Source organism: Balaenoptera musculus, chromosome X (assembly GCF_009873245.2).
Source record: "Balaenoptera musculus isolate JJ_BM4_2016_0621 chromosome X, mBalMus1.pri.v3, whole genome shotgun sequence".
NCBI classification, from domain to species: Eukaryota; Metazoa; Chordata; class Mammalia; order Artiodactyla; family Balaenopteridae; genus Balaenoptera; species Balaenoptera musculus.
Genome location: NC_045806.1, coordinates 101,127,676 through 101,199,764, shown reverse-complemented (window position 1 = coordinate 101,199,764; position 72,089 = coordinate 101,127,676). Strand labels below are relative to the sequence as shown.

The 72,089-nt window shown below is 40.6% G+C and overlaps 1 long non-coding RNA gene across 2 annotated transcripts; it reads right to left on the bottom strand.

The window, feature by feature from the left end:
- Positions 1 to 43,157: 43,157 nt before the first annotated feature.
- LOC118888858 lies at positions 43,158 to 65,459 on the bottom strand. Of its 2 annotated transcripts, XR_005018374.1 has the most exons (3): positions 65,431 to 65,459; positions 52,306 to 52,311; positions 43,158 to 43,241 (listed from the first exon to the last, which is right to left on the bottom strand). It is a non-coding gene; the product is annotated as an uncharacterized LOC118888858 (long non-coding RNA). The 2 variants fall into 2 exon arrangements; XR_005018375.1 differs by lacking the exons at positions 52,306 to 52,311; positions 65,431 to 65,459 and adding an exon at positions 45,557 to 45,591.
- Positions 65,460 to 72,089: the final 6,630 nt, after the last annotated feature.

The window sequence follows — 72,089 nt, the reverse complement described above, 5'->3', positions numbered from 1 at the left end:
TTGCTCACACAGACACACCTGACCACAAGGGAGGCTGGGAAATGTAGTTCCCAGCTGGACAGCCTCATCCCAGCTACAATTCCATTATTATAGAAGATGCCATACCTTCTTTCCTGTCAGGAAAAAGCATCTGTTTTGTCACAATTTCCTACCCAGAGTAGAAACTTGACAATTCAGTTCAATCAAGTTCAACCAACTTAAATAGAATTAAAACTTAATGTATTAATAAATGTGTTTAATATGTAGCATACACCTTTCCCTTAGGCATGGTTTCTTTTTTTTTTAAAATGATATATATATATATTTTTTAATTTTTACACTTTATTTATTTATTTATTTATTTATTTTTGGCTGTGTTGGGTCTTCGTTTCTGTGCGTGCGCTTTCTCTAGTTGCGGCAAGTGGGGGCCACTCTTCATCGCGGTGCGCGGGCCTCTCACTGTCGCGGCCTCTCTTGTTGCGGAGCACAGGCTCCAAACACGCAGGCTCAGTACTTGTAGCTCATGGGCCTAGTTGCTCTGCGGCATGTGGGATCTTCCCAGACCAGGGCTCGAACCCGTGTCCCCTGCATTGGCAGGCAGATTCTCAACCACTGCGCCACCAGGGAAGCCCTGGCATGGTTTCTTAAAGTATGGTGCATAGACTCTGGGTGGTCCAAGGTCACTAATTTCCCCAGAAATCTAGCAAGTGGCAGAGGAAAAAGCAATGAGATTATTTCTTCACACACCTTCCACTTATTTGAGATGTAAGGCTAATTATGATTTTTCACAGCAATCACATTACATTCTTAACAATCCTTATGTTCTTCAGGATTGGGCATGAATAAGAGCTGTATCCGTCAACACTCATTTGTCAGGGTACAATTCATCTCTGTTAACATATATTTGTGCCTTTTGCATGTTATTGCTTATGCTTGTTAAATTTGCATTTTCTGTTATAGCTCTTGTGTACCATTACATCCCCAACCTAATCAACCACTCAAAAGAGGTTCACTGAATATTAAAGTAGCAATAAAAATAGTAAATTAAATGCTACAACTCAGTAAACATCATGAACATAAATAGTGAACAGGACTCCAGTATGAATACAAAATATGAATCTGTATGTGCTGGGACAAATAAATCTGTGCATGTGACAATAGCACAGAAGCAGCCAAAAATGCAAATGTGAAGTAAGAAGATAAATATCTGAGTATCTGATTTTGTTACCTTTGCCCCTAGTTTCCAGCATGCTGTTTGTAATAAAATCTATCAAATTGAAGCATGAAGTCATCAAAGCTTTTACATAATTATTAAACAAAGTACAGTGAACCCTGTGATAAACCAATTGATTTTTTTGAGAACAAGCATGAAGTAATTCCTTGTTGTATGAAATTGATGAATATTGTGACTAAGGCAGAGAAGATACTGAAGTGATAGGAGTATCCTTCAAAGTTGTTAGGCCTCTTGGCAAAACAAGTACAAGTCACTTTACTGTCAAGAAGCTTGTAAAACCAGGCACAACTTTAATGACAAATGACTTAGAGAAAGCAGAATGAGCTATTGGCAAAATTCCTGTAACAAACAACATCAGCGGACATCCATAATAGCTATAGCACACAATGGAGAAGGGCAATTACTAACACATGTGGGTGCTAGCAGATTTTTTTTTTTTTTTTTTTTTTTTTTTTTTACTATGGAGTCCGACAAAACCACTGATATGCAGACTCTTGGCATAGCAGTGGTATATATACAGGGAGAAGTGCTCCACAACGTTTTTGCATTTTTGACCCTGAAATCCCATGCCGTAAGGGGAAAGGAGTTTTTGAAATTAAGCTTGTAATTTTGAGATAACTGTAGATTTACATGCAGTTTAAGAATAATACAGAGAGAGCTTCCCTGGTGGTGCAGTGGTTAAGAATCCACCTGCCAATGCAGAGGACACTGGTTCGAGCCCTAGTCCAGGAAGATCCCACATGCCGCAGAGCAACTAAGCCCATGGGCCACAACTACTGAGCCTGCACTCTAGAGCCCGTGAGCCACAACTACTGAAGCCTGTGCACCTACAGCCCGTGCTCCGCAACAAGAGAAGCCACTGCAATGAGAAGCCCGCACACTGCAATAAAGAGTAGCCCCTGCTCACTGCAACCAGAGAAAGCCCACGTGCAGCAACAAAGACCCAATGCAGCCAAAAATAAATAAATAAAATAAATAAATTTTTTTTAAAAATTCTATAAAAAAATGAATAATAAGAGAGAAACCCAGGTATCCTTTACCCAGTTTCCCCAATAAGATTATCTTGTAAAACTGTAGTACAATATCACAACCAGGATACTGACATTGACAGAGTCACAACACAGAACATTTCTATCACCTCAAGGATCCCTCATGTGGTCCTTTAATAGCCACACCCACTACCCCCACCTTAATCCTGGCAACTACTAATCTGTTTTCCATTTCTGTAAGTCTGTCATTTCAAGGATGTTATACATTTGGAATCATACAGTATGTAGCCTTTAGGCATTGTTTTTCTTCATTCAGTGTAATTCTTTATAGATCTACCCAAGATGTATGTGTGAAGCAATAATTTGTTCCTTTTTACTGCTGAATAGTATTCCATGACATGGATATACCACAGTTTGTTTAACCATTCACCTGTTGAAGGACATCTGGATTGTTTCCATTTTGGGGCTATCACAAATAATGCTGCTGTGAACATTTGTGTAGAGGTTTTTGTGTGAACATAAGTTTTCACTTCTTTGGGATAAACACCCATGAGTACAATTGCTGGCTTGTAGAGTAGTTGCATATTTAGTTTTATAAGAAACTGTCCAACTCTTTTCCAGAATCTGTACCATTTTACATTTCCACCAGCAATGTAAGAGTGATACAGTTTCTCCACATAAGAGGAAAGGTTTTTCAAAACAAAACAAAACCACACTCATAGATACAGAGAACAGATGGGTGGTTGCCAGAGGGGAGGGAGTTTGGGGGTAGGTGAAATGGGTGAAGGGGGTCAAGAGGTACAAACTTCCAGTTATCAAATAAATAAGTCGTGGGGATGTAATGTACAGCATGGTGACTATAGTCAATAATATTGTATTGCATATTTGAAAGTTGTTGAGAATAAATCTTAAAAAGTTCTCATCACAAGAAAAAAAATGTTTTAACTTTGTATGGTGACAGATGTTAACTAAACTCATAGTGGTGATCATTTCGCAGTGTATACAAATTTTGAATCATTATGCTGTACACCTGAAGCTAGTATAATGTTAAATGTCAATTATACAGCATTTTTTTTAAGAAGAAAGATTTTTAATTCAGTTATCAAGTGTTTTTTGTGACTCACAAAGTAGACTGGAAAAAGGGCACTGGGATCAATTCTGAAGAGCACTAGCCATAAGCACAGTCCAGAAATATGTTGCTAAGCAAATAATAGAGGTGGCACCCAAATGCCAAGCCACTCACTGCTTGATACGCTGATAACAGTTAGCAATCAGTAACATGTCCCTTGATCGCATTCAGTCCCTTGATCGCATTCAGTATTGAAAAAAACCATTAAAATTGTGAATATAATCAAACTGTGGCCCCTAAGGGTATGTCTTCCCAGCATGCTGTACAAAGAAATGCAGCAAATACCAACTCCACTTTTCTACTCTAAGCATGCCAGCTGTTGAGAGAAATCACTTTCCTGCAAGTTATTGAAACAAGGGATGGTGGCAGGGGGGAAGACTCTATGACATTGATAATGACATTAAGGATAATTTCTCAGATTTTAAGTGCCTTGCTCAAGAGGTATTTCATAGCCATATATTCAGAATCTCGAAGAGGCTGCAAGTAATTACTTCAGTGATGAAATATCACTATGTTTAATGTTAAAGATGAAATGAGCAGGATTTCTTTAAAAAGACCAAACTATGGGGCAGTTTTATCACTAAGAATTTGACTCTGCCCCAACATGTGGAGATTTCTTCACTTCTCACAGAAAGAAATAGACTACATATTGTTGGGGACATTTAAACATCACATCCAAGTCTTTCAGTAGAACTTGCTACCACACTTTGTAGAACAGAATCAATCAAAGAAGTGATCAGTGAATCCACACCCATCTACTTCCTGGTTTAACTATTCAGCCTTCCAGCCTTTGAGTATGATTTGTTCAAGGACTTTAGCATCTGATGGAGTGCTTCAAAGTGTCAGCAGGGAGCTTTCATTGTAATTTCTGGGCCCATGTTTGTTCCAAACACCCAAAACTATACAAGGAAGCCACTAAATACTTAAGGCAGTTCCCAATGACCTATGATTCTGAGTTAGGATTTCTAACTTTTTATTATGAAAATTCTCGAACATACACAAAAGTAGGGTGGATAGGACTATGAGCTTCCATGTACCCACTACTCAGATTCAGTATTAGTGCAAATGCCTCTGGGGCCCTACATCACAGTCCCTCCATCCACCTCTGATTTCAGCCAGAGCTGTGATGGACAGTTCTGTGCAAACTCAGACTCACATCACCCCAAGAGCATCCCACCTCAAGATCAAGCTTCTCTCTTTCTGCTTCTGCCCCAGTGCCTTCTCCAAAGCCAGTCCACATCAGAGCACAGCCTGGAAGAGTGGGAATGCTAATCCCTTTGGGGATAACCTTGAATGGGGGGAGGGGCGGGGATAGGAACGAGTGGATGAGAACTACCACCGCTCATCCATCAGGGGGACAGTTCTGGGAGATGTTCGATATCCTTCTCAGGAAGCCCAACCAGAATCAAGCCCTTGTGGCGCAATGTAGCAACCTCACAATGCACCCTCACATTGACTTTTCCTCCTTCTCTAATTCTCCCAAATACCCAACTCCTGCTTCCTGGGACAGCACCCCAAATATACCCAACTACTCCCGAGTCCTTGCCTCAGACTCTGCTTTGAGGAAACCTAACTAAGACAAATAAGTTATCAAATTTTACCATTCTTATTTCATCTATCCTGGGGTATTTTAAAGCATTTAAAGTATTTTAAAGTTTGGATTTTTTTTTAATTTAGTAGAAATAGGAAGGAAAGAAACCAGTTCAATATGGAAGTTGATCTGTGGTCAAGCTGTGCATCACCAAGGTAGACCTATACACCTTGGTGAAATATTGCCCCTAAATCTCATCCCTCTCCCTTATATTAAGTTATTATTAAATATATTAGTCTAAATAATATTTTAATGTAATGGTGATAAAAATGTGATAGGGCTTCTTTTCAATTTACCTCAACAGTGGTCTATGTGTGGGGAGGCTGCCCATTACGTGGCTCTTGAAAATCAACTATGAGAAACACTGACCATCCAAAGATTCCCCACGGTAGTTCACAGGAGTCTGTGAACCCCTATAAAAATGTAGGCTGACATGTGCACACACATGTGCGTTTCTGCAGGGAAAGGTCTTTCACCAGATCCTAAAGCAAGTCCTTGTCCAAAAAAGGGCTAAGAATCACTGATGAAGGGCTATCAGGCATTATGAACCTGACTAGGGATGATTTTATGGTAGAGGGAGCCCTTCTGGAACTCTTTAAATCATTCTACATGGCTGATCATCATCTTCGCCAAACTGCATGGCTAACCTCATTATGTGAAACTAACTAGAACTGATATGATTACAATGGAAAGATTTTCCCCTCCTCAAGGTCTAGTTTATAAAGAAGAGATTTTTTTTCCCTCAAGGCCTAGTTTATAATAAAAGGTTTCTTCCCTCCTCAAGGCCTGGTTTTCCACATCTGGATTAGATGATCTGGTCCCAATTTTCTTCTCAAAGCTATCTCTCCTAGCCTCAAATAACTTTTGGGATTTTGCCAATGAACAGGAAAAGGATTTAGATTACAGTACGTGCTTTTTGCAGACTAGCCCTAGTTCTCCCAGATAGCTCTGTACCCTGAACTGGTGCACTTCCAGGAATGTGAGAGATTCAGGGCCAGCTGTCAGTGAAGAAATTCCTTCCACCTGCATCTTGTCCAGCCCTGATATTACTAACTCTGAAAGGAAGTTGGAAAGTTAAAGAGGCACACTTTCTCCAAAGAGACTTAATTAGGTTTAGCATTTGGGTTTGGGGTTTTTTTTTCTTTCCCTATTAACAAAGAACTATTTGTACATCATAAACACAAGTAGAGGAAGAAAATTACATCTTAAAATCATTTCCACTTAAAAACCAAGACAAAAATGGTACAGGTGGCTTTTTAAAAGGCGGGGGGGAAAACTCCTCCACATAAGCCCTTTTCTTGAATAGGCCTCTAACTAGCCCTAGTGCAGCTGCAAGGACGCATTTAATGTTCCAGTGATTTATTACTCTAGAGAGGATATTCTCAGTCATCATCTGCAGAAGAGGGCCTAGCAGGATGTAGAATGGGAGACTAAGAACACATTGGAAGGAGCTGAATTTTCCATGTGGTTTTCATTTTCTTTCTGATTATACACTGAAAATCTCTTTTTTGAAGATTTTTTTAGACACCACAAATATCACAAAGGCACCCTGCTCCTAGGGCAGCTTGCAGCAGGCCTGAGCAAGGGACTGAGCCCACTACGAAGGGGAGGAGCCCAAAACAAGCTCCATATTGAAAGGTAAAGCTTCCTAAAGCCTCCTCTTGGCACAAAATGTCCTCCCTGACTCAAAGACTTATAACTGCTATGGTGTGTCTCCCGACCAAGTCACCATTGGTAGGTAATAAAGAGCAGCTAACTACATGACAGGGAATGTTCTGGGCCATTTGCTTGGGTTATTTCATTTAACCTCAATTTATCATACCCATTTTACAGATAAGGAAACTTTAGCCGAGGGAAGTTTAGTCACTTTACCCAAGGTCACAGAGCCTGTGAAAAGAGAGCCGGGATTTGATCCCTGGTTTGTATGATTCCAACAGTAGTGCTTTTAATGACTACATAGTTTTCACCCCTTCCTTTTCTTCTAGGGTCCGTCCCTGACCACAAATGCCAGGCTTTATACTAGCTCCTGGCTACCTAGGAGCTCTAGCTACAGTAGCTATCTGGCCTGCCTTCAGGACTAATGCCTCACGCATGAAATTTCCCATTTTATCCAAATATATCTAACTCCATTGAACTCAGAGTTTCCCATCAAATCTTTAAGAAAAACTATGGCACTTTATATAATGAAAAGCACTTCAGATTCTCTTGATATTATCTTTAAAATTGCTCTTGTGTATACCCCCCCACACACACACATCCTCTCATTGTACTAGTTCACATGTATTGAGCATTCACCCTGTACCAGACATCATGTTAATTACTTCACATGAATTTTCTCATTCAATTCCCCACAGTAACCTTATGAGGTAGCTACTATTATTACTCCTGCTTTACATATGAGAAAACTGAGGCCTAGAAAAATTCCATCACTTACTCAAGCAACTGGAGGAGCCAGGATTTGAATTCAGTTGTGTTTGACTTGAGAGCCCAAACCTCAAAAGCACTACACTCTACTTACACTCTTCTTACCAGTAATAAGTCACTCTGATAGTATATACCTGTGATATAATGTGGTGAGACTTGCACTTTACTTTGTTGTTTCTCCCAAAATCCATAGCCCCAGCATATCATGAGCAAAAACATCAGACAGATATCAATGGAGGGGCGTTTGAAAAAATACCTGACCAGTATTCCTCAAAACTGTCCAGGCCATCAAAAACAAGGAAGAATCCAGGTGACATCTGCGAAAATGGTAGAGTAGGGAACTCCAAAAGTTCATCCCTCCACAAAAGCTATGAATAAACTGCCAAAAACCATCAGAATTAACTTTTTCGGAACTCTGGATACTAATCAAAAGCTTGCAGAAACAGGGGTATGCTCAATCAAGAGAAAGCCGCTGGATCTTGCTAAGAGAGATTTGTGGCATTTTAATTTACCTTGGACCCATTCCTTGCTCCCCAGCTCCGCAGTGACCTTGAAGACAACAGGAGCCCACATTCCTGGTATAAGTACCCAGTACCCAGGACAGCAGAACAGACTTTATTCTCAAAGAATTGTGTCTGTTTATTTTAACGTGCCTGGAGACTTCCTTAAAGGCCAACTCAAAGGGCTTACCTTTATTTAGACTAACTCAGAACTCTCCCAGGGCTGAGGTGACTACCCAGGGGGGCAACTGTTAAAATCATTTGAAGGCAAACATTAGTAGCTGCCACCTGGGGTAAGGCATAACAGTTGGGGAAACAATAGACTAAGCAAAAATCTTGGGAGGAAAGGCTGGGCAATGAGATGCTTTGGGGAATAAGGGCTTTGAAAAGCTTCCACATATTCCTGGGAATCTAGAAGGCCACACGCATGCCCAGGACCGGGCGCATACTCAGAAGAGAGCTGAGAAGGCCCTAAGTGCTATATCTGGCTGACAATGTATACTTTTCTTTTTTTTTTTTTTTTTTAATCTTTTGGCCACGCCGCGTGGCCTGTGGGATCTTTGTTCCCCGACCAGGGATCGAACCCACACCCCCTGCATTGGAAGTGCAGAGTCTTAACCACAGGACCACTAGAGAAGTCCCCCAGTGTATACTTTTTCTTATATAATGTAAAGAAAATTAAACAACGTGGATTGTTTGTGACATGAGAAAACATAGAAATGTATTTTCATATCACATTCAGTATACATTTTGGCCATTCACCTCCCCTATTTTTAGTATGCTACTCAGGCTCACAACTGTGCACTCTTACCTTCCATCATGATATGTACAACTGGAAGACAAAAACCAAAATTGTCTTCTAGAATGAGTTTCAAAGTCACCTTGTAGCCGAGCAGGACTGTATGGGGCCTTCTGGAGACAGGACCCCCCATCACCACCACCATCATGTCCTCTGCCTGCCTCTTGTTTGTAGAAAAGCTGTAGTCTCCCAGGTCTCTCCTGAGTCACAAAAGCCTGGATCAAGAATTAATGATTGAAAGGATGTGAACACGTAGTGACAAAAGTAGCAGTTGGGCCAGGAGAATGGACAAGAATTTAAACGGTAAATCAGACATATGGCAGTCACAGAATCTTTAGTTCCTCCCTGAAATACCTAGATAACAGTATCTGATGCACATTTCCTAAGTTGTTTTACAGATGCTAAAATCCCCACCAAATGGAAGAAGTTAACTACATGATGACCATGAGCACAAGCCCCCAGACCTACTGGAGCCTAAGGATTGATAATGTTAACCCCTGTGACACCACCCTGTTACCTCACCATCAACCAATCAGAGAATTGTACACAAGCTGGTCATACACCCTGCGACTCCCCTCCCTCACCTGGCCTTTAAAAATGCTTCCCTGAAACCCGCCGGGGAGTTTGGGCGTTTTGAGCATGAGCCACCCATTCTCATTCCTCGGTCCTGCAATAAACCTTTCTCTGCTCCAAACTCTGACGTTTCAGTTTGTTTGGCCTCACTGTGCATTAGGCACATGAAAACTGTTCCATAAACAGACTTTTTATTTTTTTTAACATCTTTATTGGAGTATAATTGTTTTACAATGGTGTGTTAGTTGCTGCTGTATAACAAAGTGAATCAGCTATATGTATACATATATCCCCATATCCCCTCCCTCTTGCATCTCCCTCCCACCCTCCCTATCCCACACCTCTAGGTGGTCACAAAGCACCGAGCTGACCTCCCTGTGCTATGCAGCAGCTTCCCACTAGCTATCTATTTTACATTTGGTAGTCATAAACAGACTTTTAAATTACCTCCAAGTTCTAAACCCTGTACTCACTGTCAAAGTTACATGGTTCCTCCAATTCCCAAGCCTACCTGGAATTCTGAAGGGAGAATCAACTTGCTTTTCATTGGTCTTCTTTTGTGAGCACTTGGGATGAGACCTTCCTCCATTCTGTTCAGTCATTTACCAGTCATCCATATGCTTTTCCTCCCCATATACTGAGGTTAGGAGTTACTGATGAAGCCTGGTTTCATCAACCATGGAGAAGAAAGAGATAAAAAAATAAAATCAATGCACCAGTCCATGATATCCAATATCTGACTATTAGGTGTACTAGAAAGAGACAACAGTAAAAAGGAGAGAAGGAAAATATTAAAGAAAGAATACGAGATTATTCCCCAGAACCAAAGGACATGAGACTCCAGATGAGTCTCCAGATAGAAAAGCCCACTGAGTGCCCAGCACGATGAATGAAAAAAATAGCCCCAGTAAGGCTTATCATCATTACATTTTGGAAAAATCAGTGCTAAAGATAAGTTATTCTAAGCTTCCAGAGGGGGAATAATCATAACAGGACACAAACAGAGATCAAGAATACTGACTAGGAATCAGAATCACATTCAATTCCTCAATAGCAACACTGGAAATTAAACACGGGATTTTTTTTTCCAACTTAGAAATACACACCCAGCCAAACAACAAGAAGTTCTAGAAAAGAATAAAGACATTTTCAGATATTCAAATTCTCAATTTACTTCTGATGCATCTTTTCTTAGGAAACATCTTGAGAGGAACGTATGAAATCCAGGAAACAGTGAACGGAACGCAGAAGAGATGCAGAGAGAGGTCCCAGAATGCAATTGTGCATGAGGCCAGAGCAGGGCTACTCGAAACGTGGAAATAAAACCAATATATCATTGCAGAAAAGTGTTGCAGATAGCTCACTGAAAGATCCTTTCCTATTGAACACCAGAAACAAAATGCAGAAATGAAAAAGAAAAAAAATCAGTGGTTATTTTAAGGGAATTTCTGGAGAAAATGTATTAAAAGGAACTTTAGAATATAGTTAAATGTAGTTAACTATATATAGTTTAAATACAGTTCACATGATTATATGAACACATTCCTAGGGCCACACTCAGAGCTTCGGAAGGGGCTGGTGGAAATACAGGACCCTGTAGCTCAAGCTTCACTGGTGTCAAGGCAAATCTATCTTTGGCACAGGCATTGGCACTTTTCTGAGGGTACCATCAAAGAAGCTCCTTCAAGTAGCTTTGGGACAGTTCCACCTCATTGTTTTTAGAGTCATACCATGTCTGTCTTAAAGTGAGAAGTATGTTCTTTGCACACATAATTTTATTGAACACTTGATCTTTGCCAGACACTGTTCTAGGAATTTTACAAATACTACTACAAGCATGAATTAATTCTCACCATAACTCTGTGGGCAGATACTATTATTATCTCTTTTACAGATATAGGAAGTGAGGTTCAGAAGATAAAACTATTTGCCCAAGGTCATGTAGATAAGTTGTAGAGGCAGGATTTAAAGTTAGGTCTCTATGATCCCAGAACTCTAATTTGTTTCACCACAGCCAAAACCCCAAAATTCTTTCCATTTACCTGATTCTTCCACTTTCCTTATCTGTCATTAAGCTTTTACAGCTGCTTCTGACCATGGCATTCTTTGTTTAAAACCCTTGGTTGTCTCTGGCAGTAGCTATGGCTGCCATCAGCACAAACAATGCTATCACCGCTGTTATGCCAGCAAGGTGACAAGGAGACTCCCACTTCTTGCAGTATTTACAGGACTTTTTCCAAGCATCCTGACTCAGTTTCCTGGATCTGTGTATTCTAACTATAAGGGATGTAGTACTCTATACCAATCAGAGTATCAAGGCATATACTACATCCTAGCATATAACATACAGCAGCCAACCCTCTTTCTGGAACCTTAGCGGAGCCTTCAACAGCCCGTTCTATTGTTCTATCAGGCATTCTGTAAGCCCTCAGACAGTGGTGCCAGTGTGGGCAATGTGGGCAGAGAAGGCGTGTCTAGAGTAGAAAACCATTCAGCTGAGGAAGGATCACTGCCCTCTTCAGGATAGACGAGATCCAAGTAATTGATCTGACACCAGGTAGCTGGCTGGTCTCCCTGAAGAACGGTGCTGTATGAGCGCTGCCACCCGTTTGGGCACCTCGCTGTGGCAGATGCTAGATCAGCTTTAGTGAAAGGAAGTCTACCCACTGGGTGTATTTCCTTCTCCACTGTCCTTCGGAGCCCCTGCTGAGTGGAGCTAGAATGGGACAGCAATCCATTTCCACACGGTGCCAACATATTGCCCTGACCCGTCTGCTAATCAGGCCAGAATCCATTCCTCCTCTGTCAGTTAATAGCAGCAGACAGCCCACCACCGCCACCACCAACAACATCAGGCAGCACAGGTGTGGCTTGAAAGAGGGGTGGTGCCGCAGAAACAGGTGACACCTGTCTGGGCCATCTGCTCTGATGCTTGGTTCATGCCTGCTGGACCTGCTTCAGCCCAGTCCCAACTGTATCGCTTCCATCACACAATAGACTGTTGCTGTTCATGCCCAACCTTACAACTCGGTATGTCAGATAACACCCACTTTACTATGAGGAGCTCGTTTTCACAGTCGGTGTCTGCGGTGGACATACCTAAGGTGACTCCCAATGAGTCACATGCTTATATAATGCCTTCCCCTTATGTGTAGGCAGAAACTGTGACTTGCTTCTAGCCAACAGAAGATGGCCAAGGTGACAGGACAATCACTGCAGTGATTATGTTACATTATATAAACTCCACCTTGGTAGACTGGAGTGCTTCTCCTCCTGGCCTCTAAGAACTAAACTGCATGGCAACTATAGTTAATAATATGGTATTGTATACTTGAAAGTTGCTGAAAGTAGATCTTAAACATTCTCACCAAAAAAAAAGAAAAAAAGTTAACTATGTAAGGTAATGGGTGTGTTAATTATCTTGATCTTGGCAATCATTCTACAATGTATATGAAGAAGAAGAAGAAGGAGAAAGAGGGGGAGAGGGAGGAGGAGGAGAAGAAGAAGAGGAAGAAGAGGAAGGACGAAACGGCAATGTTGTAGGAGGACCTGTGCGAGGGCCATGTGACAAGAAACCACAGGCAGTCCCTGAGACTAAGAGAGGTGCCTGGTCAACAACCAGCAAGCAAACAGAGACCCCAGTCCTACAGCTGAAAGGAGCTTAATTCTGTCAACAACCACATGAGCTTGAAAGAGGACCCTGAGCTCCAGAAAGGAATGCAGCCTGGCCAAAACCTTGACTGCAGCCTTGTGAGACCCTGAGCAGAGGATTCAGCTAAGCCAAGACCAGACTCCCAACACATGGAAACTACCAGATAATAAATGTGTGGTGTTTTAAGTTGCTAAGTTTTTGACAATTGTGTAACTCAGCAAGAGATAACTAATACAGTGCCCCATGATGAGCTGCTCAGTCTTACTAGCACACTAGATGATGTTTTTAAAAGAACAGTTTTCTGGTGGGAATGCAAATTGGTAGAACCACTATGGAAAACAGTATGGAGGGTACTCAAAAAATTAAAAATTAGAATTACCACACAATATAGCAGTTCCACTCCTGGGTATTTATCCAAAGAAAATGAAAACACTAATTCAAAAAGATACATGTACCCCAATGTTCATTGCAGCATTATTTACAATAGCCAAGATATGGAAACAACCTAAATGTCCATTGGTAGATAAATGGATAAAGGAGATGTGGCATACACACACACAAACACACACACACACACACACAGGAATATTACTCAGCCATAAAAAATGAAATCTTACCATTTGTGACAACATGGATGGGTCTAGAGGGTATTATGCTAAGCAAAATAAGACACAAAGAAAAATGTCATATGATCTCACTTATATGTGGAATCTGAAAAACAAAGCAAACAAAAACAAAATGAAAACAGACTCATAGATACAGAGAACAAACAAGTGGTTGCCAGAGGTGAGGGGGTGGGAGTGGGGCAAAATAGGTGAAGGGGTTAAAAGGTATAAACCTCCAGTTATAAAATAAATAAACCATGGGGCTATAATATACAGCATAAGGAATATGGTCAATTACATTGTAATAATTTTATATGGGGACAGATGGATACTATTATTATCATGGTGATTATTTCATAATGCATGCAAATGTCAAATCACCATGTAGTACACCTGAAACTAACATAATATTGTACGCCAACCACCAAGGGCATGACCCTGCTCCAGAACCTTAGAGATCTGCACTGTGACTTTCCTAGGGGTTTGCCAGAGGCTTAATCTAGCACCACTAGATCTGAAACATCATAAGGCCCAGAAGGTAGATCAGCTTGTCAGATGGTCTAGTCCTCCTGCAGAGCCCTCTCTTGCTCTGGGCCTCACATGAACCCAGCAGCTTTCTAGATTACCAAATAAATGAGTCAGAGGTGTGTTCCATGTGCTGTATCCAAAATCCCAAAAGATCTATCAGTGCTGTGCCTCTTTCTCAGTGGTAGGAGATATAAAGTACAGGGTTTTGTCCTTTACCTTTGAGAGGATATTCTGCCCCAGACCCCCAAACCTGCAGAAATTCATGATGTAAATATATTCATCAATATAGTGGGCTAGTGTGATATTCTTCAGTGTCAAGATGTATAAGCCCTGAATACAATATTATTATAGAAAGTATGAGAGTTAAAATAGCCCTGAGGTAAGACAGTGAGCATGTCCTTGCCATATAAAGGTGAACTGATTGTTAATTCTTTATTGATGTATAATTTACATACAAAAAATATACAGTTCTTAGTTTTGACAGCTGTATATACTCATGTAACCACCACTCAAAATAAGACATGCAACATTTCCATCACCCTGGAAAGTTCCCTCCTGCCCTTTCCAGTTAATCCCGACACCCACCCAGAGGCAACCACTTTCTGATTTTCTTTCTCCATAGATTTGTATTGTCCGTTCTTGGAAGTCATTTAAATGGAATCATGCAGTATGTATTTTGGGGTATATCTGGCTTCTTGCATGCAAATAATGTTTTTGAGATTGTGAACTGCTTTCAATTCTCCCTATGAATGAGCATAAAATATTTCTAGAGCAGGGTGTGTACTTTTCTTTCAAAGCTGTGCCAAGATATAATTCTGGTTATTGACTGGAGGTAATGAGGATGGTGGGATGCATCTTGAGAAAAAAGGTCATCTCACAAGGCAGCTGCTTCAGGTGAAATCATTACATAATCTCCATGAAAAGGAAACTTACTCTCCTCCGGCAAGGGAAAAGCGGCTGCTCCTGCCAGCAAGAAAAGCTCGGGGAAACTGGAGGGTTCATAATACTTGGATTCATCTATCCAAATAACCACTCCAGATCTCCATGTTCCAATTTCTCCCTATCTGATCTTGAAAAAATGCCCTGACAAGGTTGTACATTTAGTCTTTTTTGCACCTCTGCTACCCTTATTATCGGATCCTGAGCCTGATTTTTAGTATAGTCTGTCCTGCAGCTGCAGGAGATAAGGATCTCCTTTAAATCTTCCATAGAGGCAGTATTCCTCCTGCAGTCAAAAGCAACCATTCTACTCCAAGATCCTTAGAAATAACATTGTCCATATATCGATTAAGTGCCACAGCCACTTGACCTCCCCATATCTTGCCTTGTACCTCCATATCATACCAATAAAATACCACATAGCACAGGTGAAAGCCCTAGTGATTGCAATGCCATTTCGTGGCAGGGGTTATCTTCACACACTTAACACCAGCAATAGGGTCCCTACTGCTTTTACTTTTTTTTTAATTTATCCTTTGGGGGGGTTTTTTTGATAATTTATCCTTTGTTTTTATTTTATTTTTTAAATTTTTATTTTATATTAGAGCATAATTGATTAACAATGTTGTGTTAGTTTCAGGTGTACAGCAAAGTGATTCAGTTATACATATACATGCATCAATTCTTTTTCAAATTCTTTTGTCATTTAGGTTATTACAGAATATTGAGCAGCGTTCCCTGTGCTATACAGTAGGTCCTTGTTGGTTATCTATTTTAAATATAGAACTGTGTACATGTCAATCCCAAACTCCCAGTCTACCCCTCCCCCAACCCTTCCCCCTGGTAACCATAAGTTCCTTCTCTAAATCTGTAAGTCTGTTTCTGTTTTGTAAATAAGTTCATTTGTATCATTTTTACAGCTCACGTGACTCAAAATCCCCAAAACAAACAACCCAGTCAAAAAAATGGGCAGAAGACCTAAACAGACATTTCTCCAAAGAAGACATACAGATGGCCAAGAGGCACGTGAAAAGATGCTCAACATCGCTAATTATTAGAGAAATGCAAATCAAAATTACAATGATGTACCAATTCACACTGGGCAGAATGGCCATCATTAAAAAGTCTATAAATAACAAATGCTGGAGAGGGTGTGGAGAAAAGGGAACCCTCCTACACTGTTGGTGGGAATGTAAATTGGTACAACCACTATGGAGAACAGTATGGAGGTTCCTTAAAAAACTAAAGCTAGTGGGAAGCAGCCGCATAGCACAGGGAGATCAGCTCGGTGCTTTGTGACCACCTAGAGGGGTGGGATAGGGAGGGTGGGAGGGAGGGAGACACAAGAGGGAAGAGATATGGGAACATATATATATGTATAACTGATTCACTTTGTTATAAAGCAGAAACTAACACACCATTGTAAGGCAATTATAATCCAATAAAGATGTTAAAAAATAAAAACTAAACTAAAAATAGAGCTACCATATGATCCAGAGATCCCACTCCTGGGCATATATCAGGAGGAAAACATGGTTCGAAAGGATACATGCACCGCAATGTTCGTTGCAGCATTGTTTACAATAGCCAAGACATGGAAGCAACCTAAATGCCCATTAACAGATGAACGGATAAAGAAGATGTGGTACATATATACAATGGAATATTACTCAGCCATTAAAAAGAATTAAATAATGCCATTTTCAGTAACATGGATTGGACATGGAGATTATCATACTAAGTGAAGTAAGTCAGACAGAGAAAGACAAATATCATATGATATCACTTATATGCAGAATCTAAAAAAAACAGAAATGATACCTACTGCTTTTAGACAGGAGAACAACACAGCTCCCAAACCCCATCCTGATAGTCTGTTTTCTAGAACCATTTCTAATATCAAATGTCTTAGCCAGGGTCTTATAAAACAGAACCTGAGGGCTTCCCTGGTGGCGCAGTGGTTAAGAATCCGCGTGCCTACTCAGCCATAAAAAGAAACGAAATTGAGTTATTTGTAGTGAGGTGGATGGACATAGAGTCTGTCATACAGAGTGAAGTAAGTCAGCAAGAGAAAAACAAATACCGTATGCTAACACATATATATATGGAATCTAAAAAAAAAAAATTGGTCATGAAGAACCTAGGGGCAGGACGGGAATAAAGACGCAGACCTACTAGAGAATGGACTTGAGGACACGGTGGGGGGGGGAAGGGTAAGCTGTGACAAAGTGAGAGAGTGGCATAGACATATATACACTACCAAATGTAAAACCGATAGCTAGTGGGAAGCAGCCGCATAGCACAGGGAGATCAGCTCGGTGCTTTGTGTGCACCTAGAGGGGTGGGATAGGGAGGGTGGGAGGGAGGGAGATGCAAGAGGGAAGAGATATGGGGATACATGTATATGTATAGCTGATTCACTTTGTTATAAAGCAGAAACTAACACACCATTGTAAAGCAATTATACTCCAATAAAGATGTTAAAAAAAAAAAACAGAATCCGCCTGCCAATGCAGGAGACACTGGTTCAAGCCCTGGTCTGGGAAGATCCCACATGCCACGGAGCAACTAAGCCCGCTAGCCACAACTACTGAAGCCCGCACGCCTAGAGCCCGTGCTCCGCAACAAGAGAAGCCACCACAATGAGAAGCCCGCGCACCGCAATGAAGAGTAGCCCCCCCTCGCCACAACTAGAGAAAGCCCGTGCGCAGCAACAAAGACCCAACTCAGCCAAAAATAAATAAATAAATAAATAAAATTTTTTTTTTTTTTAAAAAAGAAAAAACAGAGCCTCAGTCAGAAAATCAAGTACTAACCATATGGGAGTTGTGCAAGCCTAAGGCAACAAGGATGAGGAAAAAAGGCAAGTGAAGCAAGGAAAGATGTAAAACAATGTGACACAATGCATTACTTCACTGGCCATCACGTCAGAAAACTGCAGGTCACTTGCCAGGTGTGTTTGCTCACAATGGTTGAAAGGAAAACACACATACACGTTTCAGAGTTGTACACAATGGGAGAAAGTAGGAGAAATTGATCTGCCTGGCTCCCTCCTGCCTCCTCATTTCCACTAGTCAGTCCCCTACCCCAGGGTACTCATTCCCCTTCACTTCCAGTTGCATCATCTGGTCCCTTGGCAGCTTCTCACGAAGCCAGATCCCATTCCCATGGTATGGCATTTTCCCCAGGTGTGGAAGTGGAGTGATAACTTGGCACTCACAGGTAAATGGGTAGAACATGAGGGTCATGCAGGTGTAGGGCATCAACTTAGACTACCTTGTAGCTCTGAAAGTTCAGGAGGGATGCTCCCAAAATGGAATGATGGCAGCACAATTTGGAAAGTGGGCAGCATCTCAGAAAAGAATCTAAGAAGGCACATAAGTTTGTGTCGAATACAGGTTAGCCCAAGTAAGACAAAAGGATAGTCTGGACTAGAGTAGTGACATTGGGGATGGAGAAAAGAGGACAGATTTAGGGTACATTTCGAAGATAGAGTCAACAGTACTTTCTAATGAACTGGATGTGAGGGGTCAGGGAAAGGAAGGATTCATGGATGACCCTTACATGTTTTACTTGAATAACTGGATAGTACAAGATATCATTTCTGAGATATGGGATATGGAGAAGGAGTAGATTTGTCAGGGAGGGGATTGATATTTAGTGTAATACTGTCGACATTTTGATAAAAAACATTTTGTGTTTGTGCTTTATTTTTTAAGACTGAAGCATTAGACTTAACAACCACATCCCAGGACAATTCCATTCCATAATTCAAAGGCCAGCCCTATACATGGATAGGACCAGTCACCACTTGCATGATGTAGTTGGGAATACATGGACCCACCTGCCCCAGAAGATCTCCCCCACCTATTGGCCAGCTGCCCACAATATATGATCTGATTATCTATTGCTGTGTAACAAATCACCTCAAACTTAGTGGCTTAAAACAACAACATTTATGCTGGTCACAACAATGGACAAGGTTTGGCAAAGCGGGCTGATCTTTGCTTCATGTGACATCAGCTGGGGTGGATCAATGGGGAGCTAGAGGAACTACATCCCAGATGGCTCACTCACATTGATTGGCAAGTTCATGCTGGCTGTCAACTGAGAGCCCAACCAGGGCTGAGGGCCAGGAGCCTCATTTCCTCTCCACAAGGGCCTTTCCATGGGCTGGTTGGCTTTTGTCACAGAATGTGTCCGAGTTCCAAGAGTGAACACCCCCAGAGATAGGAAGTGGAAGCTGCCAGTTTCTTGAGGCATAGGCCCAGAAACTGGCACAGTGCCACTTCTGCCATATTCTATTGGTCAAGCATTCACAGAATGCAGATTCAAGGGGAGGGGATTAGACATCACTTCTCAATGGGAGGAGTGTCAAAAATTTGGGGGCCATGTTTTAAAATGACACAGCTTAGAACCCATAAGCTGCCACTAGGTAATGGTGTCTTTGGTTTCATGGTGGTGGAGTAGGGGACACTTAACCCATTAAGTGTCCGCTTATATGATTTTTTCAGGTGAACTCTTGATACCCCTCAGGTTCCTGAGAGAATGGTAGCCAGGATGGAGAGAACAATATAGATAATAATATAGCTACCACTTTTTGAGCACTTACCATGTGTCAGACATTGTTCTGAGCACTATACATATATCAGCTCATTGAATTCTCCCAGCAATCTCATGAGATAACAATATTATTATTGCTATTTTACAGATAAGGAAAGCGTGCGTGGCACAGAAGGGTTAAATGATTTGTCCGAAGTTGTACAGTCAGGGAGTAGTTGAGCTGTAGATTCCAGCACAGATCTGTCCACACTCCAGAGCCCACACTCAAAACCATTATACCACATTGGAAAGGGTAGAGGTGGGCTTGTCAAAGACAGAGGGGCTGCCAGGCCACAGCTCTGAGCAGAGCCCAAGGGTTTATCAAGCCTTCATTGGTAGCAGCCTTATAGGAAGAAGTATGTGTAAAATATCAGAGCACTTGGGATTTTCCACCACAGAAGATTCGTGGTCTGGAAAAGCATGAAAGGAAACAAATATTCGTTGTTGAGTACCTTTATTTCAGGCATTACACTAAGTGCTTTATGTGCATTAATTTCATATAATTCTCTGAACAATCATGTGGTAAGTATTATTATTACTGCCATTTTGCAGCTGAGGAAACAGAAGGAGATTAAGTAACTCAGTCAAGGTCACATAGGTGATAAGGGGTCATGATGGGATTCTAGATCAGATCCAGCTCCAAACCCAAACTCTTAATCATTACATGTGAAACCTTGGGGTTCTGTCTATAGTGGCATAGACCCAGGGTTGGGACTGCGGTGTAGAGCTTTGGGGAAAAGATTGCTGAAAAAGTTGGGAGAAGGTGCAGGATACTCTGAATCCATCTAGTCCGTCATATTGCTCTTAGCCAAGCATCACCTCTAGCTGGTTGCCTCCCTTTGTGCCTACTTCATTTTATCCAAGATCTCATTAACAGCCAAGAATATTGACTCTACAAGGCACAAGCTAGTCTGAGCAAATCCATCTCCAATTATTCTCCTCTTTATTCCAAGTTAATAGCTAACTATTGAAGAAAGATTAAAATAATTGACTTCCAGATGACACTGAACAATTAAGTTCTCAGCTCTCTTCACAAGTCTAATCACTACCTAAGTGGAGATTAATAGAGATGGATCCTCTCTCCATCTAATTCCCATTTTGCAACCAACTACCCATTGCAGGCTTCTGACCCTTCCAAGATACTTTCCCTGAAGCAAGTTTAAATCTTAGCTCAGTCAAGTAAACATTTCCAAGCAATTAACCCATTGTTAATTGCAAAATAACTAGTCCAGAAAAGGGGGGAGAGATGGTAACAGAAGGGGGTCTAGATTTCAGGATTCCAGTTGGGCCACTTAAATGCTTCTTGAAGCATGCCCAAAGAGATTAGGTTCAAGCCTACCTAGCTTCCTCCCCTGTAGATTTCTAAATCCTGGTAGCCTGGTCCCTTGACCTTCAGCTCTGACCCCTCTCTAGTCTGAGGCAACACAAAGTCTCTAGTCTAGAGAGCGATAAGGACCTAAGACTAGAAGCCCATCACTCTGAGGCCTGTAATGGAGTCTTAACCTAAGGTTGCAGACTGATATCCCAGGGTTAACTTTAGATCCCCATCACACTAACACTTTGAACATCTCTCATCCCAGCCTGACCTGGAGTTCAATGTGCTTCTACTCAGATGCTTCCTTCCAAAATGGTTCTCCTACCCAGCCTACCCAACTTTCACTGGACAGACCTAGACATCAGTCTATGAGCCACTTGTCCTAGAGACACCTCCTGGAAGAGTTCACAGCAACTGTATCATTCTTAATCCTAGTTATCACAGGAGCTGAGGGAGGAAGCTACCACTTTCTGGTTGATGGCAGCAGCCTGTTAAGTAGTTGGCAATGAACTTGGCAATGAACATTAACTAATGAACTTTAGTTAATAATATGTATCAATATCAGTTAATTAATTGTAATAAATGTACTGGAGTAATGCAAGATGGTAATAAAAGGGGAAACTGTGGAAGACGGGGAGAGGAGACATATGGGAACTCTCTGTACTTTGGACTCAATTTTTCTGTAAACCCCAAAGTTCTCTAAAAAATAGTCTGTTTAAAAAACAAACAAAACAATTACTTATGCTGATTGCATTTCTCATTAAAAAGGATCCATGGGGGCTTCCCTGGTGGCACAGTGGTTAAGAATCCGCCTGCCAATGCAGGGGACGCGGGTTCGAGCCCTGGTCCAGGAAGATCCCACATGCCGCGGAGCAACTAAGCCCGTGTGCCAAAACTGCTGAGCCTGCGCTCTAGAGCCCACGAGCCACAACTACTGAAGCCTGTCTGCCTAGAGCCCATGCTCTGCAACAAGAGAAGACACCGCAATGAGAAGCTCACGCACCACAACGAAGAGTAGCCCCCACTCGCCACAACCAGAGAAAGCCCGTGCTCAGCAACAAAGCCCCAATGCAGCCAAAAATAAATAAATAAAATAAATAAATTAAAAAAAAAAAAAGGATCCATGGCTCCCTGGAGAAATGGCTGTTTCCAGATCTAAAGTAGAAAATGTTGGGCTTCCCTGGTGGTGCAGTGGTTGAGAATCTGCCTGCCAATGCAGGGGACACGGGTTCGAGCCCTGGTCTGGGAAGATCCCACATGCCGCAGAGCAACTAGGACCGTGAGCCACAACTACTGAGCCTGCGGGTCTGGAGCCTGTGCTCCCAACAAGAGAGGCCGCGATAGTGAGAGGCCCGCGCACCGCGATGAAGAGTGGCCCCTGCTTGCCGCAACTGGAAAGAGCCCTCACACAGAAACGAAGACCCAACACAGCCAAAAATTAATTAATTAATTAATTAATTTAAAAAAAAAAAAAGAAAATGTTCAAGATGAGACTCGGGCATCTTGTCATACCAGAAAGCAAGGATGCTATCAAAGACTACTGAAGACACATCAAAAAGACGGAGGAGCCAAATTGAAAGGGCTTCTACCGACCAAAGATTGTCAAATTAATTGAGCATTAAAAAAAAAGACTGTGGTTGATTCAAGCACATCAAATATATAAAATTCTACAACTTCATTATTATACTCAAGAAAAAAACTCATTGATTATCATTGGAGGTTTCTAGAGCAACAACTCATTAAGCTAAAAATTAATAAAGGTAAAGAATTAAGCATTGATTCTGCATTTCCTGGTCAAACAGTATTTCAGGGTCACGAAAATAGTTGAGAAGGAAAGTTCTTCATCATGGAGAATGCCACTAATCAATGCAAAAGGAATGATAGGATGATAAAATCACCATTTCACAACTTCAAACGAAATAATGGATTTAGACAAAGATCATCAATGAATTCTAAACCTATCAGGTGAAAGCTTAACAAGGAACAGGCCAAACACACCTCATAATGAAATCAATCTCATGGCTAAAACTGGGACAGACACAATGTGCCTTCTGACTGATGGCAATTAAATGTACACAGAACTACCTACAAAGTATTTTGCCAAAAGAAATGAACCTGAAACAAATCAATCCTCTAGTCTAGATCTAAATACCAGTATATAGGAAATAAAAGAGATAGAGGAACAAGTTAAATGGTACCAGGAGGTAATCAGCCAAATGCAGAAAGTGGAGCATTTTAAGGAACAAATGACCCAATTTCTCCAATAGTATAGTGTCTTAGCTGATTCAGGCTGCTGTAACAGAATATGTAACAGACTGGATGGCTTATAAACAACAGATATTTGTTTCTCACATTTCTGGGGCCTGGACATTCAAGATCAGGGTGAAAGCATGGTTGGGTTCTTGGTAAAGGCCTGCTCCCTGGTTGCAGACAGCTGTCTTCTTGCTGTGCCCTCGCATGGTGGGAGGGGTAAGAGAGCTCTGTGGGGTCTCGTCTATAAAAGCACTACTCCTATTCACAAGGGCTCCACCCTCATGACCTAATCACCTCCCAAAGGCCCAACCTGCAAAGACCATCACAGGGGAGGTTAGGATTTCAACATACGAATTTGGGGAGGGTGGGGACACAAACATTCAGCCTATAACACATGGGAAGAAAATGAGGAGGGGAAATTGTTACAGAATAAAAAAGACTTAAGAAACACAGCCACAAAATGTAACGTGTGGCCCTTGTTTGGATCCTGATTCAAATTAACCATTTCTTAAGATAAACAGGGAAATTTGAATATGAACTGGGTATTAATAAATTACTGTTAATTTTGTTAGAAGTGATAATATCATTGTGGTTATATATTAAATAAGTCCTTAGTTTTTAAAAAGCGGGGTCAATTATATATGTATCTGTGTGTATACATACACACACATACACACACATATGTGTGTGTGTATACATATATATATGTAACTTTTTAAAAAGACTTTGACTCTAAGAGTAGAAAGGTTAAGTATTGGTTGAAAGAGCAGCTTTTTTTTTCTTTGCTTGATTGCTAGAGCACATTAGTGTCATAACAGCAGAGACAGACAGAGAAGCAACTAAAGACTTCGATATTGGGTTAAAGGAAATGGGTGACACAAAGCACTCTGCTTGCAAACCCACTGACTGGAAGGCCCCCACGAAATTAGCTGGCTACTAAGGCTGCCAACGGCGTAAAAGTCTTGTCTTACAAGCTGGAAATCAATAGAGCTCCTGAACCAAAAGCTTTCTTTCCAGAAGGTGGTAAGGGAAATTGTCCAGGACTTCGAAATAGGTTTGAGTTTCCAGAATACAGCCTTAGGGTACTTCGGAAAGCCAGTGAAGCATATAGGGTGGTTTTATTTGAAGATTTTAACCTGTGAGTCATCTGTGATAAGAGAGTCTCTGTCATGCCCTAAGATGCCCTGTTAGCCTGCTGGATAGAGTGAGAAAGACCTTAAGCTAAGGCAGTTTTTATGTGTTTAATAGTAAATTATGCAAGATATTTTGTTTTCAACTTATGACTCTTTTTACAAAGAAATGGTTATACGTTGCATTTGAGCTTACATCATCCCATCATTCACTCAAGATGAGTGTGAAGAGTGACTACCCAGATTAATGAAGGGAGCACTGTGGCTCAACGGTGGCAAACTGCTAACCTATAGAATGGATGCGTGATAGTTCTTGCTCCTCATGATGCATGTTTCTGTATATTAATGAGTTGTTGGGTAGCAATTACAATACTAGAACATGTAGTGGGCTCTTTTGCAATAATATTGCTTATGATTTGATCCAAGTAGTTAATAATTGAAACTGTTTTTTAAAAATTGAACCTGAATCTGAGTACGCATCTAGATCCAACTACTAATTTATAGGAAATACAGAAGACAGAGGAACATGTTAAACACCGTGGGATAGCTTTTAGCAAAATCCAGGCTGTGGAAAACTCTACTGGACAAACAACCCAGTTTCTTCAATAAATAAATTGCAAAGAATAAAAAGGTATGAGAGGAACCTATAAATTAAAAGAAATGTAAAAGACATATCAACCAATTACAGTGTATGGACCTTATTTGCATCCTGATTCAAATAAACAGGAAAAAAAAAGACATTTATGAGACAACTGAAAATTTATACATGAATGAATATTTTATTATAATTAAAGACATTAATTTAGATGTATTATGAATATTTTGTTGGTTTTTATCCTTTTTCTTTTACAAATATACACAGTCATAGTTACAGATGAAATTATACAATATCTTTTATTTGACTCAAAACTATACAGGAATGGATCTGCTCTCATCACTCCTATTCAACATTGTGTCGATGGTGCTAAATTAAAGAGAAGCTAAATAAATGGAGAGAGATACCATGTTAATGTGTTGAAATACTTAATTTGTGGGACTTCCCTGGTGGTTCAGTGGTAAAGCATCCACCTTCCAATGCAGGGGACATGGGTTCGATCCCTGGTCAGGGAACTAGGATCCCACATGTCACGGGGCAACTAAGCCCATGCACCACAACTACTGAGCTCATGCGCCTCAATTAGAGAGGCTGCATGCTGCAAACTACAGAGCCCATGCGCTCTGGAGCCTGTGCACCACAACTAGAGAAGAGAAAAAATCTGCACGCCACAACTAGAGAGAAGCCTGCACACCGCAACGAAGAGCCCTCATGCCACAACAAAAGATCCTGTGTGCTGCAACTAAGACCCGATGCAGCCATAAATAAATAAATAATTTGTTAATATGTCAATTCTCTCCAAATCGATCTATACTTTAAACATAATTCCAATCAAAAGCCCAGCAGGATATTTTGTAGAGCTCAGCAGGATATTTTATAGAGCTCAACAAGCTAATTCAAAAACGTATATGAAAAAGCACAAGAAATAGAAGAGCCAAAACAATTTTGAAAAAGAACAAAGTCATAGGACTCATGATACATGCTCTCAGGGCTTTCTATAAAGCAACAGTAATCAAGAGAAGTGTCAAGATAAACAGACAGATGAATGGGACAGAATATAGCCTAGAAGTAGACCGACACATATGTGCTCAATTGATTTTTGACAAAGGTGCAGAGGCAATCCAAAGGAGAAAGTATAGTTGTCTCAACAAATGAAATTGGATCAAATAAACATCCATATGCAAAAAAAAACAAAACAAAATGTTGACTTAAACCTCACACACTATACAAAATTAACTCAAAATGAATCTTAGAAAACATAGAAGAAAATCTTCTTGATCTGGTGCTCAGTAAAGAATTCTTAGACATGTCATAAAAAACATGATTCATAAAAGAAAAAAATGGTTAATTAGAACGTCAAAATCTTTTAATTCTGCTCTTGAAAAGACACTGTATTGAAATGAAAACACAATCCATAGACTGGGAGAAAATATTTGCAAACTGTATATCTGATAAAGGATTTGTATTCTACCTATCTGTCTATATCTCAAAACTCAACAGTAAGACAAAAAACATTCCAGTGGGAAAAAATGGGCAAAAGGTATGAACAGACATTTCACCAAAGAGGAAATTGAAATTTGTTTCCACAGAAACCTGTACACAAATGTTCACATCAGCTTTTTTCATAATAGTCAAATTTGGCAACAACCCCAAAGTCCTTCAATGGGTGAATGGACAAATTGTGGTACATCCATACCATGTGATACTATATACTATAAAGTGTCATAAAGGAACATTTTAGGGTGATGCAAATGTCCTATATCTTGATCACAGTGATGCTTATACAACTGTATGAGTTTTGCAAAACTCATAGACCTGCACACTAAAAGAAGGTAAATTATCCCTCAATAAATGTATTTTTTAATATTTATTTATTTATTTATTTGGCTGCACTGGGTCTTAGTTGCAGCATGCAGGATCTTTAGTTGCGGCATGCAGGATCTAGTTCCCTGACCAGGGATCAAACCTGGGCCCCCTGAATTGGGAGCATGGAGTCTTAACCACTGGACCACCAGGGAAGTCACTCAATAAATATATATTTTAAAGGAATAGAATTGCCAAGTTTGTATAGATTGAATGCTTGTGTCCCCCCAAAATTCATAATTCATACGTTGAAATATAATCCCCAATGTGATGGTATTTGGAGGTGGGGCCTTTGGGAGGTGATTAGGTCATGAGGAAGGCGCCTTCGTGAACGGGATTAGTGCCCTTATAAAAGACCTCAGGGTGTTTGCTCGGCCCTTCTGCCATGTGAGGCCACAGTGAGAAGATGGCCATCTATGAACCAGGAAGCAGCCAGCTCTCACCAGACACAGAATCTATTAGCAACACCTTGATCTTGGACTCCCCAGCCTCCAGAACTGTAAGGAACAAATATTTCTTGTTCAAGCCACTCAGTCTATGGTATTTATGTTATAGCAGCCCAAAAAGACTAAGACACAAGTATAGAGGGAGTAATGGGGATATAGATGTTACAAAATTGACCATGGGTTATTAATTATCAAAATGTCTGATGGGAACATAGGGGTTCTTTATACTGTTCTGTCTACTTCTGTATCAAAATCTATAATATACCGACCCCAAAAAATGGAATCTGAGAAATCTAGCCATACACATTTGTGATAGAATATGGGCTTTTCCATAGGTGAAATTTACAGTTTCCTTAGATAGATGATGATGATGATGTTGATGATGATAGATAGATAAAATATTTTTAAGCAAAGGAAATCTGGTAGCTAAAGAAAACATTATAGGTGTTTATATAAGAGCTATTTTTAATATATTGTAGAGTAGCATTTTTAAATTAAATGTTTTACAGTTTATAAAATATAAGTATGCTCTGTCCACACCTCAGAACAATTAAATCAGAATCCCTGGAGTTTGGGGCCTGGACACGGGCATATTTTTAAAGTTTCTCAGGTGATTCTAGTATATAGTCAGGGTTGACAACCATTGCTTTGGGAGAATTGCATTAAGAAAGTCAAGGCTCACGCTTTAGTGTGAACAGCACTCAAAGCCCACTTGTTCCTTGAAGCAAGTACCACCACTATAATCACTCACCCAGCACAACAGCTTCATTCACACCCTGCCCTGTCCTCACACACACCGAAATCTCCCTGTCTTAAAGCCTCTGGAGATCTTGATTTATACACCCCCTTGTCCTCTTTCATGAGTCTCCTTCTCTCCAGGATACTAAATGGACATAGAGGTATCTAAGCAACTCTGCGTGAGCATGTGTGTATGTGTGTTTCACAGATCGAAAGGTCACAGAGAATAGATTTCCCAGGGACATAGAAAACTGTAACAGAGAACAGGTCACTGAATCAATTCCAGAAGTGGTATCAGTAAGTCAATAAGCAGAAGCAAAGTACAATTTGGTTGATGTCACACTGCTAGCTTTTAAATTGGGGCTGCTTTGGAGAAATAAAGGAGAAAAACACACCTAAGAGATCAGCCTGGGTAGTATCTCTGTTGTTTGGAAAGTTCTCTGTCTATCTCTATCTCTCCTCTTAAACATTAGATAAGATGGTTTCAGTAAACTTAGGCCCATGGATTTCAGAGTCTATGAAACCCCTAAAATTCTATGCAAAATTCTTTGTGTGTGTGCATTTTTCTAAGAAGAAGTCTCATAACTTCCATCAGATTCTCAAAGAATACCAACAATCACTATCTTAAACAAAGGTGTGCACATGTACACGTATGCACACACACACATACACTCACACACACATCCTGTCTTTAGGGATGTTTTAGTTTTTGATCCCATGCCGGCAGACCCCATAGCTATTTCTGCATATGAAAAATAGCTGACCTGATCTCACCTCTGTTTCTTTTCTTTTCTTTCTTTCTTTTTTTTTTTTTTTTTTTTTTTTTTTTGGCACTTACTTTTAGAATCTGCCCTGTCCTGATGTTCATTTCTCTGGCTATCAGGCCTTGCACTGCATGCTCAGGGTTATATCTCAAGTTGTAAGCCATTAGTATTCCCACACATACTCATCCTGAACTCTACCTCCACTTCATCCTGCTTGAGTTGCCCCACTCCCAGGTTCCTGCTGTTGGGCCTTCCCTGCTCACAAATGACCACTACCTGAAGCCTCAGATCTTGGTCCCCACCCATTCTTGGCCTACTTCCTCCCTTGGTCCTTAATAGCTGAGGAGCACAGAATGATGAGCAGATCAATCTATTGTTAGGGGGAAATGGGCCACGTAGGGAAGCAGTGGAAAATGAAATCAGGCTCAGTTAACTTAGGACCAGGTTGCAAAGGTCCTTGAAAGAAGGCTGGCAAGGTGGACATCCCTCCCCAAGGAGAAAATGGGGAACCACTCGAGATTTCTAAACTGGGAAAATGGCATGATCAAAGAGATGCTTCAGGGCAACATTTCTGAAGAAGTTTTGTATGTAATATTAACTGATGTTTCATGAAAAAGAAGTTTTGTGGTCAACTAAGCATGGGAAATGCTGGGTTAAAGAAAGTTAAAAATGTTTATCACAGAACTTCTCAGACCCTTTAACATGCTAATCATGTACATCATGAATTTTCAAATTTGAACACTCCCTGGTTTCTAAACTTGCGTTAGCACAAAATCCTCTTTTTAATGGGGGCTAACGTTCCTCAAAGCACAATTTGGGAAACACGACTTTAGGAAGTCCCGTTAATCTGGCAACAGTGTACAGGTGAGGCGGAAGTGAGATGAAAGTGGGCTGGGAGACTATGGGCAGCAAAGCAGGTCTAGTGGAATAGCAGCCCACACTACCACCTGGGCAGTGAGAATTAAGTGGAACTGGCGAATCAAGAGACTATGTGAAGAAGAACAGTGGGGATTGGGGTTAAGCTTCTGGAGGAAGGCAGAAACTGTGTCTTATTCCTCTTTTATCACCTACACTTTAGCATCTAGCAAAGAGCTTTGCATATGAGGGAAATATACATACTTGCTGACCATTACTATATTCCAAACACCAGAGATTTAATAAAATTACTTTTTTCTGTTCCACTTTAAAAGTAGTTTACCTGGTGTTTTTAAATATAATTAGCACAATTTGCAAAACTAGTTTACTGTTCACATTGCAACTGAAGAGGGGATTGGGGTTATCTAAACAGAGTTTCTTTTTATCCACTTGCAAGACAGATTGTATATTTTGGTGAGAGTGTTGGACTGAGAGCTTTTGTATGAAAGAGAAGAGGGAGGAAGAAGATAAAGAAAGAATACTCTATCCCAGGGATGTTTTGATTTGTTACTCAGCCCACCACCCAAAAGCTTTCATGGTATCTATATAGTTTACAGTGTTATGGTTACATGAAAAAGACTCAACATTAACAGTTAACAAGTTCACTAGCCAGAGAAATCTGACTGAGGTAAGAAATTCCAAAGCACAATTAGGGGAAATTTTGCTTGGTTAATCAGGGTTTACAGAATTAGTCCCCATAATTTATTTTTCCTTTGGCCGCACAGCTTGTGGGATCTTAGTTCTCCGACCAGGGATTGAACCTGCGCCCTCGGCAGTGAAAGCGTGGAGACCTAACCACTGGACCGCCAGGGAATTCAGTCCCCATGATTTTAAAATCCTCATGTCACACAAATGTAAAATAGATAGCTAGTGGGAAGCTGCTGCAAAGCACAGGGAGATCAGCTCGGTGCTTTGTGACAACCTAGAGGGGTGGGATAGGGAGGGTGGGAGGGAGGCTCAAGAGGGAGGGGACATGGGGATATATGTATACATATAGCTGATCCACTTTGTTGTACAGCAGAAACTAACACAACACTGTAAAGCAATTATACTCCAACAAAGATGTATTAAAAAATCCTCATGTCATGGATCTCTCAGTTGATGTTAAGTCAGTTACAACAAGTTGTGGAGTTCAGATTGTTCCCCCAAGATTTGACATTAACATCACCTTTCTGGTCACATTTTTAAATTAACCAACATGTTTCTGACTTTTCATAGCCCCTTTTAGCAGAAGCAGTCCCTGGTGATGGTAGAAGAAGGTGGTTTCCCAAGAGGGTTCCAGCAGCCTTCAGGACATCATCCATGCCAACAAGATCAACATGGTAGCCAGAGATTCTTAGGCAATAAATACAGCCCCAATTCCAGTGGAGCTTAACTGTACTGCCACCCCCTTGAAAGGAAACAGCTATCCCCAAGGCTGCTGCACTATCTATATAAACCTATACACGGGGGTGGGGGGGGACCTTCAAGATGGCGGAGGAGTAAGACGTGGAGATCACCTTCCTCCCCACAAATACATCAGAAATACATCTACATGTGGAACAACTCCTACTGAACACCTACTGAACGCTGGCAGAAGACCTCAGACCATAAACAAGACGAAAAGACAACTCTCAGAATGCGAGGAAATGTTTGCAAACGAAGCAACTGATAAAGGATTAACCTCCAAAATATACAAGGAGCTCATGCTGCTCAATATCAAAGAACAAACAACCCAATCCATAAATGGGCAGAAGACCTAAATAGACATTTCTCCAAAGAAGATATACAGATTGCCAACAAACACATGAAAGGATGCTCAACATCACTAATCATTAGAGAAATGCAAATCAAAACTACAATGAGGTATCACCTCACACCAGTCAGAATGGCCATCATCAAAAAATCTACAAACAATAAATGCTGGAGAGGGTGTGGAGAAAAGGGAACCCTCTTGCACTGTTGGTGGGAGTGTTAATTGATACAGCCACTATGGAGAACAGTATGGAGGTTCCTTAAAAAACTACAAATAGAACTACCATATGACCCAGCAATCCCACTACTGGGCATATACCCAGAGAAATCCATAATTCAAAAAGAGTCATGTACCACAGTGTTCACTGCAGCACTATTTACAATAGCTAGGACATGGAAGCAACCTAAGTGTCCATCGACAGATGAATGGATGAAGAAGATGTGGCACATATATACAATGGAATATTACTCAGCCATAAAAAGAAATGAAATTGAGTTATTTGTAGTGAGGTGGATGGACCTAGAGTCTGTCATACAGAGTGAAGTAAGTCAGAAAGAGAAAAACAAATACCATATGCTAACATATATATATGGAATTTAAAAAAAAAAAGGTTCTGATGAACCTAGGGGCAGGACAGGAATAAAGACGCAGACATAGATAATGGACTTGAGGACATGGGGAGGGGGAAGGGTAAGCTGGGACGAAGTGAGAGAGCAGCATTGACATATGCACACTACCAAATGTAAAATAGATAGCTAGTGGGAAGCAGCTACATAGCACAAGGAGATCAGGTCGGTGCTTCGTGACCACCTAGAGGGGAGGGATAGGGAGGGTGGGAGGGAGACACAAGAGGGAGGGGATATGGGGATATATGTATACATATAGCTGATTCACTTTGTTATATAGCAGAAACTAACACAGCATTGCAAAGCAATTATATTCCAATAAAGATGTTAAAAAATAATTAATTAATTAATTTTTTAAAAAACCTATACACAGCAAAACCAGCATATCAGTCCGTGCCTCTGTTTCTTCATCTGTAAAACGGGGATAATAACAGCACCTATTTCATGTGATTGAGGCAAAGATGTAATGAGTTCATATATGTAAAATGCTTAGTACAATGCCTGACAACAGTAAGTGCTCACTGTTAACTATTTTTACCATTATTATTGTTGTTTTCGTTGTTAATGGAATACATTATCAAAGCCCAACAATCTATCAAGATCCAACCATACAGTGGTTGGCAGATGGAAGATTTTCTTATAGGAGCATGCCCTATTTCCTTCATTCAAATCTATACCTTTCTCACATGCATCCTCAAAGCCCATTTCCTCTATGGAAACCTGAGTGTGAAATCTTGAGTTTCTTTGCCATGTAGGCCCCTTCAAATGTCCTCAGTTACCAATATAGACCAAAGCACTCAAGTTTCCATAAAGTAATATGGCAAGGCAGCAATGAAACAAGACTGTGATGAGAATGCTCCCAAGAATAAGAACCAAGTCTTTTTCATCTGTCAATCCTCAGTCCAGTGCAGGGCCTGGTCCGGAGTAGATGCTCAGGGAAATTTCATTGAATTGCACGAGAAGAGAAGGAAGAAGCGGTTCTCAACCTTCCCTAGCAGGTATCACAGCATTAGGCAGTAGACGAACTGAGATGGAGATACTGTCACCCACAGCATGAGTGGGGACATGGCAAGGCTTTCATTCCAGAGTCACTTTCTCTTACATTAGATGCAAATTCATTACTCTTTCGAGATGGCCTCAGCCTCCTGTGTTGTCACCATCAACCACTAGCAGCATGGTGTTGTGAACAGAAAGTGCAGCTCTGAAAGTGCTTCCTACCCAAAGTGATGCCGCACACTGGCCTGCCATGCTGCCTTATCTTCTCAGTACAGTCTTCACTCTTTAAAGGGTTAAGATGTATACTTTATACCATCCTTTATCCTATACTGTCGGGTATATACTTTATACTATCAAGGATTAACATGCAGCAGAGGGACTCCCCTGGAGGTCCAGTGGTTAAGAATCTGCCTGCCGATGAAGGGGACACGGGTTTGATCCCTGGTCTGGGAAGATCCCACATGCCGCGGAGCACATGTGGCCCCAACTACTGAGCCTGCGCTCTAGAGCCCCCGAGCCACAACTACTGAAGCCCACGTGCCTAGAGCCATGCTCCGCAACAAGAGGAGCCACAGCAATGAGAAGCCCACGCACTGCAACAAAGAGCAGCCCCCGCTCGTCGCAACTAAAGAAAGCCCGCGCGCAGAAACGAAGACCCAACGCAGCCAATAAATAAATAAATAATAAAATAAAATAAAATTCTAAAAAAGAAAAAAAGACTCTGAGCTTCCACTGCAGGGGGCATGGGTCTATCCCTGGTCAGGGAACTAAGATCTCACATGCCACGCGGCCAAATAAATAAATAAATAAATAATGTTTTTTAAAAAAAACGCAGCAGAGATTGGGTCATCTGATTAACATGGAGAGAGCCAGATCTCAGCTCTTATAGCTCTTTTGTGGGCAACCTATGATTCTTCAAGCCTTCTGAATTCTGTTTTACAATATCCTTCTATACTTTTAATAAATGATATTATTACACAATTATATATATTATACTCTTTATACTTTTATCCTTTTATATTTGATTAGGCATGTGGTAGGTACATGGTTCTCCTGCATAATAATGTAAGAAAGCATCCTTCTCTTAGAGTTGGTGACCAGTCTTCTGGTACTCTATGTTTATATCTGATATCTTTCTCTGACACAGTGGCATACAGCACATAGGTTAAGTGACTCTTACTTGCAGAGACTTGACGGGGCCAATGTCCTAGCTGCGTAACCAATCCAACAGTGCAGATTTTTTTTTAATTTATTTATTTTTGGCTGTGTTGGGTCTTCGTTTCTGTGCGAGGGCTTTCTCTAGTTGCAGCAAGTGGGGGCCACTCTTCATCGTGGTGCGCGGGCCTCTCACTATCGTGGCCTCTCTTGTTACGGAACACAGGCTCCAGATGCGCAGGCTCAGTAGTTGTGGCTCACGGGCCTAGTTGCTCCGCGGCATGTGGGATCTTCCCAGACCAGGGCTTGAACCCGTGTCCCCTGCATTGGCAGGCATATTCTCAACCACTGTGCCACCAGGGAAGCCCCAGATTTTTTTAAATGGTAGGAACAATGGTATGAAGCCAAATTTGGAGAAGGAGCCAAGAGAATTTATGAATCAAGACTGTCAAAAGCAGTAGACCTTAATATATACCATATACAAAAATTAACTCAAAATGGATCAAAGCCCTAAATTCATAGAAGAAAACATAAGGGCAAATCTTCATTACCATGGTTTGAAGCATGTTTCCTTAAATATCACACTAAAAGCACAGGTAACGAAAGAAAAAAATTAATTAAATGCACTTCATTAAAATTGAAAGCTTTGTGCATCAAAGGACACCAAGAGAATGAAAAGACAAGCCACAGAATGGGAGAAAACTACTCGCAAATCATATATCTGATAAGGGTTTAATATCCAAAATATATAAAGAACTACAACTCAACAACAGAAAGACAAACAACCCAATTTAAAAATGGGCAAAGGATTTGAAAAGACATTTGCCAAAGAAGATATACAAATGGCCAATAAGTACAAGATGCTCCACATCGTTAGTCGTTAGGGAAATGTAAAGCAAAACCAAAAAACGATACTACTTCACTCCTACTAGAACAGCTATCATCTTTTAAAAATCAGAAAATAACAAGTGTTGATGAGAAGTTGGAGAAATTGGAGCCCTCATGCATTGCTTATGGGAATGTAAAATGGTGAGGTCACTGTGGAAAACAGTGTGGCAGTTCTTCAAAAAGTTAAACATAGAATTACTATATGATCCAGCAATTCCACTTCTAAATTGAAAGTAGGGTCTCAAAAAACAGATATCTGAACACCAATGTTCATAGCAACCTTATTCACAATAGCCAAGAGGTGGAAACAACCCAAGTGTCCATCAACAGATGAATGGATAAATAAAATGTGGTATACCCATACAATGGAATATTATTCAGCCACAGAAAGGAATTAAATACTGATACACGCTACAATGTGGATGAACCTAGAAAATATTATTCTGAGCAAAATACGTCAGGCACAAAGAACAAATTTTACATAATTCCACTTATATGAAATATCTTGAATAGGCAAACTCATAGGGACAGAAAATAGATTAGAGGTTACCAGGGGCCAGAAATGGGAGGGGTGAAAGAGTGGGGAGTTATTGTTTAATGGGTACAGAATTTTTGGGGGGGTGACAAAAATTTTTAGAAATAGTGGTGATGGTTGCACAACATTGTGAATGTAATTAATGCCACTAAATTGTACACTTAAAACAGTTTAAATGGCAATGTTTATATCATATATATTTTACGACAATTAAAAAAAAGCAATTGCTTTATTCATGTCACTGTTTATATTTGAAATGAGAAGCCATAACAGAAGCAGAAGCAGCTCAAGGGCACTTTGACAGGGGGCCTGAGAGGACCATGCCAGCAATTCCAACCTTGCTTTTGCACAAGGATGGTGGTAGTTCAGTGTGGTGGTTCAACCATCCCCATTCTCATCAGATGCTGTTTTGCTGAGCTGCAGGTAGGATGCATGATCCATGACTCTATACAAGAGATCTCTGGAGGCCCTGGAAATTGAATGATCTCAACACTTGTGTTAGGCGGGGATGGGGTGGGGTGTTCCAACAACTGTGGGTGAAGCCAACATGTTTGCTGCCCAGGGTTACAAGGCACAGAACCAAGGAGAAGATTCCAAATGTAGAGTCTTGAGGATGCCACGATGCAAGTTGATATAGAGCCCAAAACATAGATCACCCAGTCTGAGGGCCTAGCAGAAATGTAGAATCATGATATGAAAGCAAAAATGGGAGAGATGCCAGGAAGCTAACCCAGGAAGTGAGTTAGGGTGGGCCTAAATTAATCCTGAGCTGTCTGCCTCAGATTTTTTATAGGATTCTCATGCCTGATTTTGCATTTAAAGACCTGAAAAGAACAGGAAGTTGAAGGTATTTTGACATTATAAACCACAATTATTAGATTCTTTTAAGAACATTCCCTTTTAAAAAGAGAAGTTACCTGGGAAACTGACAGGAGCTGTTAGCCTGAGAAGAGAAGAATCAGGGTATGTAAATCTTTTCTCCTCTGCAAATGATCTATAGAAATAGTGGCATCCCTCAGATGCAATAAAAGAACGTAGAGGACATTTCATTGTAGGCACAGGGACTTTAAAAATGGAAGAGATAACAATTGTCTATTGCATGACAATTGGATATTGGATATTGGAAAGTGGATACTACATGAAACAGATGTTCCTGGGATGTTAGTACCTGCTATGGAAGCCCTACCCCCAGAGTGACCAAACCCACAAGCTAGTTGTCCAAGTCAGATCAGTGTGCTAAAGGCTAAGAGTGGTAAGAGGTAGAGAAAATGAGGACAGTTGAGTGGAGCTGAGGCAAAGAGGGAGACAAAACCTCTGGTAGAGGAGACTTATTACACAACTGGGAAGGCTGCCCCCTTTCAACCTCAGCAGTGCTCCTACAGCCCATGCTTATCAATTCAGTGCAGGGACGATCAAATCATGAGGCTCACTAGATTCTTCTATTGCCACCTAGCAAAGATCTGGGACCAGAAGGAATGAAAACGTCTTTGAATGTAAAGGGAGAGGAGGCAGAGAAGGTATAGAAAAGTGAGGGGAAGCATTGATAAAATAAAGTGGGGCGGGGCATAGAACCCAGTCTGCTTCTTCCGTTACAATTTCAAGGGCTGGGGTGGGGCTGGGGGCTGGGGGTGGGGGTGCCTTGCCAGAATCCCAGAAGAGTCAAGGATTAAATATTTACCCATCAGTCAGAGGCTAAAATAGATTATAATGTGAAACTAGCTGATTTATGAGAATTACTTGAGCAGTAGAAAACTGAAATATATTAAAGTCATCCATCAGGTCTTCCTATTGCTAGTAAATGATAATTGGCTGAATCCATTTTCTGGGGTTGCCAGCCAAGGTTGCTCAGGCTCCTCTTCTGGCAGAGAGTAAAAGGAGCAGGCCCTGGGCAGTTAGCCTTGAGGGCAGGATTTGGAAGAGAGGTCCTTCTTTCCTGTATTAGGCAGAAAACAATAAATAAACCGTATGGTGGCAAGGGGAGAGGGATGGGGTGGGGAGGAAGACAGCAAGTCAAAGTTAGAATAGGGAGTTCAAATATGCTGTCAGTCAAAGTGTTTAGACCTGAGGTTCTTAACCTTTTTTGACCCATAGACTCCTGTGACAGTTTGGTGAAACCTATGGATTTCTTTTCAGAATAATATTTTTAAATGCATGAAATAAAACATAATGATTACAAAGGAAACCAAATATGCCGCTATACAATTGTAGAATATTTTATACATGATATAGTAATATGTGTGTTTTCTTATTAACACATTAAATAATAAGATCTAGTGGTGGGTGTAATCACTACCGTAATTTCAAAATCAGTGATGGGCATAAAAGGTATTTGGAAATCTCTACAACTTCTGTAATATGATATAAAAGGATTCCTACTGGTTTCAAAGTTGCAGGTACTGTGAATACTACTGTGGTTCATTGCTTACATTCATGATAGAAGAAAACGTTAAATATCAGTTAGAGGGACATCCCTGGTGGTCCACTGGTTAAGCCTCCATGCTTCCAACACAGGGGTTGGTGCGGGTCCGATCTCTGGTCAGGGAACTAAGATCCTCCCACATGCCACAAGGTGCGGCCAAAAGATTAAAAAAAAAAATCAGTTAGAGGTTAGTGAAAACAAAACTGTATTCTTTTTCCCCATGCAAATTTTTTTTTTTTTAATTAATTAATTTATTTATTTTATTTTTGGCTGTGTTGGGTCTTAGGTTCGTGCGAGGGCTTTCTCTAGTTGCGGCAAGTGGGGGCCACTCTTCATCGCGGTGCGGGGACCGCTCTTCATCGCGGTGCGCGGGCCTTTCACTATCGCGGCCCCTCCCGTTGCGGGGCACAGGCTCCAGACGCGCAGGCTCAGTAGTTGTGGCTCACGGGCCCAGCTGCTCCGTGGCATGTGGGATCTTCCCAGACCAGGGCTCGAACCGGTGTCCCCTGCATTAGCAGGCAGATTCTCAACCACTGCGCCACCAGGGAAGCCCCCCATGCAAATTTAATGACCCCTTGATTTTCATCCATGGACTCCCTGGGAACTTGGGCACCCACATTAAGAACCCCTAGGAGAAGTGAAAAATAGGAGACCAAAGAAGAAATGATGAAAAGTTAAGAACAAAGAGTCACACAGAAGGGGCGAGAAGGAGTTCTAAATGAATTCAGATGATGAAGAGCAGATACCTATAGTGGCTTTTTAAGTGTTCCCATCTTGCACTTGTTTGGCTGAACTGCATTCAGTTAAAGGGCCTGGCAAAAGGTAGATGGGGTGAAAATGAAAGAAGAGTGGCTATGTGTTGAAAACCACAGAAACTGGGTGATGAGTACATCAGAGTTCTTTATACTACTCCCTCCACTTTTCTGTATATTTGAAATTTTTCATACTAAAATGATTTCAAAGTAATAAATAAACTAGAGGATCTCACATGCTGTTTGGGTATCACAATTCCTGAAATTCACTCATTTACCTATTCATTCAATAAATACTTATTGTTACCTCTGGCACAGTGTAGAGTCTAGAGAGGCTAAAACCAGACTCACGTAGGTGTCAGACTAGGAGAAACAGTAAGGAGGCATCAGTTCCAGTCCATAATAAAAGCAAGAGAATGGTAGGATGAAGCCAAGGGATGGAGTAAGAGGTCTTGAGGGAGGACATCTGGATGAGATTTAAGTTCTTAAAAGAGACAGGGAGAAGAGGGTGGGCACACTACAATGGAGGTGGGGCAGATTGAGCAGTATCTGGGCACAAGCTGGCTGAGGCAGGAATGCGGGGAGTGGAGAAAAATGGCTGAAGAAGGAGGGAGCCACCAACAGCAGCTTTTGCCTCCTCCTTCACAACTCTGCCTAGCCCTGCATGGAGGGATCTACATGGTAGCTATTTTCTGCCCCCAAAAACAAATTCAAGAATATACCACTTGGGTAAATCCAAAAAGGCAGGTCACATCAAAGCTCTCTCCTAGAAACATGAGTTTTAAAGTTTATTATCAATCTCAAAAGAAAAACATATATATTTAGTTTTGTAAAACAGAGCTTTAAAAGGAACACAGTATAACTTGGAACTAATGCAAATCAAATGTCAGAGAGAAGAAATTAATTTCTGTGTATATTTCATTTACTCTAACATTTGCCTAACTGGGAAAACAGCAACTGGGTTTTAATAACATTGGAGGAGTAAAAATTCCCAGGATATAACCCTTTAAATGTTTTCTTCCAAAGCCCGTTCCAATAACAGCTTAGTAATTATTGCGCTCACAGGAGAGCTCTGACTGGTACCTTCCAATAGGGGCCTGAAGGACTCTGCTGGCAGCCAGGTGCCTGCATTCTAAACTTCTGACTCATTCAAGAAAAGAAGCAAAGTCCAGACAAGTTTCATCAGGAAACCCTTTGGTAAGAAGTTTGGCAAATGAGAGGAACTCTGCTTCAATGTGTGCTTCTCCTTTACTCGCTACTAACTGTGCCTCCTTTAGCACTTCCAATGGCTCTGTTGACCATGACACGGTGACTTGAACTTGCCTAATTGGCAACTACTCCAATTCCCTTCAGATGCCCTAGTTACATCTGCCACGACATCTGAACAGTAGGTGGTCCAGCCCCTGTCCACAAAGGTACACGATTCGCAAGGGACAATAATACCTCTTAGAAACCTTCTTACGCCCACAGTCAGCAGCAGAAAAAAAAAAAAAAGTCCTATTTGCCAGTAGCAGCGTTGAAATAGTTTACTGATTTAAAATCAAATTAACCTAACCTATCCTGGTCAAGAACACAGGCTCTGGAGACAAACGTGAGTTTTAATTTAAGACATCTCTTCTTACTCAGTAGCTGTGGGACCTTGGACAAGTTACTTAACTCCTCTGAGACTGTTTCATGATCGGGATAACGATAGTTATGTATCTCCTAGAGTTGTTGTAAGAATTAAATGAGAGATTCTGGTGCAGCTCCTCCCCTGGCATGCCACTCCCTCAGAATGCAGGCCCACCACTCCACTAGCACTGGACTCCCTCCGGGGCATGAGCCCCAGTATGAGCACCCAGAGCTCTTAGGTGCCCTAGGGCAATGTGAACACTTACTCCACCCCCACCCCACTACCAAGGCCAAAAGACAAGAGAATGGCCACCTGAAAAGCAATAAAGATTAACATCTATAGGCAAAGGGGAGTCTCCCCACTCTGAATAGGACAGAGGAGGCAGCCCAGACCACCAGAGGTGCCACTGAGTCAGTATCTCCCAGTCTTGAGTCCAAGAGAGAGCCCATAAGAGACTCAGAAGAAGAAAGGAAGAGGACAAGGGGAAGGAGAAGGGAAGAGAGATGGAAAAGAGGAGGAAGAGAATGAGAAGAAATAATTTCCCTTACAGGAGCCTTTCAAATAGAGGTCCATCCTTCAAAAGAAACCAGAAAGGGGTTGAAGATGTTGTGTCTCCTGCCTCATTCACCAAGAGGATTAGGAGAAGGAGGAGGTCAGGCTGGTAGTATTAAGCAGCCTGCCAGGAAGAAAAGCCCACCACCACCACCCCGATCCCAAGAGCCAGGAATCCCAGGCAGAGGTTACCTCTGCCAGTAGTGGCAGAGACACAAAAGAAGAGACAGTGATCTAGGCCAAGAGCTGTCCAGGCCGGAGACCAGCACCCGCACCAAGAGCCAGGGAGCTGGGTGGGGGCACACAGTTGATTTCTAAGCTGCAACAATTTGTCCTATAGTTGTAGAGTCACTGGCCAAACCTGGTGCTCTGGCTTTCTCCTCATGCTAAAAAAGGAACAGACTGCTGACCCCTCCCAGCCACGTTTACCCCCTTCTCCTTCCTGAGGCATCTCCCATTATCCATCTGGCCTTCCTTCCTCAAGGACAGTTGAAAATGGTCTCTCCCAGTTTCCCAAGTGAGTTTAGGGAGGTAAAATTCTCCTGTCCGTGTCCCTACCTCCTTCTCTGGCTCTATACCTGCAGAGGTCAATTTCTGATTCTCCTCCCTACTTCTATTCCAGGTAAGTTTTGTTGACCCTGTCCACTAAGCCCCTGAGCCAGTAGAGTGCCTAGACTCTGAGCATCCACACCCGCCACACCATGTTGAGGTTTTAGCCTCTTGTGCTGTTCCCAGGGTCTCTGAGTTAGAGCACTGGCCATCACTAAGTTTATGCCTCCAGACTGTGAAAATCAACTCTGTGTTCCTTTTAGACATGATAGGGAAGTGGTTAGGCTTTGGGGAGGGGGCAAGAAAATATCTAATGTAAAACAACTTCTTGTTATCTCTTTCCCCCCTTGTTGTAATTAACATATAATGGCAAACCCTGGATAGATACAGAAATAGATGATACAGATATAGATAGAAAGATATAGATGTAGATGTACAGATAGAAATAGATATAGATAATTGCTAAAACCATTCTATCCCACTTGACTTTACTGTAACATTTTTAAAAGAAATAAATGCTGATTCCTTTAGGAATCAAATAAATAAATAAATAAATAAGTAGATAAATAACCAAGCTCATAGATACAGAGAACAGATTGGTGGTGGGGGATGGGGGCAGGCAAAGTGGGTGAAGGGAGTTAAAAGGTACAAACTTCCAGTTATAAGATAAATAAGTCAGAGGATGTAATGTACAGTATGGTGACTATAACTAATAGTATTGTATTGTATATTCGAAAGTTGCTAAGAGAATAAATATTAAAAGTTCTCATTACAAGAAAAAAATTTTGTAACTTTGTATGGTGATGGATGTTAACTAGATCTATTGTGTGATCATTTCAAAATGTATACAAGAGGGATGGACTGGGAGTTTGGGGTTGGTAGATGCAAACTATTACATTTAGAATGGATAAACGACAAGGTTCTACTGTATAGCACAGGAAACTATATTCAATATCCTGTGATAAACCATAATGGAAAAGAATATAAAAAAAGAATGTCTGTATGTGTATAACTGAGTCACTTTGCTGTACAGCAGAGACTGCCACAACATTGTAAATCAACTATACTTCAATAAAAAAATAAAAATAAATAAAAACAAAATGTATACAAATATAAAATCATTATGTTGTACACCTGAAACTAATATTATGTTGTATGTCAATTATACTTCAATAAAAAAGAAAGAAATGCTGATCCCTCTAAAAAGAGAGAGAAATTCAATAAGATAGTCTATGTATGGTCCTTAGCAAAAACCTGGCACAGAGTAAGTGTTTAGTAAATGTTGGCTTTTGTTATTATTCATTTTAAAGATTTCAGAGTGCTCTTTTATTTCTCTATTCATTTGCTCATTCAAAAAAATTATTGTTTGGGGGCTTACTTTACCATGAGCATAACAAAATACTAGATACTGGAGTTGGAGTACAAAGAAAGATAAGAACACCTCTAAACAGTTTCTACTCGCCAGGAGTTTACATTGTAATTGTGGAGACAAGCTGTATGCATGAGCAATAGTTTCAGGAACCCTGGCAAGGCATTAAGTCCCTAAGTGAATGATTCAGATTGAAAGGGTACACTTGATGGAGTTGAAGGCAAAGATGGCTGCGTGCAACTTGTGTTGACCTTTGAAGGATGGCCAAAAGTTGTGGTGGCAAAGGACACTGCAGAAAGTGGCAATAGCATGGGCATAGACTTAAAATTCCAAATGAGTAAAACATATTCCAAAGTCAGTGAGAAGTAGGACGGTGGCCATGGAAGTCGGAATCCGCTAAGGAGTGTGTAACAACTCACCTGCCGAATCAACTAGCCCTGAAAATGGATGGCGCTGGAGCGTCGGGCCCATACCCGGCCGTCGCCGGCAGCTGGAGCATGCAGCTCAACATCAAAAAACAAACAACCCAATCAAAAAATGTGTGGAAGATCTAAATAGACATTTCTCCAAAGAAGATATACAGATTGCCAACAAACACATGAAAGGATGCTCAACATCACTAATTATTAGAGAAATGCAAATCAAAACTACAATGAGGGGGCTTCCCTGGTGGTGCAGTGGTTGAGAGTCTGCCTGCCAATGCAGGGGACATGGGTTCGAGCCTTGGTCTGGGAAGATCCCACATGCCGCGGAGCAACTAGGCCTGTGAGCCACAACTACTGAGCCTGTGCGTCTGGAGCCTGTGCTCTGCAACAAGAGAGGCCGTGATAGTGAGAGGCCCGCGCACCGCGATGAAGAGTGGCCCCCACTTGCTGCAACTGGAGAAAGCCCTCACACAGAAACGAAGACCCAACACAGCCAAAAATAAATAAAAATATAAATAATTATTTTAAAAAAGTGGAGATAGTAAAAAATTTAAAAAAAACTACAATGAGGTGTCACCTCACATCAGTCAGAATGGGCATCATCAAAAAATCTACAAACAATAAATGCTGGAGAGGGTGTGGAGAAAAGGGAACCCTCTTGCACTGTTGGTGGGAGTGTTAATTGATGCAGCCACTATGGAGAACAGTATGGAGGTTCCTTAAAAAACTAAAAATAGAACTACTATATGACCCAGCAATCCCACTACTGGGCATATACCCACAGAAAACCATAATTCAAAAAGACACATGCACCCCAATGTTCATTGCAGCACTATTTACAATAGCCATGACATGGAAGCAACCTAAATGTCCATCAGCAGAGGAATGGATAAATAAGATGTAGCACATATATACAATGGAATATTACTCAGCCATAAAAAGGAACAAAATTGGGTCATTTGTAGAGAGGTGGATGGACCTAGAGAGTGTCCTACAGAGTGAAGTAAGTCAAAAAGAGAAAAGCAAATATCGTATATTAATGCATATACGTGGAATCTAGAAAAATGGGATAGATGACTTTAATTGCCAAGCAGATATTGAGACAGAGACAAAGAAAACAAATGTATGGATATCAAGGGGAAAAGGGGTGGGGTGGGAGGAATTGGGAGATTGGGATTGACACATATATACTATTGATAGTATGTATAAAATAGACAACTGATGGGAGCATACTGTATAGCACAGGGAACTCTACTTAAAGCACTGTAGTGTCCTAAATGGAGGGAATAGGTGTATATGTATGGCTGATTCATTTTGCTGTGCAGTAGAAGCTAACACAACATTGTAAAGCAACTATACTCCAATAAAAATTAATTAAAAAAAAAAAACTCAGTGAGAAAACCAGCCTGTAGAGGGACCATGGCAGAGGGCAGCATAAAGTACAGCTAGGGTTATATTAAGATTAATGCCTAACAGGAGTTGGGGATACATAGCTCAGCTTCTAACATGTTGGGGCCAGGAAAAAGATGGTGTCTGTGGGGAAGGGGCACTGATGGTGAGGAAGAACAGTAGAGGGTAAGAAGCAACTGTATGTGGAGATGATAAACTAGGTAATAAATGTCAAGTACAGGAAAAATCTGTACTAACTGGAAAGTTTGGAGCAATTCTTTTGGGCAATAGAATATTCTAGCAACTAAGTGTTAAGCAGAAACCCCTTTGGATTATTCCCCACAACCAAGCACACCCCCCTTAGAAAGACTTTATAAAATTGAGCTCATCCTTTCTTAGTAAGCAGACTCTGGGTGAGACACAGTATTTTTCTACTGGCCAAGAGCCTAAGGGTCATTGCTATCAATTATGAAAAATTAGGGACATCTAGGGCATATAGTTCTCAGATCAGCTGAGTGTGGACTGAGCCTAGGACATGCTGTACAAATTAATTTTTAAAATAAATTTCAGATACAGCCTGTATTTGTATTCTTTGCTTCATTCTCCTAAAAGCTAAGCATAGCAAGGTAAGAAAAACAAAAGTTAAAATTCAGTTAATTAAATTCTGCTTCCAGCCAAGATGGATTAACAGGAACTGGATACCCTTCCACCTTGAAAACTATGAAATTGTATAAATACATGAAAGAATGTTTTTCGGACATTGGGCAACAAGCAGTGAAGGACTGCAAGTCCCAAGCGTGTAGAAACAAAGTGAGCCCTACAACTGCACCAGGTGACTGCACTGAGGCAGTTTCCAGGATGCAGTGCAAGGAGAAGGAACCCAAACAGAGCCCAGCAGTCTCACTGAGTTGAGTAGACAGAGAGACTGGTGTTCAGGGGGGCCAAGGCAACTATAATTTGTAGGGTAGACTATCAGAAAAGAAGGAGCTACACAGAGAAAGAGCTCTAGAGATATGCAAAAGGGTCCCCTTAAGTCTTTGGCTGAGTATTGACCTGCACAGATGTGAGAGAAAAATACCCAGGGCCAGGGAAAGAAACCCACAGAAAAGAGTAATTAGAATAACTCCTGGAGCTCACATAAGGCTGGTAACACTCCATGTCCTAACCAGCCAGAATAGAAAGATCTCCTAATACACAGATCATCCAGTGGAATCCTCAGAAGGATGGTACCTTAGTAGGGGGACAAAATTAACCCTAGTCTAAAGAATGTTCTGAACCTGTCCTGACAAAGTTTAAAAGCAAGACTTGAAAGGATCAAACTAATTCTGAGTAGCTTAACTGTGTATCAGAAAAATAAATCCAACATTATTTAAAGGAATGCAACAAAATCCAGCAACCAACAGCTAAAGTCTAACAATGTCTGGTGTTCAATATAAAGTTACTAGGCATACAAAGAAGCAAGAAAATATGACCCCTAATGAGGAAAAAAGTCAACAGAAAGAGATCAAGATATGACCAAGATGATGGAAACAGCAGACAAGGACATTAAAACAGCTGTTATAAATATGCTGCATATGTTTAAGAAGGTAGAGAAAAACACGAGCACAATGAGAAGAGGAATAGAAGATATAAAAAAGACTCAAAAGGAGCTTCTAGAGATGAAAAATAACAGCATCTGAAATGAAAAGTACACTTGACAGATTAAAAGCAAATAAGACATTGCAGAAGAGGAGTAAATTTGAAGAAATAGCAATAGATTTTTTTCAAAACTGTATACTGAGAGAAACAGATGGAAAATTTAACTAGGGTTACTAAATAATAAAACAATGAAAATGAAAGTAAAACATCAAAATTCTGCTAAAGCAATCCTTAGAGGGAAATTTATAGCATTGAATGCTTATATTAGAAAAGAGAAAAAGTCTCATATCAATAATATGAGCTCCCAAGAAACTAGAAAAAAGAAAATGAAAGAAATTAAAGATGATACAAATAGATGGAAAGATATGCCATGTTCCTGGATTGGAAGAATCAACATTGTGAAAATGACTCTACTACCCAAAGCAATCTACAGATTCAATGCAATCCCTATCAAACTACCACTGGCATTTTTCACAGAACTAGAACAAAAAATTTCACAATTTGTATGGAAACACAAAAGACCCCGAATAGCCAAAGCAATCTTGAGAACGAAAAATGGAGCTGGGGGAATCAGGCTCCCTGACTTCAGACTATATTACAAAGCTACAGTAATCAAGACAGCTTGGTACTGGCACAAAAACAGAAATACTGATCAATGGAACAGGATAGAAAGCCCAGAGATAAACCCACGCACATATGGTCACCTTATCTTTGATAAAGGAGGCAAGCATATACAGTGGAGAAAAGACAGCCTCTTCAATAAGTGGTGCTGGGAAAATTGGACAGATACATGTAAAAGTATGAAATTAGAACACTCCCTGACACCATGCACAAAAATAAACTCAAAATGGATTAAAGACCTAAGTGTAAGACCAGACACTATCAAACTCTTAGAGGAAAACATAGGCAGAACACTCTATGACATACATCACAGCAAGATTCTTTTTGACCCAGCTCCCAGAGAAATGGAAATAAGAACACAAATAAACAAATGGGACCTAATGAAACTTAAAAGCTTTTGCACAGCAAAGGAAACCATAAACAAGACCAAAAGACAACCCTCAGAATGGGAGAAAATATTTGCAAATGAAGCAACTGACAAAGGATTAATCTCCAAGATTTACAAGCAGCTCATGCAGCTCAATAACAAAAAAACGAACAACCCAATCCAAAAATGGGCAGAAGACCTAAATAGACATTTCTCCAAAGAAGATATACAGATGGCCTACAGACACATGAAAGAATGCTCAACATCATTAATCATTAGAGAAATGCAAATCAAAACTACAATGAGATATCATCTCACACCGGTCAGAATGGCCATCATCAAAAAATCTAGAAACAATAAATGCTGGAGAGGGTGTGGAGGAAAGGGAACCCTCTTGCACTGTTGGTGGGAATGTAAATTGATACAGCCACTATGGAGAACAGTATGGAGGTTCCTTAAAAAACTACAAATAGAACTACCATACAATCCAGCAATCCCACTACTGGGCATATACCCTGAGAAAACCATAGTTCAAAAAGAGTCATGTACCAAAATGTTCATTGCAGCTCTATTTACAATAGCCAGGACATGGAAGCAACCTAAATGTCCATCGACAGATGAATGGATAAAGAAGATGTGGCACATATATACAATGGAATATTACTCAGCCATAAAAAGAAATGAAATGGAGGTATTTGTAATGAGGTGGATGGAGTTAGAGTCTGTCATACAGAGTGAAGTAAGTCAGAAAGAGAAAAACAAATACAGTATGCTAACACATATATACGGAATCTAAGGGGAAAAAAAGCCATGAAGAACCTAGTGGCAAGACGGGAATAAAGACACAGACCTACTAGAGAATGGACTTGAGGATATGGGGAGGGGGTGGGGTGAGATGTGACAGGGTGAGAGAGTGTCATGGACATATATACACTACCAAATGTAAAATAGATAGCTAGTGGGAAGCAGCCGCATAGCACAGGGAGATCAGCTCGGTGCTTTGTGACCACCTAGAGGGGTGGGATGGGGAGGGTGGGAGGGAGGGAGATGCAAGAGGGAAGAGAAATGGGAACATATTGTATATGTATAACTGATTCACTTTGTTATAAAGCAGAAGCTAACACACCATTGTAAGGCAATTATACTTCAATAAAGATGTTTAAAAAATAAAAAAAAGAAAAAAAAAAAGAAAAAAGAAAATGAAACTAGAAAAAGAAACTAGAAAAAAAAAGAATGAAATAAATCCAAAGCAAACAGAAGGAAGAAGAAACTAGAAAAAGAAGAATGAAATAAATCCAAAGCAAACAGAAGGAAGGAAATAATAAAGATAAGAGGAAAAACTAATGAAATTAAAAACAAAATAATAGAGAAGATAAATGAAAATCAAGCTAATTAATTTAAAATATTAATAGAAGTAATAACCTGACAAAGACTGATAAAGGAAGGAAGATAAGACAAATATCAATACCAGAAATCAGAGAATGACTATCAGTAGAAATGCCTCACACATTAAAAGGAAAATAAGGGAGTACTACAAACAGCTCTATGCACATAAATTTGACAACTTAGATATAACAGGCAAATTCCACAAAAAACACAAACTATGGAAATTCATCCAAGATGAAATAACCTGAATATTTCTATAACTATTAAAGACATTGAAGTCATATTTTTAAAACCTTCCAAAAAAGAAATCTCTAGGCCCAGATGGTTTCACTGCTAAACATTTAAAGAATAAATAACATCAATTCTACACAATCTCTATCAGAAAAATAGTAGAGGAACAAACAATTGCCAGTGCATTTTATGAGTCCAGCATTACCTTGGTACCAAAACCAGACTAAAACAGTACGAAAAAAGAAAATTACAGACCAATATTTCTCATGAACCTAGAGGCAAAAATCTCCATCATGGTAATAGAAAAACATGGACTTTAGAGGTACACAGGCCTGGGTTAGAGTCCAGAGTCTGCCATTTACTAGCTATGCCATCTTCACCAACTTAACCTCTCTGATCTTGTTTCTCATCCATAAAATGGAGATGACTGTAACTAATTCCATAGCTTTATTGTAAAGATTAAATGAGATAATATAAAATTTTAACATAATTCCTGAAACATAGTAGCATGCAATAAATGTGGGATAGTAGTCCTACTCCTATTATTATTGATGTTCCCACACATGTAAAAATGTGAGTTCCATTTAAAGCAACTGAAACAGAGTGGACAGTAGTACATGCCTCTGATCTTGTGGAAGTTGGACAAGATGATACATCCAGGGTTATAAAGCAGAGGTAGTGTGCATACCAGGAGCAAAGACCTGGGCCAAGTGGTTAATAGAAGTGGAATGAGAGAGTGGAATTCCTCCGTCCAAGGATTGATAGGAACAAAGGAGGAAGCATGACTTCCCCTCAGACACAAGTACTTCGGTGAGGAGAGAATGTGAAGTCCTGCCAAACTGAGGGATTCTGGAGTCAAACAACCCACGTGACCTCAGACTCATGATAAGTAGATTCTGAATCAGTGGATCTGGGATGGAGCACAGGATTTCAACATTCTCAACAAGCACTACAGATGTTTCTAGTGCACATGGCTCATTGTTAGGGGCTGAATAATGGCCCCCCCAAAACCATATGCTGAAACCCTAACCCCCAGTACCTCAGAATGTAACTGTTACTTAGAGGTAGGGCCTTTAAAGAAGTGATTAAGATAAAATGAGGCTGCTAGAGTGGGCCCTAATCCAATCTGACTAGTGTCCATATAAGAAGAGGAAATCTGGACACACAAAAAAGACACCAGGAATATGCACACACAGAGGAAAGGCCATATGAGGATGGCCATTTGCGAGCCAAGGAGCCAGGCCTCAGCAGAAACCAAACATGCTGATACCTTGATCTTGGACTTCTAGCCTCTAGAACTATGAGAAAACAAATTTCTATTGTTTAAGCCATTCAATCTCTGGTATTTTGTTATAGCAGCCCTAGCAAACTAATACACTCCTGAACCATACTTCTTAATTTAAAAAAATACTAAAAATCACAGGTTTCAAAATTCAAAACCTATAAAGGATTATATAAAGAGAAGTCTCCTTCCCACCATGCACCCAGCAACTCATTCTCTTCCCTGAAGGCAATCAATTTTATCAGTTCCTTACATTTCCTTCCAGAGATGTTTTATGCAAATGAAAGCAAACACATATATTTGAGCAGAGTCATGAGCCACACTTTAGAAACCCTGCTGTAGACAGTGGGAGAGCTGTTAGGGTTTTCTGAGCTGCAGGATGACATGGTGATGGGATTGGCAGGCCTGCCAGCAGGGGAAAAATGACTGATGGGTCCCAGCTCAAGCATGTAATGGTTGGAAGATGGGTAGGGAGCATAGTGAGGGGACCATGATTCACATGTAGGTAATAAGGGCCTGAACAAGGCCAGTAGCTGTGAGACTAGAATGTCAGAGACATGTAGGAAAAACACATCCAAGGGCAAATGAGCAGGACTTAATTAATAAAATGATTTTGTTTGTACTCCTCTAAATTTTAAAATTAATTGACTTGACTGAAAAATACACCTCTCCTCACTCCCATTGGTTCCAATATGGCCAGTGAGCCAGAGAAGAGTGGAGGTTTTTCCCAGACTTATTTTAGATCTCCTGAAAGACATATTGTCCACAGTTGTCAGAGATTTGTGCTGCAATTATTATTTCTGAAGAAAAAAATTTTTAAATCCTCTGTGGGAAAAACCTTTAGCTGCTTTAACCATAGAAAACAGTGAGAATGATAAGCTTTCTGTGGACAAGGACTCACTGCTGGGTGGCTGAAGCAAGTGTTAAAACAAAATTTGTATCATGGCGCATTTTGCTTAAAACCTGTTGGTGACTCTTGCTGCTCTGAAGACAAGATCCAGACTCCCTCCCACAGCGTCCAAGGCTGTGCAGTGGCCTCATGGATGCTTCCAGCTTCATTGCCAGCCACTCTCCTCTCTGAAACAACAAGACCTTCTGTCAGGTCTTCAGTGGTGCCGAACTCCTGCCTGTTTTGTGGTATTTGCACATGCTGTTCCCTCTGTCTATAAAGCTCTATCCCCTCCTATTTGCCTAACTCCTATTTACTTCAGGCCCCAATTTAAGTGTCACTTACACAGGGAAACTTTCTCCTAGATTAGGAAAATTTTCCTTTTTTTTAATTGAAATATATTTGACATACAGCATTGTGTAAATTTAAGGTGTACAACATGTTAATTTAATACATTTATATATTGTAGTATGATTGCCATTGTAGCAAAAATTAGTACCTCTATCATGTCACATAATTATCCTTTCTTTTTAGTGGTTGGAATAATTAAGTTCGAGTCTCTTAGCAAGTGTAATGATTATAATACAGTCTTGTTGTCTATATTCACTGTACTATGCATTAGATCTCCAGGACTTATTTACTACTAGTTGCAAGTTTGTATCCTTAAACATCTTTCCTGTCCTACCACCCCGACCCCAGCCCCTGGTAACCACCATTTTACTCTCTGTTTTTAAGAGTTTGGCTTTTTAAAAAACACAAACACTAATTCGAAAAGATACATGCACCCCAGTGTTCATAGCAGCATTATTTACAATTGCCAAGGTATGGAAACAACCTAAGTTTCCATTAACAGAGGAACAGATAAAGAAGATGTGGTACATACATACAATGGAATACTACTCAGACATTAAAAAGAATGTAATTTTGCCATTTACAACAACATGGATGCACCTAGAGATGATCATACTAAGTGAAGTAACTCAGACAGAGAAAGACAAATACCATATGTTATCACTTATATGTGGAATCTAAAAAATACGACAAACTAGTAAATATAACAAAAAAGAAGCAGACTCACAAATATAGAGAACAAACTACTGGTTACCAGTGGGGAGAGGGAAGAGGAGAGGGGCAATATAGGGGTGGGGGAGCAAGAGGTGCAAACAATTAGGTATAAAATAAGCTACAAGGATATATTGTACAACACTATACTTCAATTAAAAAAGAACAGCCACACCCTTGTGGTCGGCCATACAATTGATTAATTGAATCAAAAAAAAAAAAAAAAAGAGAGAGGGACTTCCCTGGTGGTCTAGTGGTTAAGACTCTGAGCTCCCAATGCAGGGGGCCCGGGTTTGATCCCTGGTCAGGGAACTAAGATCCCACATGCCTCACAGCCTGGCCAAAAAAAAAAAGTTTGACTTTTTTAGATTCCACACATAAGTGAGGTCATACAGTATTTGTCTATCTCTGTCTGAATTCTCTCACTTAGCATAATGTCCTCAAGGATAAAGAAGATGTGCTATTTATACACACAAACACACATGCACACATGTGTGTGTGTATATATATATATACATATACATACATACATACAATGGAGTGTATATATATATATATACACTCACACACACACACACATATATATATACATACATACAACAGTGTGTGCATACACACACACACACACACACACACACACACACGATGGAGTATTATTCATCCATGAAAAAGAAGGACATTTGTAACAACATGGATGGACCTTGAGGAAAAGTTTCTTTAGTGTTTGTTTTCTTAGCACCCTCTTATTTTCCCTCATAATATTTATTAACGTCTGGCTCCCCAAGTCAACGGTGAGCTCCAGGAGAGCAGGGGCTACGTGTCCTTTATTCATGACCATATCCCCAGTGCCTGGTAGCATGCAGGCACTCAATGAAAATTTCAGTTGAAGGCAGAGAAACAGTACAATATGCCCTAGGAGTGGTTTCCCCATGAGAAGCCTGGTAAGAGGAGTGACCCAACTACCTTCTCCACTTTCTCCCTCCGCCATCTCAGCAGTTTTGTCCAAGTTCTCCATCCCTAGCCTAACCTAGTCTTCAGCCCACTTCTGTCCTTTATTTCTTGAATCAACAGTCCTCTCCCCTCTAAGTCTAGCTATTGTTTTCCCAATTTTTATAGAAACTGGATATAGAAAAAGATTTCACTTTCTTAATGTCGCTAGAAGAACAACAATGCCAGTTCTGTTCTATAAAAAACAGTAACAGACTTTCAGATTCAATGTCAAGTTGATAACAAGGGCAGCCACTGCTCAGTTCCAGTCAGTTGTTGTCATGAGGAAATGGGGGCTCTATGTGCCAGATTCCGTTTTTGCAGAATTAAGGAATCCATGTTTTTGTATGAACCCTCCTATTTTTGAAATATTGGCAACTATCTTTTTAAATGTGAACACATGTTAGCTTAATACAGCACATCTATGGGCCAAAGGTGTCCCATATGCCACAACTCTGTGACCTCAGAATAGTAAATAATTTAACTATAATGCAAATCAGAATGAAAACAGTGATATTATGGGAGTAAAAGCAGCATGTCATAGGAAGAAAACAGTGATATTATGGGAGTAAAAGCAGCATGTCATAGGAACACCATAAAGTGGAACAATCACAAAATGGACATTGTCATATTAATGGATCCAGTTTTTAAAAAATAGGCCAGGTGACCCATTTGTGTAAGAGCATAGCCAAGGCAGGGTTTCTGTGCTCCAACCTTTGTTTGGAGTCACACAGCTTGTCCTATGATCCATGACATGCTCTCTTGCCTATCTTTGCCTCCTGGATCTTGGCAATGACGGCAGGAAGTAAGGGAGGAATGATGATCAAAACAAAGAAAAAATAAGCTTAGAAAAGAGCATGGTGTTCTTTCAGAAAAGCACTACAGGAAATAAGTTCAAGAAAAACGATTCTTAGGCATTTGTATTCATTAATAGTTCATTCCTAGGTACACCTGTTCAGTTTAGCCATTTTGGTTGTAATTTCCAATATTGCACTTTAAGATCCTCACTTTAGTCCCTTGCCTCATCTCTTCAGTCTCCTAATTAACCAGAACATTCAACCATGTGTTTGCCACTGAATATTACCTAACCTCAATACTCTAATTTTCCTTTAGTAAGGGTACTCCTAAATGCTACTTAAATCTAACCACTTCCTCAAAGCTTATCTGGACTATTCTCACTAACTCAACTTATTTCTCCAGCCATCCTTCTTCCTTTTCATCTCCTTAATCTGTGATGCTTTGTGAATACCTTTGTGTAGCTCCATAATTCATGGACTCTTTTATGATTTACCTTAGGTAATTAGTTTCCTGGAATATAGCCATAGTCCACAAAACTAATGTTCATAGCTCTCTTGGGACTACCTGAAATCCTAGATGAGCATTTCTGAAGACAAGTTACATAAAGAGGTTTGAGAACATATGGGACATATAGAGTCAAATGCAAGAATGTTCAGTGAAGCACTGTTTGTAATAGAAAAAGACTAGATAAATCCATCACTTGGAAAATGGTTAAATGTATCAGGGCACAACCATCCTGTGGATTACTATGAATCTTTCCTGTATGAATGGACACAGTTTGTCTTAAGTTGGGTTTGCTAGAAGCAGGGCCTGAGGCAAGGATTCTTGTGCACGTGATTCATTGGAGAGATGCTCTCAGGAGAAGGGAGTAAGGCAGGCAAGAGAGAACCAGGGGGGAAAAGTTGGCAAGAATTTGGTCTTAGCTGGAGACTAGCTTCAACCTGACCCCACAGAGATCCTCTGGAGTATACATTGCACTACAGAGCACCCCTCCCCCAACTCGAGGAAAAGGCCTTTTGTACCCCCATGCCCATCAGTCCAACAGTTCTCAAAATGTTTGAGTTCCCTTTCTCCAGTGTACCCAATAAACGGCCATGGGTCCTTTTGGGAAAGGATGGAAGGAATCATTACTACATATACTTGCAGTTTATGTATGTATATGCCTTGCACTGGTATTGCAGGGTCCTTTCTACCTGGAGACTTGGACCCCCATTTAGTCCATGGGTTCCAGGTCTGAAAACTCTCATGTCCAGAAGCTCAGCAAGAGGGCATGACTTTGTATTGGAGCAACTGCTCTCAGCATCCTGATTATTCAAGCTTGATTGCTTTTGATTTTGCAGATTGAGCAGTGTCCTTGTTGCCTGCCCATCTATTTTGCCCCTAGGGATATCATATGATATGCACCACCTCCTCAACTCCCACTGGGTCAGGCCCCCTTGGCTGCCACTCTGACCTAGTTCCTTATTATGATTGTTGCATCCACCTAGCTTCTAGCAGTTGAGCATAACCACCTGGCCTCTATTACTTCAGTTTCCCCATCACCCCCTTTGCTAGTTATGAGCCTAACTCTGTGATTGCCTCTCCTACTATCCACCCTGGCCTGCATGTGGCCTGCACATGAACTTCTTAGTGATGCTGGTGCCCTCTCACCAGCACATTCCTCATGGCCTTGGTGAACAGTGTGTTTGTTCCCTGAGCCCTCATGTGCAACTTAATCCTCCAGTGGATCTTCTGGCCTCACATAACATATCCACTCCCAGGGTCCACTCTGAGCCTTCTAAGCCACTGTCTGTCATGGCAGTTCAGGCATTTCTACCCAAAGTTAATATCAACCAACATGTTTTCCATGCTTCTAGGATCCAACCTTCTAGGTGTGTTTTTATCGTTATACAGGGTCCTTGCCAGGGTGTTAAATCCTGTATCCCAGGAGAATATTCCTATATTTATAAACTATCTTTTATCCAAACTTGTGTTCTACCCCTTCATGGTTTAGCAAAATCTTTGCCCATACCTACTGTCCCAGCTCCCACTGATACATTTTGACAGATGCTGCAGTTTTATCAGGGTATTGTCCCTTTCCTATCTTAGCAGCATAGCACATCCCCAGTTGGATTACATGGTGATTTAACCCTTGTTATTGGAGAAGCAAGGTGGGGAGGTGGGGAGGCAAACCCTGAGGGGGGCAGGCACATATTGTCTTGTAAGGGAGAGGCCTCTGTATTGTGTTCAAGCAAATGAGGCATGCTAGCTCTTAATAAGGAGGAATGGGCCACTTCTACAGGCTCAGAGGGTCAAGGGAATCCAGAAATTCAAGGTTTTCAAGGCCCAGAAGTCCCTTTTTCATATGTCAGTCTCATTCTTTCCCCACCAGAGCCCTGACCTTGGCATTGCAGACCTGCCTTAGTTGGGATTTTAACTACCTTTGAAGATTGACTACCCTTATGACTAAGTCTTGGGCCTGGTCCTTCCCTTTCTCTCTCATCCTGCTGCAGGAGTGACAGCCTCTTTATATGCTACCAAAGAGGTTCTATGGCTTTCACACTTAACTTTAAATTGCCAACTAATCGCTTTCAGCTTTTTGTAATCTTTTCCCAGAGTGTCAATCAAACTTAGAATAACCACCAAATTCTATTCTTTTACAGATTACTAGTCTCCCCATATTTCTCAAATATATATAAGCCAATAGCTAATATATTCCCTTGCACCAACGAAAGTTTTAACTGCACTGTGACCTTGTATCAGGGAATATCCATGCTCCATCTACCACCAGTATGGCGTCTTCAATGCCAGCCAGGCAGTGGGTAATCCAGGTCCAAAATCCCATAACATGTGCTTCCACAGACCACTCCGGGCACCAACTATCACAGAGTCTGGGTTCCCCAGGCAACAGACTCTGAGATAGGGACTAGTGCGTGAGATGTTAATTTGGGAGTGCCCTTGGGATCAACACCTGTGGAAAGGCAGTGGAGGAGACAGCATTGGTCAGTGAAGCTATAATGCAGTCCAAACAAAGACCTCAACCAACCCCATGGTAAGCTCTGGAAATAGAATAACTGGTTGTCCCAAACTGGGTTAAGAGGCCTGGGCCTCTATACCCCTGCACTGATTAGTCATCGGATGTAGGCTTCCCTTGGGTGAGGCACTTTTCTTTAGCTGAGGTAATCCCTAAGGAAAGCTGACACCTGAGGGCCATCTTCTAGATGCGCTCCCAGCAGCTGAGGGAATAACATCTTCATTGCTGAAAGGAGATCTAGGCAGCACATTAGAGCATTCAGCACATGTGCTGATAGCCACACCGTGTGAATGCAAACTTTCTGATCTGCTTTCTAATGGGTATAGAAAATAACACATTCACTAGATCAATAGCCACATATGTTAATCTGCTCTAGTGATGATACCACATTTGACACAGCAGTTGGTACTACTACTTAGTAAAAATTTTGGTACTTCATTTTGTCACCTGCCGTGATTCATCTGTTTTTTTTTCAGGGGCCACACTAGTGAATTAAATAGGAACCTGATGGGGACTGCACGGTATAAGTTGTTGAGAGCACTAAATTCTGCAATTCTCCCTGGGATGCAGAATGGTTTTTAAATTTTATTCACTTACTTAACTTACTATCTTGATATGCGGGAGTGAGGAATTTCTGAGGCTTCTATTTGGCCTTTCCTACCACAATAGTTCTTACTCTACTGGTCAGGGAACCAATGTGAGAGTTCTGCCAACTGCTGAATTTCTCCAGTCTAGTTATACAGTCTGGAACTAGGGAAATGACAATCAGGTAGGTCCATACACCCGGCAGACCCATGATGAACCACTCCTGGGCCAGGACTCCATTAGTTATCTGACCCCCAAATGTTCCCTCTCGAACGAACTAAGGGCGCTGGGTTTCTCCACTGTAAAGTTACTATTTTTCCCCTTGCAATCAGTAAGTATCTTGGGGGAGGTACTTTGAGACTACACAAATATCCCATTTCTTCTCAAACTTTTGCCCACTGATGTTAGCATCTATCTTATCCACAACAATTATTATTATGATATTTGTCTAATGGTGATTTTGTATTTTTCTCATTTTTTCTACATTTCTTACTTGGAATTCATCAGTAAGTAAGGCTTGTCCCTTCTCCCCAATATTTAGGTGATTTCTAAGCTCACTTAGGGGTCATTGTATGCATCACAATTTGTAATTTCGTTTTTCTGTGTAATTGGTATGGGTCTGTCCCTACTATCAAGTAGTCAAGCAGTCCCTAAGCAGCAATGCATTGGCAGCTGCTAGGTTGACTTACCACACTTTCATGGATTCAGCCAATTGGAAGACGACGAGCCCCAATGGATACAGACAGTTTATTACTTACACAGGCAGCAAAAGCAAGATCATCATGGTGTCGGCACCCCACGTCCCTAGTCCCACAGGATGACATTGAATTGGAGGGGCCAGATGACAGATGACATGAGCAGTGGGTCACTGTTGCAGAGGAGCCAAATCTAAACTACAGCCAAGCCGCTTATACTGCAGCTATACTGAAAGGGATTGTGTCCGTGATGGTGGAAAGCTCTATGCCTTACCAGAAGCAGAGAGGCAGATGAGACAGTTTCACGGTAGCCTCCCACAGGATAGGGAGGTGGATCAGAAATGGTCTTGTAACAGCTCCTCACAATATTGCTTATCTTGCCATGTTCCAGAGAGGATTACAGGGCATTCCTCTAAGGCTTGAGTCAGACCATTGTTGAGCCTTGGCTATGTGGCCTGTGTGGAGACATTCAAGGTCACCAAGGCACCGTGGAGGAACTATTCCCCTGCACCCACAACTAGGGTGAAAGTTCCATGATTCTAAATTCTATATCTGGCTTGTTCACTGCTATACCCCCAGTACCCAGAAGAGTGCCTGACATATAGGAGGTGCCCAGTAAACACTTGATTTATGAATTAATTAATTAATAGGGACATAATGTCTGCTCTTCTGAAGTGAGGAGATGTCTGCCATCTCTCTCTCTACCTCAAAGTGGGATCCATGTCCTTCTCTTTCCTGGTTCTTCTTTAGCTCTAATGATTTACCTCTGTCACTGCTATTCAGTTTGCTTGCACTACTAAAATCAGACTCAACAAATGACATTTCTAAGATGTTTTTTCACTCCCCTTCCCTCTTCCCCATTGAATGCTCTAAGACCAGTCTCTGAGAAAGTTGGTCTGACTCTTAGAATGTTGAGTCACTGACTTTCTGCTAGAGCAGTGTGGTTCTCAACCCAGGCTGCACCTTCGAATTAGCTTTAAAAGACAAGAAAAAGGAAACTTTTTCCCAGGCTTCACCCTTAGACTCTGATGTATAATAATTACTCTGCTGTGGGGCCAGGACATGGGTAATTGCTTTAACTCTCCAGATAGTGTTAATGTACAACCGGGGCGGAGCACCACTGCCTGAAGTAGAGGACAGTAACCCACACCAAGTGCTTTTGGGGGCACCTGCTTTTGAGACCTTAAATATTTTTAACAGGAAACAAAATGTTTCATTCCACAAGAGAGAGAACAATGAAATGTAAATGGCCCCAGAGATTAATTAGACTGGACCGAAAGACAGTAGTGCTTGAGCACTGGGTTCTGAAGTCAGATGACCTGGGTTGGAGCACAGACTCAGCCATTTACCAGCCAGGTGATCTTGGGCAACTCACTTAACTTCTCTAACCGAAGTTGGAAAGCACCGATCACCATGCCTGGCATGTAACAGGTCCTCAATATGTGTTTATTTACTCCAAACATGAATCTCTGAACTTCATCTTAAATTGAGGGCAATAATGCCCACCTGCCTGCCTCCCTCCTAGACTGAAAATAAATAATGGCTGTAAAGGCACTTTACAGATGTTTAGGTGTTATACAAATGTAAAGTATAAACATTATTTTTCTTTTATGGAAATGTTAAACATATATATCACTTTTTTGAAACTTTTCTAAGAATTTTCCTGCCTGTAGTCTCACAGAGCCTCACAACAGCCCTAGGATTAAACTGGGCAGTAAATTAACTAATAAGAAAACTGAGACAAGAGAAGATGTTGCTCAGCAAAACTAAGAACTGGATCCTAGAACGGTTAACTCCAAGGCAGAGATTCTCTTCACCAGATGACTGTTATGAAAGGTCTATTCATAGATCCCCTAAATAAGTAGGTTGGTCATCTGATCAGTGCTCTGGACTGTTGAACATGTTGGGACAGTTTCTATTACTTGTCCCTTTCAAAGCAGGGAGGAAATCCAATCACTATTCCCTGGGTCTGTGTTCAGTCCTTAGGTACACAGTTAATTTAGTTTTTGGTTTCCCTCCGTCTCTGTTTTCTCATATAAAACATTTCAGTGACCATGCTGCTGATACATTGAGAAAAAAAGAAAAAAAAGACACCTTCCCCACTTTGCCACCATCACCTTAGTTTCTTGCCATGTGCCACTTTTCTAATTTCAACACTGAAAAACGCTGTGACAATGGCAACACTGAAGACCAATAGCCACAAGATGGCAGAGTTTACCATTTCATTTTTTTCTTGCTTACATCATTCATTCATTCATTCATTCAAGAATTATTCTTCAAATGTCCACTATGTGTCTAGTGCTTTCTAGGAATCAAAAGGATTACAAAAGAGGCACACTATGTGATATGGTTCCTGTCCTTGATGAGCTTGGGGGAGGGCAGTCTGTGGGGAAGAAAAAACACACCTGAGAACATTTAAATGAAAGTACACATTAATGTGTGATTACAGGCCAAATGAATGATACAGGCTGCTGTATGACTTTACAATGAGCCAGAATGGGCAGGAAAGTCTGCATGCAGGGGGTGAAAACTGAGCTGGGGCTTGAAGGATTAATAAAATAGATAGGTTGGAAAGAATAAATCCCAGGCAAAGGGACCAGTGTGGGTCATGCTACTGAGGTAGAAATGAGCAAAACATGTGCCCAGGTCAGTGATGAGACTAACCTGGTTATAACAAACGGATATTGGGTAAACAAGATTGAAATAAATTAGATCTCCATTGATTTTGCTAGAATGATGCTCACCATAAAAGCTAAAGTTGTCTATTAAGTCTGCCAATAACTGTAGCCTTTGGGCAGGCAATTTGGTCTAGCTTCAGTTCTGTCGTTTGTGAAATGTGCAGGTTGGACAAGATGACCTCTAACAGCCCTTCCAAATATCCTACCACCTTTTTTTGGAGCCCCTATGTATTTAGATCTATTATTATTATGTAACTATAGTTACCACAGGCAGAGTTAGGAGACTCTGAAGTCAGACTAGAACTAAGTCCTCATTCTGCTACTATCTTTGTGACTTTGAACAAGTTGGCCTTTTCTGGGACAGTGTTTGTTCTCAGACTCATGAGACTTTAATGAGATCACACATGGAAAGTGCTTAGTACAGTGTCTGGAATATAACATGCACTCAACAATATTACTGTTACATCTTACAGATGATTGATTAGTCTGAGCAAGTACCTATTAAAATGTACAGCAAAGCCAGAATATCAAAGGGCCTGTGACAGTATGCTGTCTCAACCTGCTGGGGAAAAAACTCCCTCATGATATACAAACATGATTGAATCTTCCTGTAACCTTGAGAAATAAAGGGAACTTTGAAGGAGGCAAGAAAAGCTACAGAAGGTTGAATTGGGGCCTCCGAGAATTAAAATGTATTGTTTACTTTATATGCTAATAACATCATCTGGAATGCAGAAACAATGGGGTAGGCCCCAAAGGATTGGCTTTCTAAATGGTAGCAAACCTCTGAGGGTACCAATATAAAATTTATACTGGATCTAATCTATCCTACTTTGGATCTTTGTGTCCCTGATTCTCCAAAGCTCCCTGATTACCTTGAGAAAACTGAATTAATTTCCCATGTCCTTTGTTTGGGGGAATTAGCTAACAGCCCATTTTCCTCCACTCCAGTGTTATCTGATGTGCTTAAGCCACTGCTGCTCCTTTGAATAGATATCATTTTAAAAGGGATCTTTGGGTAGGAAAAGCCTTCATGAGGCAAGGGATTGAATCTCCAAAGGTGGAATCTAAGAAAATAAAACATGCAATGGAGGAAATAGATTCAGGAAGAGCACATCACTCTGTGTGCTTCAAATCAGGCAGTGGCTAGGAGCAGGTGTTTAGAATCAGACCTGATCTACAACATACTAGCTGGGTGATCCAGGTAAATAAATTAAGTCCATTTCTGGAACTGTAAAATGAGGATAATAAGGATCTATCTTACCAGGTTAGAAAAGATTAAATAAGATGACATAAAGTTATCCAAGAAGAATCTGGTATAATTTTTTGAGTGCTTACATATTGTTATTATTTAATCACATCTGGTGATTAAATAGAACTGACCGTGTCCCAGTCTTTTCTGAAACCACGGTGGGCTCCTCCCAGAGAGCCCTGGGGCCTGTGAGGTGGTCCACCCTCTTTGTATTTCAGGCAGAGGGTGGAAGGAGCAGCAATGATGAGAAGCCCAGACCTCTCTCTGGCCACCGGTCCCACTCCATGGGTAATAGCCACATGCAAGACACAAAGAGGGAAACTTAGAAAGACAGATGAAACCCGTACCTTCCTCACTACAAGTGAAAAATAAAAGCACAATTCAGAATAAATTATGCCCAGACGTCTGCTGGGAGAAGTTTGCCCTCTGTTTTACATAAAGGCCACCAGGTCTATTAACACCCTGAGTGCTTAAAGGAGTGGAGTTGTGGGAAGCAGGTAACAGGCAAGAGCTTTCCTCTCTTCTACCCTCCCAACAACTACCCTTCCCAGCAAACCTCAAACCTCAGTTTTTCAGACCCCTTCAGTCTGCTCCCAGAAACCTCAGATGGTTTCTGCTTCCCACTTTAGAGCCTCCAGGCTTTTCCCAAGTCCTTCCCCTCTATCAAAATGTACCTATTTGTTCCCTCAAGTCCTTACTCTTTACCAGATGTCAGTGATATAACTCGGGGTTAAAGCACACTAATATTTTGACGATTTTGTTTCCACGAACTGCAGATAAGAGTTTCAAAGAATGCATTATGAAAGATGTTAAATCAACAAATATTTTTGAGGGCTTAGTGTGCACCCAGCATTGTGCCAGATCCTATAACACTGTACCAAGGAACAGAAGATTTGCCACAGTGGGTCTACCCAGCCTACTACCCAGCTGCTAACATTAGCAACAAAGAATATGCTCAGGAAAAAACAGAGATGGAACATTCATAAAACCTTTCTGGCTGGCAATTTAGCCAAACAAAGCAAAAGCTTTAAATTTTTATATAATCCTTGACCCAGTAATTTTGCTCCTAAGAATTTTTACTAAGGAAATAACCAGAGATATATACAAAGATGCAAGCACAATGATGTGTATTGCAGGATTATTATTTATAATACCAAAAACTTGAAAACAATCTATCCAGAATAGAGGACTGGGTAAATAATTCATTCTGCATCCACACGATAGAATACTGTATATACATTAAGGTCATATTAATACAAGACTCTTTAAAGAGAGAAAAAAATGTATTTATTGCTGAGTGTGAAATTTTTTCTTTTAATTTTATGCATAGAAAAAAGATTGAAAAGATATATACCCTAAATGTTGAAAAAAATGATTATCTCAAAATGATAGGATTACTAAAGACCTTTTTTTGAACTACATGTTTTAAATTTTCCTGAAGAAACATTTTTTAATTGGAAAAAACAATAAAACTTATCTATTTTTTAAATTTAATATTCCCTGAGGACTGTTTGTCTTCCTTATAACATCAAAGAGTAGCTAAAATCCCAGCTTCTCCTAATGTAGCCATTTATGGTTTTGCATTTATAAGTGTGTCTAACACTTTTAATCCTTTTGATTTCTGGTTAGTAACTTCTTATATTATTATTTTTTTAATCACTATACATTCAAAGAAAGTTGCAAGAAATGTATAGGGAAGTCCCATGCAATGTTTCCTTGGTATCCCCAGTATTAGCATCTTATACAACTATAATGCAACATCAAAACCAAAAATTGACATTGGTACAATTCACAGTGCTTATTCAGATTTCACTAGTTATACATGTATTCATTTGTGTCTGAGTATGTGTATGGGTGGGTGTTTAGCTCTATATAATTTTATCACATGTATAGCCTTGCGTAACCACCACAACAATGAAGATATAGGATATTTTCATTACCACAAGGATCTTTCATGTTGCCACACTTACCTCCCTCCCTCTCCAATTCCCTAACCCCTAGCAACCACTAAACATTCTTCCATCTCTATAATTTTGTCGCTTCAAAAATGTTGTATAAATGGAATCACACAAGATGCAACCTTTTAGGAGCAGCCTTTCTCACTAAGCATAATTTGGTGATTCATCCAGGTTGTCATATGTATTCATAGCTCGTTACTTTTTCTTGCTAAGTAGTATTCCAAGGTATGGATGTGCCAGTTTGTGCAACCATTCATCCACTGAAGGACAGTGGGCTGTTTCCAGTTTTTGGCTATTACAAATAAAATTTCTATGGGCATTCATGTACATTTTAGTATTTTTTTTAATTCGCAATTTATGTCACCCAAGAACCCAAGAAAGCCTCCTTCTCCTGTATACTAGGACTTGTTGAAAAAATCCATGTTTACCTTACCCATACTGGCACAGTTTTATGAGAAACAAGTTAGACTAAGAGAAGAACATGGAGTTAACACTGTATTTTCTCACTGAATTATATTTTTTAATTTATCTGTCTCTGTCTCTGTCCCTTGACTATGAACTACATGGTGGCAGGGATCATGACTGAATTGCCTCTACTCCTAAGGCAGGGCACAGGACCTAGCATAGAGTAGGTGTTTAGAAAATGTTAGGATCTCTAGGGGTGGGTGGGGCCCAGGGATAGATGTTCTATGAGAAACTCCATGGATTATAATAGGCAGTCAAGGTTGAGAACTACTATTCAGCTGAATAAATGAATATGTAAAGGAGAAGAAGGAAAGCTCATGATAGGAGAGGGCAGACTCAGGACAGGGGTGTGGATAATGATGTTCTATTATCCTTCTCCACCTTAAAGAGAGAGTTCTGTGTCCAGATTAACCTCTAGACTGCATGGTAGAGATCAGTAATTTCCAGTGCTGTGTTTGAGAAGTGCTATTGTTGAATTCCTACCTCTGACTAGGGCAAAGAAAAGCCAGCTTTTGTCTTCCCTGTGGGGTTTTCCCTATTTGAAAGGCTGCCCCACACATCTCTGGAGGCCCAGACACATTGAGGAGTTTGATGGAAAAAGCAATTGGTGATATGAATTACCTGGAGGCGCTTATTTGTTTACATGGCATAATTACATTTGGCAGAGCTTTGGAGGAGAGGAACAATGGCTCCTTATATTACTGGATCGCATGGAAAACACAGCCTAAAATTGTCCCTTGACAAATGCCAGTCCTGCCAGACCTCAATAAAATACGTTGGACATATAAAATCACAACAGGGCCTGGGCACAGACTGGGGAAAGATGACTGAATGTCCAGGGCCCAGTATTTAAAAACACTGGGGGGATTCTGTAGACACTACAGGACCTGATTGAAGGACTGTTCACAGATTGCAAAACACCTCAGTGAGTTGGCTCCTGAGATCAGAAGCAGAGCACAGAGCTGAAGAAGGAGGGGAAGGCCTGTACAAAATACCAGGGCCTGTCAGTCAGGAAGACTTGTGCTTGGGGCTCAACTATGTTGCATATCAAAATAAAGCTGCTGGGGGAGGCCTTCAAGATGGCGGAGGAGTAAGATGTGGAGATCACCTTCCTCCCCACAAATACATCAAAAATACATCTACATGTGGAACAACTCCTACAGAACACCTACTGAACGCTGGCAGAAGACCTCAGACTTCCCAAAAGGCAAATAAATCTACATGTACCTGGGTAGGGCAAAAGAAAAAACAGAGACAAAAGAATAGGGACGGGACCTGCACCTCTGGGAGGGAGCTGTGAAGGAGGAAAAGTTTCCACACACTAGGAAGCCCCTTCACTGGCAGAGACAGGGGGTGGGCATGAGGGAAGCTTCGGAGCCACGGAGGAGAGCAGCAACAGGGGTGCGGAGGGCAAAGCGGAGAGATTCCCGCACAGAGGATCAGGGCAACCACCACTCACCAGCCCGAGAGGCGTGTCTGATCACCCGCGGGGTCGGGGCGGGGTGGGAGCTGAGGCTCGGGCATCGGAGGAGGTCAGATCCCAGGGAGAGGACTGGGGTTGGCTGCGTGAACACAGCCTGAAGGGGGCTAGTGCGCCACAGCTAGCCGGGAGGGAGTCCGGGAAAAAGCCCGGACCTGCCTAAGAGGCAAGAGACCATTGTTTCGGGGTGCGCGAGGAGAGGGGATTCCTTCCCTGTCTGCCCACAGAAGGCAGAGCACCACTTAAACGAGCTACAGAGATGGGCACAAGCGTGGCTATCAGCTTGGACCCCAGAGACGGGCATGAAACGCTAACGCTCCTGCTGCAGGCACCAAGAATCCTGTGTGCAAGCACAGGTCACTATCCACACACACCACCCCCTCCGGAAGCCTGTGCAGCCCACCACTGCACTGTACCATTTTTCTAGGTTCCCATAAATGCGTTAATACATGATATTTGTTTTTCTCTTTCTGACTTACTTCACTCTATATGACAGTCTCTAGATCCATCCACATCTCTATAAATGACCCAATTTCGTTCCTTTTTATGGTTGAGTAATATTCCATTGTGTATATACACCACATCTTCTTTATCCCTCTGTCAATGGGCATTTAGGTTGCTTCCATGACCTGGCTATTGTAAATAGTGCTGCAATGGACATTGGGGTGCATGTGTCTGGTTTTCTCTGGGTATATGCCCAGTAGTGGGATTGCTGGGTCATATGGTAATTGTATTTCTAGTTTTTTAAGGAACCTCCATACTGTTCTCCATACTGGCTGTAGCAATTTACATTCCCACCAACAGTGCAAGAGGGTTCCCTTTTCTCCACACCCTCTCCAGCATTTGTTGTTTGTAGATTTTCTGATGATACCCATTCTAACTGGTGTGAGGTGATACCTCATTGTAGTTTTGATTTGCATTTCTCTAATAATTAGTGATGTTGAGCAGCTTTGCATGTGCTTCTTGGCCAATCTGTATGTCTTCTTTGGAGAAATGTCTATTTAGGTCTTCTGCCCATTTTTGGATTGGGTTGTTTGTTTATTTAATATTGAGCTGCATGAGCTGTTTATATATTTTGGAGATTAATCCTTTGTTGATACGTTTGCAAATATTTTCTCCCATTCTGAGGGTCGTCTTTTCATCTTGTTTGTAGTTTCCTTTGCTTTGCAAAAGCTTTTAAGTTTCATTAGGTCCCATTTGTTTACTTTTGTTTTTATTTCCATTACTCTAGGAGGTGGATCAAAAAAGATCTTGCTGTGATTTATGTCAAAGAGTGTTCTTCCTATGTTTTTCTCTAAGAGTTTTATAGTGTCTGGTCTTACATTTAGGTCTCTAATCCATTTTGAGTTTATTTTTGTGTATGGTGTTAGAGAGTGTTCTGATTTCATTCTTTTACATGTAGCTGTCCAGTTTTCCCAGCATCACTTATTGAAGAGACTGTCTTTTCTCCATTGTATATCCTTGCCTCCTTTGTCATACATTAGTTGACCATAGGTGCATGGGTTTATCTCTGGGCTTTCTATCCTGTTCCATTGATCTATATTTCTGTTTTTGTGCCAGTACCATATTGTCTTGATTGTTATAGCTTTGTAGTATAGTCTGAAGTCAGGGGGTCTGCTTCCTCTAGCTCCGTTTTTTTCCCTCAAGACTGCTTTGGCTATTCGGGGTCTTTTGTGTCTCCATACAAATTTTAAGATTTTTTGTTCTAGTTCCGTAAAAAATGCCATTGGTAATTTGATAGGGATTGCATTGAATCTGTAGATTGCTTTGGGTAGTAGAGTCATTTTCACAATATTGATTCTTCCAATCCAGGAACATGGTATATCCCTCCATCTGTTGGTATCATCTTTAATTTCTTTCATCAGTGTCTTACAGTTTTCTGCATACAGCTCTTTTGTCGCCCTAGGTAGGTTTATTCCTAGGTATTTTATTCTTTTTCTTGCAGTGGTAAATGGGAGTGTTTCCTTAATTTCTCTTTCAAATTTTTCATCATTAGTGTATAGGAATGCAAGAGATTTCTTCTGTGCATTAATTTTGTATCCTGCAACTTTACCAAAATCATTGATTAGTTCTAGTAGTTTTCTGGTGGCATCTTTAGGATTCTCTATGTATAGTATCATGTCATCTGCAAACAGTGACAGTTTTACATCTTCTTTTCCAATTTGTATTCCTTTTATTTCTTTTTCTTCTCTGATTACTCTGGCTAGGACTTCCAAAACTGTGTTGAATAATAGTGGTGAGAGTGGACATCCTTGTCTTGTTCCTGATCTTAGAGGAAATGTTTTCAGTTTTTCACCACTGAGAATGATGTTTGCCGTGGGTTTGTCATATATGGCCTTTATTATGTTGAGGTAAGTTCTCTCGATGCCCACTTTCCAGAGAGTTTTTATCATAAATGGGTGTTGAATTTTGTCAAAAGCTTTTTCTGCATCTATTGAGATGATCATATTTTTATTCTTCAATTTGTTAATATGGTGTATCAGATGGATTGATTTGCATATATTGAAGAATCCTTGCATCCCTGGGATAAATCCCACTTGGTCATGGTGTCTGATCCTTTTAATGTGTTGTTGGATTCTGTTTGCTAGTATTTTGTTGAGGAATTTTGCATCTATCTATATTCATCAGTGATATTGGTCTGTAATTTTCTTTTTTTGTAGTATCTTTGTCTGGTTTTGGTATCAGGGTGATGGTGGCCTCATAGAATGAGTTTGGGAGTGTTCCTTCCTCTGCAATTTTTTGGAAGAGTTTGAGAAGGATGGGTGTTAGCTCTTCTCTAAATTTTGATAGAATTCACCTGTGAAGCCATCTGGTCCTGGACTTTTGTTTGTTGGAAGATTTTTAATCACAGTTTCAATTTCATTACTTGTGATTGGTCTGTTCATATTTTCTATTTCTTCCTGGTTCAGTCTTGGAAGGTTATACCTTTCTAAGAATTTGTCCATTTCTTCCAGGTTGTCCATTTTATTGGCATAGAGTTGCTTGTAGTAGTCTCTTAGGATGCTTTGTATTTCTGTGGTGTCTGTTGTAACTTCTCCTTTTCTGTCTCTAATTTTATCAATTTAAGTCCTCTCCCTCTTTTTCTTGATGAGTCTGGCTAATGGTTTATCAATTTTGTTTATCTTCTCAAAGAACCAGCTTTTAGTTTTATTGATCTTTGCTATTGTTTTCTTTGCTTCTATTTCATTTATTTCTGCTCTGGTCTTTATGATTTCTTTCCTTCTGCTAACTTTGGGTTTTGTTTGTTCTTCTTTCTCTAGTTCCTTTAGGTATAAGGTTAGGTTGTTTATTTGAGATGTTTGTTGTTTCTTGAGGTAGGATTGTATTGCTATAAACTTTCTTCTTAGAACTGCTTTTGCTGCATCCCATAGGTTTTGGATCGTCGTGTTTTCATTGTCATTTGTCTCTCGGTATTTTTTGATTTCCTCTTTGATTTCTTCAGTGATCTCTTGGTTATTTAGTAACGTATTGTTTAGCCTCCATGTGTTTGTGTTTTTTACGTTTTTTTACCTGTAACTCATTTCTAATCTCATAGTGTTGTGGTCAGAAAAGATGCTTGATATGATTTTAATTTTCTTAAATTTACTGAGGCTTGATTTGTGACCCAAGATGTGATCTATCCTGGAGAATGTTCCATGCGCACTTGAGAAGAAAGTGTAATCTGCTGTTTTTGGATGCAATGTCGTATAAATATCAATTAAATCTATCTGGTCTATTGTGTCATTTAAAGCTTGCGTTTCCATATTAATTTTCTGTTTGGATGATCCGTCCATTTGGTGTAAATGAGGTATTAATGTCCCCCACTATTATTGTGTTGCTGTCGATTTCCTCTTTTATAGCTGTTAGCAGTTGCCTTATGTATTGAGGTGCTCCTATGTTGGGTGCATATATATTTATAATTGTTATATCTTCTTCTTGGATTGATCCCTTGAACATTATGTAGTGTCCTTCCTTGTCTCTTGTAACATTCTTTATTTTAAAGTCTATTTTATCTGATATGAGTATTGCTACTCCAGCTTTGATTTCCATTTGCATGGAATATCTTTTTCCATCCCCTCACTTTCAGTCTGTATGTGTCCCTAGGTCTGAAGTGGGTCTCTTGTAGACAGCATATATATGGGTCTTGCTTTTGTATCCATTCAGCAAGCCTGTGTGTTTTGGTTGGAGCATTTAATCCATTCATGTTTAAGGTAATTATTGATAGGTATTTTCCTATTACCATTTTCTTAATTGTTTTGGGTTTGTTTTTGTAGGTCCTTTTCTTCTCTTGCGTTTCCCACTTAGAGAAGTTCCTTTAGCATTTGTTGTAGAGCTGGTTTGGTGGTGCTGAATTCTCTTAGTTTTTGCTTGTCTGTAAAGCTTTTGATTTCTCCATCGAATCTGAATGAGATCCTTGCCAGGTAGAGTAATCTTGGTTGTAGGTTCTTCCCTTTCATCACTTTAAATATATACTTTTTTCCTATATTTTTTGGTTGCATGACTTTTGATCACCTCTTCATCCAATACACCTTTTGTAGTACAATTTCTATAGAGAGAATAGAAAAACAACTCGGTTTTCTTCTGAGAGTTTGAAAAGTCTTTTTCAGCTTCACAACTCACCACCACTGGTTAATGTCATGTAAATTTTCTGGATTGTTATAAAATTTGGGAAAACCTCTCTCATTTCTTTTATACGTAAGCTGTAAGATTTTACAATGTGTCGAGTTTTTTAAGTAATAACTAATCTTAAATAAGCTTTAGATTTACCACTTCAGAAATGTTTCCACAAGTCATTCCTACACTCGTACAGCCAGCAATAACTTAACTATATGCAGAAGTGATAGCAAACCACATAAGTATATCCCACTAACTCCAAATAAATGTATATGCAATTCAGTTTCTCTTTGGTTTGATCCCCAAAAGAATAGCTCTGATAAAGACAGAACTCTCCCTAGAAAACAAAGCAAGGTAGGGAATTCCCTGGTGGTCCAGTGGTTAGGACTCCACGCTTTCACGGCTGAGGGCCCAGGTTCAATCCCTGGTCAGGGAACTAAGATCCCACAAGCCGCGCAGTGCAGCCAAAAAAAAGAGAAGCAAGCAAAGCAAGGCAGAAAATATGGAAAGGCAGAAGTGTTTTCTGGGTGGGAAGAAGGTAGAAAATACTCATTCTTAATATACCTTGTATCATTCAAAGTTAATAAAAGTATTCCCATGTACGTTTGAAAGTATTCTAATGTTGTGAATTCCATGGTAGAATTTGGAACACCACACCCCAGAAGAATGAAGCCTCAGAGGAAAGCTGGTGGACCTAACCTAAGGTAGGAGAGGTTTCACCCCCATTGAACTTCAAACCTATGCTGTGGCAAAAGACTTTCTAAAGGAAGACAGCAAGGGAATTCCCTGGAGGTCCAATGGTTTGGACTCTGCGCTTCCACTGCAGGGGGCACAGGTTCAATCCCTGGTCAGGGAATTAAGATCCCACGAGCTTCACAGCGTGGCCCAAAAAAATAAAGAAGAAGAAGAAGAAGAAGACAGCAAAGACCAAAATCCTAAAGGAAAAGATGAACAGATTTAACTGTATTAAACTTTAAAACATCTGTGTGGTTAAAGCAAACAACATCAAACAAAAAAACTAGAAGAAAAAGTACCTGTTATTCATATTACAAAGGCTCAATAGCCCCAGTACAGAAACCCATTAAAAATGTTAACGCATGAGGAATCTAACAGGAGAACCATCAAAGAACATGAACAGGCCATTCACAGAGGAAGAAATACAAAAGGCAAAAGTTGAAAGAACTGGCAAGGATTTAGGGAAACTAAGCCCTCTCACCCTGCTATCAGGAATGTAAATTAGTTCACCTTTATATGGGGCAATTTGACAATATAAAAATAACACTAACATTTATAAAGAGCTTACTATTTGCCAAGTACTCTGTGAAGTGCTTTATACTGATTGAGCTATTCAATCCCCACTCAACTTGTATGGATATTCAATGTGCATCATGTGTAATAATGAAAAACTCGAGATTCCTCAGACACCCAACAATAGGGTTTGGTTAAATAGAACATGGAATCTCTATACAATAGGATTGAAATGATTTATATTTACCGACATGGAAAACCCTGTAAAATGTAGTAAGTTTTTTAAAAGGTGACAA